The 72,089-nt window shown below is 38.8% G+C and overlaps 1 protein-coding gene and 4 pseudogenes across 2 annotated transcripts; all 5 read left to right on the top strand.

Moving 5' to 3' along the window:
* Nucleotides 1-12,359: 12,359 nt before the first annotated feature.
* Nucleotides 12,360-13,282, top strand: LOC147368306 (olfactory receptor 7A17-like; annotated as a pseudogene).
* Nucleotides 13,283-20,013: 6,731 nt separating this feature from the next.
* LOC147368305 (olfactory receptor 7A17-like) lies at nucleotides 20,014-20,970 on the top strand. The gene has a single exon (XM_086408794.1). The coding sequence runs from the start codon at nucleotides 20,038-20,040 to the stop codon at nucleotides 20,968-20,970; it is 933 nt and encodes a 310-aa protein (XP_086264920.1). The 5' UTR covers nucleotides 20,014-20,037.
* Nucleotides 20,971-34,933: 13,963 nt separating this feature from the next.
* LOC147368304 (olfactory receptor 7A10-like) lies at nucleotides 34,934-35,864 on the top strand (annotated as a pseudogene).
* Nucleotides 35,865-47,584: 11,720 nt separating this feature from the next.
* Nucleotides 47,585-48,517, top strand: LOC147368303 (olfactory receptor 7A17-like; annotated as a pseudogene).
* Nucleotides 48,518-68,277: 19,760 nt separating this feature from the next.
* LOC147368302 (olfactory receptor 7C2-like) lies at nucleotides 68,278-70,846 on the top strand (annotated as a pseudogene). The gene is made up of 2 exons (XR_015166604.1): nucleotides 68,278-68,297; nucleotides 69,911-70,846. The product of XR_015166604.1 is annotated as an olfactory receptor 7C2-like (transcript).
* Nucleotides 70,847-72,089: the final 1,243 nt, after the last annotated feature.

Here is a 72,089-nt window from a genome sequence, read left to right as displayed (position 1 = left end):
AAAAAGTAGGTTTTTGCGGTATGTAGGCCTTTATAGAGCATATTGTGGGCAGGTCTTTGCATGTGGGAAGAGAATCTGAAACAGGAGTAGTGTGGACCCACTGGATTTGTCAAAAGGAGATCAAAACTGAAAGGCCAAGAATAACAAAGAAAGATGCCACATAAGAAAAGTAAGAAAAGGACCAGTCTTACTCACTCATAAAAATTGAGTCAGTGGTCTGATGTGGATACAATAATTAAGAAAGTGGAGGAAAAAAGTGCAGTCAGTGTGAGGTCCCTTGAGTCTGAACACACTGTAGCCTGTTCTCTCTGCAACTTGCCTCTTTTGTTGAACTCTTTATTCACATTCTTCTTCCATCAGCAGAAACTGATCTTCTTCAAAAACAATTCTTCCATTTAATGCAAGGGATTAAAAAAATTTCAGATTGTGTCCCAGAGCACAGCATGCTTTTTACATGTGATCCAGCATATGTACACAGGCAAGCAAGAAATTCACATGCATGCATATTGCATGCACATTCGAACATACATGTACAGACATATCTGAACAAAAAGAACAACAACAATAAAAACCTTACTATGTATGATGCACTCTGATATTTTCTTTTGTGTTTTATTTATTCTCTTCTATCTTATTCTTCCAAACCACAAAGTTGAGAAACTGATCATGTTACTTTTGTCTTCTGGCAGTCACCTCTTCTACATGGAACCAGGGAATGCTACACAAATTTCAGAATTTCTTCTTCTGGGAATTTCAAAAGAACCAGAACAGCAGCCTCTCTTATTTTGGACATTTCCTCTCCATGTATCTGATCACTGTATTTGGAAACCTGCTCATCATCCTAGCTGTCAGCCCAGACTTCCACCTCCACACCCTCATGTACTTCTTCCCCTCCAACCTGTCCTCTGTAGACATCTGTGTCACTTCCACCACCATCCCAAAGTTGCTGTAGAACACCCAGAACCAGAGAAAAGTTATAGCCTATGAAGGCTGCATCACCCAGATGTATTTTTTCATGTTCTTTGCAGGATTGGACATCTTTCTCCTGACAGTGATGGCATATGACTGCTTTATGGCCCCCTGAACTACACAGTCATCACGAACCTTCAACTCTGTGGATTGCTGGTCCTGGTATCCTGGATGATGAGTGCCCTGAATTCCTTGCTACTAAGCTTACTGATTTTGTGGCTGTCCTTCTGTAGAATACTGGAGACCCCCCGTTTTTCCTGTGAACTCAATCAGGTGGTCCGACTTGCCTGTTCTGACGTGTATCTCAATGACATAGTGATGTATTTTGCAGCTGCCATTTTGGATGGTGTTTCCCTCCCTGGTATCCTGTACTCTTACTCTAAGATCGTTTCTGCCATACATGGAATCTCATCAGCTCAGGGGAAGTATAAGGCACTTTCCACCTGTGCATCTCACCTCTCAGTGGCCTCCTTATTTTATTGTACAGCCTTAGGAGTGTACCTTAGCTCTGCTGCTACAAACAGCTCACACTCAAGAACAATTGTACACTGTGGTTACATCCATACTAAATCCCTTCATCTACAGCCTGAGGAACAAAGACATAAACAGGGCTCTGAAAAAAAGCATTGGGATGGCTGCTATGAAAGGGGCAATTTTCCTTGGGCCCAAGAAGTGCCCATGACTGTAGGGTTCAAAGCCTTAGAGCCAAATTATTTTTAGAATTTCCATTTATCTGAATTCAACTCTTCCACACAATTAAAGTGTGCTCATCCACCCTTCCCTGGTGGCTCAGATAGCAAAGAATCTGCCTACAATGTAGGAGACCCAGGTTTGATCCCTGATTCAGGTAGATGCCCTGGAAAAGGGAATGGCAACCCACTTCAGTATTCTTGCTTGGAGAATCCCATGGACAGAGGAGCCTGGTGGGCTACAGTCCATGGGGTCACAAAGAGTTGGACATGACTGAGTGACTGAACAAAGGGGAAACAAGTTCATAAGTTCTCTTTATCCAGGGGTAAATCTAAAAGAGCCTTCATGGTTGGGGCGGGATGGGGGCAGTGGGGTGTGTCACTGGATACAAGTCTAGTAGCTGTGTTACATAGCTGCTGGCAATATATTTATTTGCCATAATTGTCTCTGAAGTGAATGCCTCAGAAATCAAAAGCTAAGTTTCTAGCACTCACATTACAAACATGTGGTTTATAATTGCTCTCCTGGTTTTGTTAAATTATTCACCTTGGTGTCCAAATGCTTATCACAGTCACTGGCCAAAAAAATGACTATAAAATATGTGTATTCCAGTTTAAATCTACATGGAAAGACAAATTGGAATAAATTGAACTGATATGATCATAGCATCAAGATGACCCATGAGGAGACAAAATGTCAAGTCACACATTTGGTGACTATGCACAATGTTTCTTTATCATACTGTACATCTATTTATTAAAGCCTTATACAGTGAAACTGAGAAATGCATTTAAGGGAATAGATCTGATAGACAGAGTGCCTGATGAACTATGGACATAGGTTCGTGACATTGTACAGGAGACAGGAATCAAGACCATCCCCATGGAAAAGAAATGCAAAAAAGCAAAATGGCTGTCTGAAGAGGCCTTACAAATAGATGTGAAAAGAAGAGAAGAGAAAAGCAAAGGAGAAAAAGAAAGATATTCCCATTTGAATGCAGAGTTCCAAAGAATAGCAAGGAGCGATAAGAAAGCATTCCTCAGCGATCAATGCAAAGAAATAGATGAAAACAACAGAATGGGAAAGACTAGATATCCCTTTAAGAAAATTAGAGATACCAAGGGAAAATTTCATGCAAAGATGGGCTTGATAAAGGACAGAAATGGTATGGACCTAACAGAAGCAGAAGATACTAAGAAGAGGTGGCAAGAATACACAGAAGAACTGCACAAAAAAAAGAGCTTCACGATGAAAATAATCACAATGGTGTGATCACTGACCTACAGCCAGACATCCTGGAATGTGAAGTCAAGTGGGCCTTAGAAAGCATCACTACAAACAAAGCTAGTGGAGGTGATGGAATTCCACTTGAGCTATTTCAAATCCTGAAAGATGATGCTGTGAAAGTGCTGCACTCAAAATGCCAGCAAATTTGGAAAACTCAGCAGTGGCCACACGACTGGAAAAGATCAGGTTTCATTCCAATCCCAAAGAAAGGTAATGCCGAAGAATACTCAAACTACCACACAACTGCATTCATCTCACATGCTAGTAAAGTAATGCTCAAAATTCCGCAAGCCAGGCTTCAGCAGTATGTGAACTGTGGACTTCCAGATGTTCAAGCTGGTTTTAGGAAAGGCAGAGGAACCAGAGATCAAATTGCCAACATCCGCTGGATCCTGGAAAAGCAAGAGAGTTCCAGAAAAACATCTATTTCTGCTTTATTGATTATACCAAATCCTTTGACTGTGTAGATCACAATAAACTGTGGAAAATTCTGAAAGAGATGGGAATACCAGACCACCTGACCTGCCTCTTGAGAAATCCTTATGAAGGTCAGGAAGCAACAGTTAGAACTGACATGGAACAACAGACTGGTTCCAAATAGGAAAAGGAGTACTTCAAGGTTGTACATTGTCACCCTGCTTATTTAACTTCTATGCAGAGTACATCATGAGAAACGCTAGGCTGGAAGAAGCCACAAGCTGGAATCAAGATTTCCAGGAGAAATATCAATAACTTCAGATATGCAGATGACACCACCCTTATGGCAGAAAGTGAAGAAGCACTAAAGAGCCTCTTGATGAAAGTGAAAGTAGAGAGTGAAAAAATTGGCTTAAAGCTCAACATTCAGAAAACTGAGATCATGGCATCTGGTCCCATCACTTTATGGCAAATAGATGGGGAAACAGTGGAAACAGTCTCAGACTTTATTTTTGGGGCTCCAAAATCCCTGCAGATGGTGATTGCAGCCATGAAATTAAAAGATGCTTAGTCCTTGGAAGGAAAGTTATGACCAACCTAGATAGCATATTCAAAAGCAGAAATATTACTTTGCCAACAAAGGTCCACCTAGTCAAGGCTATGGTTTTTCCAGTGGTCATGTATGGATGTGAGAGTTGGATTGTGAAGAAAGCTGAGTGCCAAAGAATTGATGTTTTTGAACTGTGGTGTTGGAGAAGACTCTTTTGAGTCCCTTGGACTGCAAGGAGATCCAACCAGTCCATTCTAAAGCAGGCCAGTCCTGAGTGTTCATTGAAAGGACTGATGCTGAGGCTGAAACTCCAATACTTTGGCCACCTTATGGGAAAGACTCGTTGGAAAAGACCCTGATGCTGGGAGGGATTGGGAGCAGGAGAAGTGGATGACAGAGGATGAGATGGCTGGGTGGCATCACCGACTCAACAGACATGAGTTTGGGTAGACTCTGGGAGTTGGTTATGAACAGGGAGGCCTGGCATGCTGCAATTCATGGGGTCTCAGAGTCGGACACAACTGAGTGACTGAACTGAACAGAACTGATCAGATGTCTCCCCACAAGTGAGAGATTTTATTAATTGAGGTGAAGGGTTGGTTACTGTATTTTACATTTTGTCACAATATTTTTGTCATGTTTGTGCTTGAAAACTTCTACTGCTACCTACTAACATGACTCTTTCTGTTGTTTTATGAAATATCTCTTTCCTGATGTGTCACAAATACACAAAGATGGTGAGTGAACAACATCAATTCATCCATTTCCCATGTCTTTCAAACTCAGGAGTCTCTTCCTTCCTCATGATCAGAGGATGATCCTCAATAGAGGCTGACATCCTGCCCAGTCATATGATTAAGATTCACCAGTTTTTCTGTAGCAACAGGAATGTCTGTCCACCTCTCCTAGTTTCCTAGAAAATAGTCCCTTGTTACTATAGTTACCTGAAATAAGCTTGGGTAATGGAATGACCATGGATGTTCTCCTCAAATATAAGAACATATGCCAAAAAAAAAAATGCTGTAGATTATTATAATTGCTCTTGGTTATGTTCATTTGGATTATTGTATCAGTTAGCTGTCGCTGCATAACAAGCCATTCTATGTCAGTTTGGGTACCATGATATCCTTTCTACCCAATGAAGTTTTATGCTGGGGAGTTGTATTGATTTCTTTGCATAGCTCATGAGTGTGTGGTCAGCTGTAAGTCTCTATACTGTGTTTTTAAGGCTCATTCATGATGTTAGTAAGGCTGTAGCACTTTTCTGTCTTGAATCAATTTATCTTCAGTTTACTATAGTTCTGTTAAGACTAGTCATATATTTACAGAAAAGAATGAGTTTACCATGTGAATCACTTAAATTTAGTTCCACTGTCCCTACATCCATAAATAATACTTGGCTTTCTTCCCTGTTAGATGACATATCTCCTACCTTTGCTAAATGAGAACCAGCTACCTATGCTTAAATCCTACCCTTAGCCATACACATTGAATTCTTTAAATTTAATTAAATAATCATAGTATAATTGCACACAAAAACTGCATACTTAGAGTGTACAATTTGATAAATTAAAGGAGTTATACAAAAATTAAAGAGCATATTGCATGTTTCCACTTCTGTATAATTGGATGGTATAATTTAAAGCATGTCTTTAAATGCTTTGTTACATAATTATGAGAAATTTCAGTTCCTTGAGCCTCAGTTTGCATATTTCTGAAGGTATTGTGGGGATACTAAGCCAAACATCACGTGGATGCTCTGAGAAATAAATGAAAGGTGTAGTTCATTTTTTTAGTCCAAAGAAAACAAGGGTAAATGTTGTGTCTGATTATCTGTGTGCTTGTATACATTTTTATTTCAAATAAACACAATCATACACACATATACACACGTGGACACAATTGTTAATTCCTTGTGTTAAAAAGAAACCTGAGAGAAATAGAAATGAAAACAATGAACATTTTGGGAGTTCACTGGTGATCAGGTGGTTAAGAATCCGCCTTTCAATGCAGGGGACATGGGTTCAATCCCTAGTCAGGGAAGTAAGATCCCACATACCACGGGGCAACCAAACCCACGCACCACAACTAGAGCCCACACGCTGCAACTAGAGAAACCTACAAGCAACAACTACAGATATTGCTTGCTCTTGAGTTCATGCACAGCAAATAGAGAAGCTTGCACACCACAACAAAGAGCCTATACACCGTAGAGACCAAAAAAGAGGTTGAACATCTGAATTATCATAAAGCAGAAGAATGTAGAAATATAAACACAAAATTTTAAAGTACAAGATGACCTCAACTTGCATAATGGGTTCGTTTTCCACCATAATATCACAAGGCATCCTGGTCAGGCAGTATTTACAATTATGTAATGAGGAGTTCACTGTATCAGCTAATGAAGTGGAAGGTTCTTCAAATCGATTTAAATGATTTTTTTTTCCTACGTATGTTTTTCCACATAAAATGCCCTTATCCAAGGCCAGCTAGCTAATTAATAAATTGAGAAGTTAAAAATCAATTCTTGTAAACAAATTTTATTGAATAAATGTCTATATTAGATTCATATTGCTGTTGTAAAATACTGCTAAGTAAGTTGCTTAAAATAAGCAAATATATGTTTTTATAGTTCGGGTGGCAAAAGCTTTAAATGAGTCTTGTTGGGCTAATATCAAATGTTGGGGTGGCAGTACAAGATGGCAGCATAGAAAGATCCTAAACTCACCACAACCCATGGACACGCCAAATCTACAGCTACATGTGGGTTAATTTCCTCAGAAAATTAGCAGAATATCTGTGCTACTGTGCTGTGCTTAGTCACTCAGTTGTGCCCAACTCTTCGTGACCCCCATGGACTGTAACCTGCCAGGCTTCTCTGTCCATGGGGATGCTCCAGGCAAGAATACTGAAGTTGGTTGCATGCCCTCCTCCAGGGGATCTTCTCAACACAGGGTCAAACCGAGGTCTCCTGCATTGGAGGCAGATAATTTACCATCTGAGCCACCAGGGAAGCCCATGAATACTGGAGTGGGTAGCCTATCCCTTTCCTAAGGGATCTTCCTGAACCTGGAATCAAACTGGTGTCTTCTGCATTGCAGGCAGATTCTTTACCAGCTGAGCTATCAGGGAAGCCCCAGCTGAACATCTGCTCCAAAACAAAGGATAATAGGACCGCATCAACATGGCAGAAGAGGCAGAGAAGTAGTCTCTTCAAAAACCCCACCACGAGCATTGTAACCCACAAATGGGCTGGATTTCACATTTACAGAGATCTTTTCCTGGTGACTCAAGACAGTAAACAGTCAGCCTGCAGTGCGTAAGACACAGGCTCAATCCCTGGACTGGGAAGATCCCCTGGAGAAAGAAATGGCAACCCACTCCAGTATTCTTGCCTGGGAAATCCCATGGACAGAGGAGCCTGGCAGACTACAGTCCATGGGGTCACAAAGAGTTGGACACGACTGAGCGACTTCACATTTTCCTTAAAGACGATAGGTTTGTGCAGTACATTTTATGTGTCAACCCTTGGAACCTGCACCAGAAAGACAAGTCACCAAAATATGTGACAATAGGGCTTATTTCCAGAAGACCCCGAAGTCAGTGTGGAAGGGAAAACTTGGGATAAAGTGCTAGAAGTTTGGAACTCTAGAAGGCAGAAGAGTCGTGGAGAAGGATTAGTATAAACAGGATTCACCTGACTTCTAACTTGGTGTGTTGGGAACAGAAAATCATTACAAGAAACTTCTCTCTAAACCAGTTCACTGGGAGAAATCACGTGCTTAAGGATGGAGTAACAAGAGGGAAATGTCCCTAATGACCAAATCTAGGCATCCATAAATATCTCACATGCTGCAGTCCGTCCGATTCTGCCACCTCGGAGTACAGGAGACATGCTCATTGCTTTTGGAGTCCTGCATCTGCAAAGGGACTTTAGTTCCTCTTGCTGTCTTGTGTAAGATGTATAGAACAATCTTATGGACTCTGTGGGAGAGGGAGAGGGTGGGAAGATTTGAGAGAATGGCATTGAAACATGTGAAATATCATGTATGAAATGAGATGCCAGTTCAGGTTCGATGCACAATACTGGATGCTTGGGGCTAGTGCACTGGGACGACCCAGAGGGATGGTATGGGGAGGACGGAGGGAGGAGGGTTTAGGATGGGGAACACATGTATACCTGTGGTGGATTCATTTTGATATTTGGCAAAACTAATACAATTATGTAAAGTTTAAAAATTAAATAAAATTAAAAAAAAAAAAAGAACACAGCTTCAGACTCCATCATAAACCATCCTTAAGGAATTCAGACTTCCACACAAGATCTTCCTTTCAAAGAACCTAATTAGGTGGGTCTAAGGACTCACAGATACTTCAGGTAAGATTCAGAGAGAATGGAAGATGAAAAATTTTACCCAAGGTCACAAGAGATTCTCAGGAGACTAGTTCAGAGCCAAGACTTGGACATGTTTGTTTGTTGGTTGACCAATTTATTTATAAGTACTTTATTAGTGAATTTTCAGGTGGCACAGTGGTAAAGAATCTGCCTGCCAGACTTTAATTATATTTCACTTAATTTGTTTTTGATACTGCCATATTTAATCTAGTTTTGTTTCCACCTCATTTTCATTTTTTTCCATATATGTGCACACATTTATGAAAACAAAAATGTGAACCAAGCAGAGGAGATTCTTGCTCATGTGGATATTATAATAGAGAAAACAGAACACAATAAAATAAATGCATGAATAACGTAACATCCTCAGGGATAATTCATAGGAAGAATGGAGACAGACAGTTGCAGCAGTACATTACAGAGTATAAGCTGGGGAGAACTTTGCACGAGGTATAAGGAGCAGAACCTGGACTAGTGTCAAAAAGGAAGCCTACTGGATATGTCCGAAGAGGGGGGGGGGGGGGGGGATTTACAGCCCAAGAGTAACAAAGAAGAATTACATAGAGGAAAATAAGAGAAAGGCCAACCTCATTCACTATTGGACCATATGAAAACTAGTGTGGTAAATAAATAGGAATAGGTACAGGATTAAAAATTAGATCAGGGACCTGACACTGATGACATGATGAAGCAAGTGGAGCAATAAAGGTCCAGTGGTCTGTGCTCCCTTGAATCCAAGGTACTTCAGCACCCAAACAGCTGCCTCTTCTCTCTGAAACCTGGCTCCTCTCTTGGGCTCTTTATTCATATTGATTTTCCCTCATTAGCAGAAACTGCCCTTTTAAAAGTTAACACATGTACGCCTGTGGCGGATTCATTTTGATATTTGGCAAAACTAATACAATTATGTAAAGTTTAAAAATAAAATAAAATTTAAAAGAAAAAAAATAAATAAAAGTTTTCTTGCCTTTACTGTAGTGGATTCCAGACTTTTTGACTAAGTCCCAAAGTAATATATGCCTTTCACATCATGATCCTGGGGTGGTTGCAAAGAATCAGACGTGACTCCACAATTGCACATGCACACTAGCATGTCTGTGTAGACAAACATAGACAAACACACATATACACACACAGACAGGTACCGAACTGCCAGGAGACGGTGAGGCATTCCACTCATGTGTGACAAAGGTCATGAGGAAGGAGGTTCAGCATATGCAAAGGCGGGATCTAGCCTCAGGAGTCCCCCCTGGATATTCTCAAGCATCTACCCCCGCAAAAAAAACCAGAGTCTGCCTACTTTATTGCTTTGTGCTCTCACCTCTGACTTTACTGGGGGCTGTCCCCCACCACCATCTCGCTCTCTCTGTCAAAAAGTTAACTTACAGCTCCAATTAATAAAGTTCCTGGGCAATTAGTAGTGTTTAAATCCAAACCCCTCAGATAGCTCTCTAACTCACCTGACAAATTTACCTGGACTCCTACAGCTATGCATACGATTGTTTACAGTCTCCCAGCCTCGAGAGGCATGGGAAGCTTAAGATATTCAAATAGCTTAGAGCCTCTGAGAGTTAGAAACTATCAGAATAAAACTAGTAAAATATTTCATTGATGAACCAATGCTTGCTGCCAAGTTTTCACATCCCCTGTATTGCATCCTTGAATGTGTATTAATTAATATAGTTGGTATGTAAAAAAAATCAGTAGTGGCCTTGGTGTTAGCAACTTTAGACCCTTAAGGTAATAAATTCTTTCCTTTGTTGTAAACCCATTACACATCTGCCCTGTAGGAATGCAATTTTATCTAACACCTTTGGAAGATGGCGCCAAACCTTAAAATAATTACTCTTAGAGAAAATAAGTCTTTGTCAAAAGTCATAAACTGTTAATAGGCCTTCTGGCCAGAAGATGATGTAAATCACCTAAACCATTTGTATATGATAAATTTGCAGGAAAGAAACCCTGGTTTTTGATAAGGATCAAAGACTGCTGACTTTGCATCCCCTATTATCCTCTATGTGTAACTTAGGGTATATAAGCCCCTGTTGAAAATAAAGCTATGGGCCTTGCTCACCAAAGCTTGGTCTCCCCATGTCATTCTTCCCCTCAATTTCCAGCTGAGTCTCCATCTGGAGTGCGGATATCCTCTGCAACCATTTATTTGTCTGGGCTTCTAAGACCCACTCGAGAAGGTGTCTAAGGTGGGGCACCTTCCACTATTTGAGAGGGCGCCTGCAGCCTCCGTGGTCAGAGCTAAGCAGGTGTCACAGGTTATATTGATTTTCCGCATAAACCAGGCTACTCAGCTTCTTTTCTCCACTGAATTTTCCTACTGAGCTATCCTCATTCTATTACTCTTTATATCTTTGATAAATAAATAAATAAATAGGTCGCCGAAGCCGTCTCTCCTTCGAATACCCTGGATCAGCCGGGGCTGGACCTCGGCACCTAACCATGCATATGACTGAGCAAAGAGGGTCAGAAATGATTTTGTGTGTATCCTTACTAGTTATGATACACTCTGATACATTTTGTGTGTTTCATTTATTACATTCTATGTAATTTTTGTAAACCATAGTTCAAACCCCCAATGTGACCTAATCTGAGAACATGAAAACATTCCTCTTGCTTGTTCTCCATGCCTATTCTAGTATCCCCCTGCATCATTTCTGTCTCTCATTGTCTTTTATTAGCAGCAATTTTTTGAGGCCATATTCTTTCAAGTCAATGCAATATATACTGAATTATCTACAGTTCCCCACTAAATCTGCTTGGAGTGGGGTAGGGAAAAGGTGGTGAATGTGTATAACATTGCTGCATGTGTCAAGTTTCTCACAACCTAGCAGGCAAAAAACACATGGAATTAAATAAAAAATTACAGAGAGAAGAATAGCCCCACTACAGAGCTGTGTGTGTGTGTGAACTGCTGTACACCAAAATGTTCCCCTGAAAATACAGATGACAGAATGTCAACCAAATATGAAAACAAAAAGTGGATTGATTTTTGTGCTCAGGATTCCTTGGAAATAAAATTAATAAGGTGCAAAGAACAACTTATGAATAAGGGACTCCCTGTACCTTAAGGTCAGAGAAGGTGATGGCACCCCATTCCAGTACTCTTGACTGGAAAATTCCATGGATGGAGGAGCCTGGTAGGCTACAGTCCATGGGGTCGCTACGAGTCGGATGCGACTAAGCAACTTCACTTTCACTTTCATGCATTGGAGAAAGAAATGGCAACCCACTCAATACTCTTGCCTGGAGAATCCCAGGGATGGGGGAGCCTGGTGGGCTGCCATCTATGGGGTCGCACAGAGTCGGACACGACTGAAGCGACTTAGCAGCAGCAGCAGCAGTACCTTAAGGTTGAGTAGCAGCAGGAAGGTCACTTCATTCCTTAGTATCCTCTGGCCCCCTCTCTCATCACCCTCCCTCTTGTATCTTCCCCTTGGGAAACTGGCTTCTTTGGAGCCTGAATCCCTGAAACAGGTGTCTTCTTCAGGGCCTTTGCACCAGCCGTTCCTTCTATCAGGCAGGCCTCTCTTCCTTGAGATCTCTGTTCAAATGTTACCTACTTTACCAGCCTACCTGAACACCTGGTAAAGAATAATACCCCAGCCTCTCTCCTTTATGCCCCCTTTTTATTCATTTTACCTGTCATCATTTAACATGTTATATGATTTTATATTTGCTAACATTATTTCTCCATCATCCGATTATAGGAACTTTTGTCTCTCAGCACACTCTACCTCTTGCCTTGAAGCTGGTAAGTACTCAATTTATGAGCCCCAGAGCATTGACAGAAATCTCATTAAAAGTATGCAATACCTGACCTCTTGGGGAAATGGCTGCAAAAGAACAGGAATTTGTAATCAGAGCTGGAACAGGAAATGTCCTGAAGGGGACAGATTTCACACCAAAATTATAGGCATTGATTTCATGACTGCAAAATATAAATTGTATCATTTAACTATGCCAGTAAGGCTCATTTTTGTGAAAAGTGGTCATATCATTTGGGGGGATTTAATTCCAGGTCATTCCCTCTACACCATGGAGCTGGAGAATGATACACATATTTCAGAATTTCTTCTTCTTGGACTATCAAATGAACCAAAACTTCAGCCCCTCATATTTGGGCTTTTCCTCACCATGTAGCTGATCACTGTGTTTGGAAACCTGCTCATCGTCCTGGCCATCAGCTCAGACTCCCACCTCCACACCCTCAGGTACTTCTTCCTCTCCAACCTGTCCTTTGTAGACATCTGTTTCATCTCTACCACCATCCCAAAGATGATGTAGAATATCCAGATGCAGAGCAAAGTTATCACCTATGAAGGCTGCATCAACCAGATATACTTTTTACTACTCTTTGCAGGGTTGGATGACTTCCTCCTGACTGTGATGGCCTATGACCGGTTTGTGGCCATCTGTCACCCCCTGCACTACACAGTCATCATGAACCCCTGGCTCTGTGGATGCTGGTTCTAGTGTCATGGATGATGAGTGCCCTGAATGCCTTGATACAAATCTTAATGATGTTGCAGCTGTCCTTCTGTAGAGTCCCGGAGATCCCCAACATTTTCTGTGAACTCAATCAGGTAGTCCCAAGTGCCTGTTCTGACACGTTTCTTAATGACGTGATGGTGTATGTTGCAGCTGGGCTGCTGAGTGGTGGTCCTTTCATTGGTATCCTTTACTCTTACTCTAAGATAGTTTCCTCCATACGAGGAATCTCATCAGCTCAGGGGAAGTACAGAGCATTTTCCACCTGTGCATCTCACCTCTCAGTTGTCTCCTTATTTTATTGTACAATCCTAGGAATGTACCTTAACCCTGCTGATGTGTACAACTCACACTCAAGTGCAATAGCCTCAGTGATGTACACTGTGGTCACCCCGATGCTGAACCCCTTCATCTACAGTCTTTCGAATAAAGACATAAAAGAGGCTCTGAAAAGATTCATTGAGCGATAAAAGGACAAACTCTTCTGGGGCTAATAAGTGGATCCAGAAATTGCCATTCTTCCATTAGACTGTGAATATATAATTTGTCTTTTCTATTGCTTCCTTAATTTTACATTTTTTGACTTCAACTTCTGTTTATATGTAAATAATGCAGTTTATTAAGCTTTCCCATTTATTTCATTTTTCTGCTTTCACATATTTTCCTCCAAACTTATATCAGAAATATTTGCGAATTCCCTTTTATTTCTTGAGTCTATGTGAATTTCTAAGAATAGTATCTTTTCAAGTGACATATATCATTTCAAGTTTTTTCTTTTATTTTACTAAAAGAATAGTTAGAAGTTGTATTACTCATATTGAATAAGCTCTACTTGGCATCTTCACTATGTAATTTAAGTAATTCACTTTATCAGGCCTTTTCTTCTATCTCATACAGAATAATGACTGAGAACCACTGACCTAGAGCAAGAGAACTAGAAAATTCTCATGTTCTAATCACCATACACACCTTACTCACTTCATAGCTTTGGGTTTTCTTTATTTTAAAAATTTAATTTATTTATTTTAATTGGAGGCTAATTACTTTACAATATTGTAGTGGTTTTTGCCATACATTCACATGAATCAGCCCATGGGTGTACCTATGTTCCCCATCCTGCACCCCCCTCCACCTCCCTCCCCATCCCATCCCTCTGGGTCATCCCAGTGCACCAGCCCTGAGCACCCTGTCTCATGCATTGAACCTGGACTGGTGATCTATTTCACATATGATAATATACATGTTTCACTGCTATTCTCTCAAATCATCCCACACTCGCCTTCTCCCACAGAGTCCAAAAGTCTGTTCTTCACATCTGTGTCTCTTTGCCTGTCTCGCATACAGGGTTATCCTTACCATCTTTCTAAATTCCATATATATGCGTTCAGTTCAGTTCAGTCGCTCAGTCGTGTCCGACTCTTTGTGACCTCATGATTCACAGCACGCCAGGACTCCCTGTCCATCACCAACTCCCGGAGTTCGTCCATCGAGTCAGTGATACCATCCAGCCATCTCATTCTCTGTCGTCCCCTTCTCCTCCTGCCCCCAATCCCTCCCAGCATTAGAGTCTTCTCTAGTGAGTCAACTCTTTGCATGAGGTGGCCAAAGTACTGGAGTTTCAGCTTCAGCATCATTCCCTCCAAAGAAATCCCAGGGCTGATCTCCTTCAGAATGGACTGGTTCGATCTCCTTGCAGTCCAAGAGACTCTCAAGAGTCTTCTCCAACACCACAGTTCAAAAGCATCAATTCTTCAGCGCTCAGCCTTCTTCACAGTCCAACTCTCAGATCCATACATGACCACAGGAAAAACCATAGCCTTGACTAGACGAACCTTTGTTGGCAAAGTAATGTCTCTGCTTTTGAATATGCTATCTAGGTTGAGTATACTGTATTTGTGTTTTTCTTTCTGGCTTACTTCACTCACTCTGTATAATAGGCGCCAGTTTCACCCACCTCATTAGAACTGATTCAAATGTATTATTTTTTTTTAATTTTATTTTTAAACTTTACATAATTGTATTAGTTTTGCCAAATATCGAAATGAATCCGCCACAGGTAGACATGTGTTCCCCATCCTGAACCCTCCTCCCTCCTCCCTCCCCATACCATCCCTCTGGGTCATCCCAGTGCACTAGCCCCAAGCATCCAGTATCGTGCATCGAACCTGGACTGGCAACTCGTTTCTTACATGATATTTTACATGTTTCAATGTCATTCTCCCAAATCTTCCCACCTTCTCCCTCTCCCACAGAGTCCATAAGACTGTTCTATACATCAGTGTCTCTTTTGCTGTCTCGTACACCGGGTTATTGTTACCATCTTTCTAAATTCCATATATATGCGTTAATATACTGTATTTATGTTTTTCCTTCTGGCTTACTTCACTCTGTATAATAGGCTCCAGTTTCATCCACCTCATTAGAACTGATTCAAATGTATTCTTCTTAATGGCTGAGTAATACTCCATTGTGTATATGTACCACAGCTTTCTTATCCATTCATCTGCTGATGGACATCTAGGTTGCTTCCATGTCCTGGCTATTATAAACAGTGCTGCGATGAACATTGGGGTACACGTGTCTCTTTCCCTTCTGGTTTCCTCAGTGTGCATGCCCAGCAGTGGGGTTGCTGGATCATAAGGCAGTTCTATTTCCAGTTTTTTAAGGAATCTCCACACTGTTCTCCATAGTGGCTGTACTAGTTTGCATTCCCACCAACAGTGTAAGAGGGTTCCCTTTTCTCCACACCCTCTCCAGCATTTATTATTTGTAGACTTTTGGATCGCAGCCATTCTGACTGGTGTGAAATGGTACCTCATAGTAGATTATTTTTAATGGCTGAGTAATACTCCATTGTGTATACATACCACAGCTTTCTTATTCATTCATCTGCTACTGGACGTCTAGGTTGCTTCCATGTCCTGGCTATTATAAACAGTGCTGCAATGAACATTGGAGTACACATGCCTCTTTCAAGTCTGGCTTCCTCAGTGTGTATGCCTAGCAGTGGCATTGCTGGGTCATAAGGCAGTTCTATTTCCAGTTTTTTAAGGAATCTCCACACTGTTCTCCATAGTGGCTGTACTATTTTGCATTCCCACCCACAGTGTAAGAGGGTTCCCTTTTCTCCACACCCTGTCCAGCATATATTGTTTGTAGATTTTTGGATAGCAGCCATTCTGACAGGAGTGAGATGATACCTCATAGTGGTTTTGATTTGCATTTCCCTAATAATCAGTTTAATCATCTCACCCTTCTGAACCACAGTTTTGCAATATTAGAATGAAGCTTATAATTGTACATCCTCATAAGATGCTCTGTTGCAAAGTAACAAATGAGACAACAGATATAAGATGCTAAGCTCAGTCCATGGTGCATTAAAAGATCCATGTGGATCTCTTATCATTACCAAGTTTTTTATGATTAAAGGATTAAACCCTAGCTTTTACTTGTGTTAAAACAGAAAACACCTAATTGATGTGTCAAAAGTGTTTTGAAGTCAGGGATTATTTTACCTATGGTTTCATAGCAAAGGAACACAGCTCTATCCATTATGGAGGAGGAAATAATATTTTTTCCGGAGATCTCAAGAGCTGCATTCCCCATCACAAGATAGTGCTTTTGGAACCAAGGGACCTAGTCCAGACAGGTTCCTCAGACTTAGATTTGGAGGACACTTTGACTCAGGGTTGCAAAATGTGTCACTGTTAGAACTCTGGGATACAGGAGTGTTCATGGAGTAGTAATAAGAATTGGATACACTTGACTTCTAACCTGGTCTCCTGGGAATTACCAATCAGCTGAAAAAATTCCATTCTGTCCAGACAAGTTCCCCTGAGGAAATGATGTGTTTGAAGATTGAGGTAATAGTGGAAAATGTGCTGAACATGTATAATGAGCAGATAAAGCAAATACACAGAGCTATAAATATCTCCACTGCTGCAGTGTCTGAGTAGCTCCACCTTGAGCTGAACGGGGCATGGTTTTGCATTTGGATTCTTAAGTATGGTTCAGAGACCCACGCTTCACTCTTTCCTTCTTTCTTGTCTGAATTCAGAGCTTCAGTCTCCACCATCAACCCTTCAGGAGGAATTTGGACTTCCACAGAGACCTTCCTCTCAGACTTCCTATCTGGGTGAGTCTGAAAGCCCAGCAGGAGAAAGTCAGAGAGGATGAAACCCAAAAACATTTACTTGAGGTCACCTGAAAGCCCAAACTGCTGGTCCAGAGCCAAGGTTGTCTTAATAATTTATAATCAATTTGTTTCATATGTAAAAAAGACAAGTGCCTATTGCATTCAGCAATTCAAGAATTGTTGATAATTATGTGATGGGGATGAAAACCTAGTTAGGGGAGACTCAAGAAGAAATGGCAGGCACAGGGGTGTCAGTAAACTTTGAACATTTCCAAGGAGATTTGCAGTTTGAGAGAGTAGGGAAACATACTATTTGGTCAAGAATGACTTGCAGTGAAGTGATAACATTTTATGTATTTATTTTTGATTTTTGAGATGGGGTATATTTGAGCATGTTCTATATTCATAAAGAAGATCCAGATCAATGGAATAGCTACTACCCAGAAGCTTACAGTTCTTAAGACACATTTCATAGAATCTTTTCTCACATTGAGTATTCACTTGAAAAAATTGAATTTAGTATACAGAGTCACATTATGCTAAAAGGCTTAATTTTGCGTTAAGTTTGTTACCTGGGAGGCTGAATATATTTGGGGGGTTGATTAATCATTTGCTTCTCTATTACATATTATCTATGCACATTGTTTCATATACTGGCATTTGAGTGTTATTGTTCCTTTCTTTTTTGCTCTATCATTTCCTCTGTAATTTTATTCATACCTCTATGAAGGCAACAGAATGTATAAAACACGTGAGGTCTCTGATGATCTGGATCTAGCATTTTAATGGAGAAATATTTCAGAATAAAATAAATGCATATTTTGCAAAGTGTCATCAGATACAAATCACATGAAGGAAGGGATAGGTTCTGTGGTGTTTATAGGATTTTGTAGGGTATATTATGAGGAGTTTATCACAGGTGGGACAAGTCTCAGAAACAGAAGTAGAGTGTGACCAAGGGGTTTGCCACCAAAAAAAAAAAAAAAAAAAAAAATCAAAGCACTGGAATAACAAAAATGCCACTTAAGAAAAGTGATAGGGGACTTATGTACTGGCTCAATAGTGAAGAATCCACCTGCCAGTGTAGGAGACATGGCCCAATCCCTGATCCAGGAAGATCCCACATGCTGTGGAGCAACTAGGCCTGTGTACCACAACTATTGAGCCCTTGATCTAGAGCGCAGGAGGTGCAACTACTCAAGCCCACACACCCTAGAGCCTGGACTCTGCAATGGGAAGTCACAGCAATGAGAAAGCCACACCACAACCAGAGAGTAGCCCCTGCTCGTTGTATCTAGAGAAAAGTCCACACAGCAATGTAGACCCAACACAACCAAAGTTAAATAAATAAAATCTTTTTTAAAAAGAAAGAAAAGCAATAGAAGGGAAAGTCTCATTCACTACTGGACCATATGAAAATAAGTGTGGACAAACACACAGGAATAAATATGGAATAAAGAATTGACCGAGGGCCTGATGTGGACACGGTAGTGAGGCACTGGAGGGATAGAAGTGCAGTCAGTGTGTGGGCCCTTGAGTCTGAGGTCACTTCAGCCCCACACTGCCATCTGCTCCTTCTGCAATCTGCTCTTGCCTTGGCCTCTATTTATACTGCTTCTCCCTTGGCAGGGACTGGTCTCTTATAAATGTCTTCTTGCATTTATTGCAGTGGGTAAGAAACTTTTTTGACTCTGTCCCAGCTAAGACATGCCTTTCACATGTGATCCAACCATACCTGCATGCATGGGCATGAGCATACACAAACACAGTCATCTGAACAAAGAGAATCAGAAAAATACTACTGCATATGATGCAGTCTGACAGTTTAATTTTGCATTTAATTTTTTCTACCCTATTTTATTCTTACAAACTACATAGTCTGAACCTCTAATAGGCGTGAATCTCAGAATATGGGAAACGTTTCTCCAGCATGTCTTTGAAAACTCTGTTAATGTTTCCCTGGACTTTTTTGGAGATTTCTATGAGAACATGTCTTTTTCATTCCTTCATGCAGTATGTATTTATTCAGATACTGCTCACAACTAAACAAAATCTAAGGGGTTGAAGAGTATGGCACTTATAGTCTAGCAGAGAATAACAGATGCAGAATTAATTAAAAGCTCATAATGACAATCCTGTATCTAAATCACTGTAAATGAAATTCCCTGTTTTCTGTACAAATTTTTAAAAAAGAGGAGAATTCATGAAAGAAATGATCTGAAAAAGAAGTCTGAAAAAAGAAGATGGTGTTTTGGAGATTGGGAGGGGTGAAAATTCCAAATAGAGTTGTTGATTCTCTAAGGAGGTGCATATCAGCTCTGAGTCTTGAGCCTGTGGCATCAAGTGAAGCTGTGACTCAAGTTGAATATTCATGAGATTGATGTGAGTGAAGGCAGCACGAGGGTGAAGTGGTGGTTCAGTCACGGAGAGTCAAGGCTAGGATTTGAAGCTGTGGAATTTGGGGCTCGTTTCACAGTGGGGAGTCACAGGGAGAGAAGGAAGTCGGGGAGTTGGTTGTTTTGAAGCACAGCTGTTCCCTCTGAATAGCACACACTTCTACCCAGAGAGACTCATGTCTCCTTTTTTCTCTTTCTTGAAGTCTCTGATCAAATGTTTTCCAGGCTACCTGAACACCGAGTAAAAAATAATACCCTCATCAACTCTCTTCTTTATATTTGATCTATTTTCCTTTACAGCACTTGTCAACATATGATCATTTGTATGAGTTTTAAAATTTTTTCCTTATATGTTTTCTCCACCATTGAACTACATGATCTGTTGTCTCTCAGCACCCTCTCCTCTTTCTCCAGAATTCTATAGGTTGTAAATTTGTATTCCCTCAAATGCATGACAAAATCCCTCATTACGAATGTAGAATACTTGACTACTGGGGGAAAAAGCTGACTATAAGACAGGCTTTCCTATTTGGAGATGGCACAGGAGATTGGCTTGAAGGGGAACTTTCTATACAAAGTCACGAATATTTTTTGAATACAAAATATAAATGTTAGAGTTCACCTATGTTTGCAATGCCAATTTTTGAAAAACTAGTCATGCTATTTTTTGTTTCCAGGAAGTCATTTGCACCACATGGAACACAGGAATGAGACACCAATTTCAGAATTTATTCTCCTGGGATTATCAAATGAACCAGAACTGCAACCCCTCATATTTGGACTTTTCCTCTCCATGTACCTAATCACTGTGATTGGAAACCTGCTCATCATGCTGGCTGTCAGCTCAGACTCCCACCTCCACACCCCCATGTACTTCTTCCTCTCCAATCTGTCCTTTGTAGACATCTGCTTTATCTCCACCACCATCCCAAAGATGTTGAAGAACATAAGGACACAGAACAAAGTAATAACCTATGAAGGCTGCATCATCCAGATGCATTTTTTCATACTTTTTGCAACATTGGACGTGTTCCTCTTGACCGTGATGGCTTATGACCGCTTTGTGGCCATCTGCCACCCACTCCACTACACAGTCATCATGAAACCCCGGGTCTGTGGACTGCTGGTTCTGCTGACCTGGATCATAAGTGCTCTGAATTCCTTGATACAAAGCATAATGGTGTTGTGGCTGGCTTTCTGTACAGACTTGGAAATCCCCCACTTTTTCTGTGAAGTTAATCAAGTGGTTCAACTTGCTTGTTCTGACACTTTTCTTAATGACCTGTTGATGTATTTTGTAACTGGGGTGTATGGTGGCATTTCCCTCACTGGAATTCTTTACTCATATTCTAAGGTAGTTTCCTCTATACTAGGAATTTCATCTGCTCGGGGGAAGTATAAAGCATTTTCCACCTGTGCCTCTCACCTCTCAGTTGTCTCTTTATTCTATTGTACAGTCCTGGGAGTATATCTTAGCTCTGCTGCTACTCACAGCTCACAATCAAGTGCTGTTTCCTCGGTGATGTACACCGTGGTCACACCCATGCTGAACCCCTTCATCTACAGTCTGAGGAATAAAGACATAAAGAGGGCTTTGAAAAGGATCATTTGGATGGCAGCTATATAAAGACCAGTTTTATTGGGGCTGAAGAAATGCCTGTGATTTTAGGGCTCAAAACCTCAGAGCCCAATTCTTTAATGAGGTTGCTGAAGTAGAACTTGATCCTTCTATTTACTTCCCCAAATTTCCATTTCTTTGAATTCAAGGCCTCTACATTTTATTATCAAATGAAATTATATACTGGGGAACTGTACCAACTTCTATTGTTCTCCCCATGTATGTGTAGTCAGCTGTAAATCTCTCTATTATGTTTCTAAGTGATGTTGAGTAAGGATACCATGCTCTTCTGTCTTGAATTGGTTTATGGTTATTTCTGTATCTATGCTGATCTCCTATTTACAGAAAAAAAAAAGTTTATCATGTGAATTACTTATATTTAATTTCAGCATATCTATATCCATAAATGACGTTTGACTTCCTTCCCAGTTAGAAGACAACTCTCACCCATGTTAAGTGAGAATCACCTGCCTAGGCCCTAGATTTTACCCTTAGCCATTCACCATCGGATTCTTTTCCATTTAATTAAATTATTGGAATATAATTACACAAATAAACTGCATATTTAAAGTGTACAGTTTGGGGGGCTTCCCTGATGGTCCAGTGATTAAAAATCTGCCTTCCAATGCAAGGGACACAGGTTCAATCCTTGGTCCGGGAACTAAGATCCCACATGCCACAGGGCAACTAAGCCCCTGCACCTCAACTAGAGAGCCCACATGCCACAGCTAGAGAAAAGCCTACACACCATAGTGAAGAACCTGTGGAGTCTAAATAAGTAAATAAATAAAAAGTGTATGATTTAATGAAATAAACAGGCTATCCAAAACTGAGAACATAATGCCTATTTCTCTTTGTGTTTAATTTGACAGTGCACATAGCTTTACATGCTTTATTATGTAATTGTGAAAAAAATTTAAGCTCCCTGAGCCTGTTTCCTTGTTTATGAAGGTGTTGTGAAATACTAAACAAAACTTCATATGGATGCTATAAGAAACAAATGGAATGTGTGGATGTTTCTTTTTTAATCCAAAGAAAACAGCTAAGGGCTAAAGTTCATTTCTGTGTGTATGCATTTTTTTCTTTCAAATAAACACTGTACTACACATGTGTGCATGCACACAGACATCTTTTCTGTGGAAAGTAAATGAGATAAACTGGGAAAGAATGGAAATGAAAATAAAGAACATTGGAATTAATATAAAATAAAAATATAGAAATATAGACACAAAATTTTAAAGTGAAATGAGTAACCTCAATTTGATGTGAATTACTTTTCCTACCTCAATGTCACAAAAGAATCACAGGCAGCCAGTTGACATTTACATCTATAAAATGAACAATTCATTGTATCAGTTAATGAGGCAGAATATCTTCAAATTGATTTAGTATGTTTTTTACTTAATATGGGCTTTTATTTACTTAATATGGGTTTTTGACATAACATGCCCTTACTCAAGCTAAGCTAATGAATGGAGAAGATTAAATTTTATTCTTGCAAACAAATTTTATTAAATAAGTGTCTACATTAGACTTCCAGTCCAATTGCAAAATACTTCCATGCTAGTTGCTTAAATAAACACATTTATTCTCTTGGATGCAAGAAGCCTAAAATGAGTCTTGTTGGGCTAATATAAACTATTTGGGTGACAGTTCAATATGTCAGCATAGAAAAAAACAGAAAGGGCTCAAATAAATCAGAAATGAAAGAGGAAAAATTAAAATTAATATCACAGAAATGCAAAGGACCACAAGAGACTACTATGAATATTTATACTAACAAATTGAACAACCTAGAAGAAACAGAAACATTCCTACAAAACAAACATTCTCCCAAGAGGAAATTATGAAGAAACAGAAAATATGAATACACTAGTTACTAGTACGGATATTGAATCAGTAACCAAAAATCTCACAACAAACAAAAGTCCAGGACCAGAAGCTTCACTGATAAATTCTAATAAACATTAAAGATTTAGTATCTATCTTCCAAAAACTTTCAAAAAAATCAAAGAGGAAAAATGCTTCCAAACTCACTTTACAAGGCCAGCATTACCTTGATTCAAAACCAGACAAGGGCGATAAAAGAATAAAGAATTGTAGACCAATATCCTTGATGAACACACATGCAAAAATCTTTGAAAAAATATTAACAAATAAGTTAAAAAATATATCTAATGGATCATACATCAAGATCAAGTGGGACTCACTTCAAGGATGCAAGAATGGTTAAACATCCTCAAATCAGTCAAATGATACACCAAATTAACTAAAAGAAGGATAAATATCATATGATAGTTTCAATGTGCTGTGCTAAGTCGCTTCAGTCATGTCCATCTCTTTGTGACCCCATGGACTGTAGCCCACCAGATTCCTTTGTCCATGGGACTTTCCAGGCAAGCACACTGGAGTGGGTTATCATTTCCTCTTCCAGGGGATCTTCCCAATCCAGGGACTGAAACTTTATGTCTCCTGGATTGGCAGGCGGGTTCTTTACTACTAGCGCCACCTGGAAAGCCCAATCATTTCAACAGATGCAGAAAAATCATTTGACAAAATTCAATGTTTAAGGGGACAACAGAGGATGAGATGGCTGGATGGCATCACTGACTCGATGGACATGAGTCTGAGTGAACTCCGGGAGTTGGTGATGGACAGGGAGGCCTGGCGTGCTGTGATTCATGGGGTCGCAAAGAGTCGGACATGACTGAGTGACTGAACTGAACTGAATGTTTGTTTATGATAAAAGCCCTCAACAGAGTGGGTACAGAGGAAGCATACCACCACATAATATAGGCTATATATACAAGTCCACAGATGACATTATACCCAGTGGTGAGAAGATGAAAACCTTTCCTCTAAGATCAAAAAAAAAAAAAAAAAGAAAAGAATGCTCACTCAGGCCACTTTCATTCAACATAGTATTGGAAATCCTAGCCTCCGTAATTAGACAATAAAATGCAATAAAAGAGTCCAAATTAGAAAGGAAGAAGTAAAACTGTCACTATTTCACTTTTAACTTTCATGCATTGGAGAAGGAAATGGCAACCCATTCCAGTGTTCTTGCCTGGAGAATCACAGGGACGGGGGAGCCTGGTGGGCTGCCATCTATGGGGTCACACAGAGTAGGACACAACTGAAGTGACTTAGCAGCAGCAGCAGCAGCAGCATTTACAGATAAAATGATACTATATATATATTTAAAAATTCTAACAAAGAACTTTTTGAACTAATAAATAAATTTCATGAAACTATGAGATACAAAATCAACATACAGATACCTCTCAAGTTTCTAGACTCTAATAATGAATTATCAGAAAAAGAAATGTAGAAAAGAATCCCATTTAAAACTACATAAAAAATAAAATAACTTGGCACAATTTATGAAAGAGGGAAAAGACTTATACACTGAAATCTAGAAAACGTGGAGGAAAGAAATTGAAGAAGTCACAAATAAATGGAAATATACCTTAAGTTCATGGATTGAAATCGTTAATATTCTTAAAATGACCTAGATATTTTTCCAAAAAGGCATACAAGTGGCAAACAGACACATAAACAGATGTTTCAACAGCATTAATTACCAGGAAAATGCAAATCAAAACAGAAAGAAATCATGTCACATTCTTTAGAATGGCTATTATAAGAAAGATGAGAGCCTGAGAGCTTATTCATTCTGTAACTGAAAGATTTTACTACACTCTCCCTATTATCCCCACCCCCTACAACTTTTCTATGTAGTTACAAATATTTAGTCACGCAGTCGTGCCCAACTCTTTGTGACCCCTTAGCGAAGAAGGCAATGGCACTCCACTCCAGCACTCTTGCCTGGAAAGTCCCATAGATGGAATAGCCTGGAAGGCTGCAGTCCATAGGGTCGCTGAGGGTGGGACATGACTGAGCAACTTCACTTTCACTTTTCACTTTTATGCATTGGAGAAGGAAATAGCAACCCACTTCAGTGTTCTTGCCAGGAGAATCCCAGGGACGGGGCATCCTGGTGGGCTACTGTCTATGCGGTCGCACAGAGTCGGACACGACTGAAGTGACTCAGCAGCAGCAACGGAATATAGCCTCCAAGGGCTTCTGTACATGGGATTCTCAGGGCAAGAATACTGTAGTGGGTTGCCTTTCCCTTCTCCAGGGGATCTTCCTGACTCAGGGGTCGAACCTGAGTCTCCCACAATGCAGGTGGATTCTTTACCATCTAAGCCACCAGGGAAGCCCAGAGTTACAAGTATACCACCTGACATTTTTTTCTTTTATTTTTCTTTTATTTTATTTTTAACTTTACTATATTGTATTGGTTTTGCCATATATCAACATGAATCCACCACAGGTATACATGTGTTCCCCATCTTGAACCCTCCTCCCTTCTTCCTCCCCATACCATGCCTCGGGGTCGTCCCAGTGTACCAGCCCCAAGCATCCAGTATTGTGCATCGAACCTGGACTGGCAACTCGTTTCATATATGATATTATACATGTTTCAATGCCATTCTCCCAAATCATCCCATCCTCTCCCTCTCCCATAGAGTCCAAAAGACTGTTCTATACATCAGTGTCTCTTTTGCTGTCTCATATACAGGGTTATTGTTACCACCTTTCTAAATTTCATATATATGCATTAGTATACTGTATTGGTGTTTTTCTTTCTGGCTTACTTCACTCTGTATAATCGGCTCCAGTTTCATTCACCTTATTAGAACTGATTGAAATATATTCCTTTTAATGGCTGAGTAATGCTCCATTGTGTATATGTACTACAGCTTTTTTATCCATTCATCTACTGGTGGACATCTAGGTTGCTTCCATGTCCTGGCTATTATAAACAGTGCTGTGATGAACATTGGGGTACACGTGTCTCTTTCAATTCTGGTTTCCTCAGTGTGTATGCCCAGCAGTGGGAAAGCTGGGTCATAAGGCAGTTCTATTTCCAGTTTTTTAAGGAATCTCCACACTGTTCTCCATAGTGGCTATACTAGTTTGCATTCCCACCAACAGTGTAAGAGGGCTCTCTTTTCTCCACACCCTCTCCAGCATTTATTGCTTGTAGAATTTTGGATCACAGCCATTCTGACTGGTGTGAAATGGTACCTCATAGTGGTTTTGATTTGCATTTCTCTGATAATGAGTGATGTTGAGCATCTTTTCATGTGTTTGACATTTTTTCTTATTGGAGGTTAATTGCTTTACAATGTTGTGGTGGTCTCTGCCATACTTTAATGTGAATAAGTCATAATTATATATATATACATATATTTATTATACCCTTCCTCTTGAGTCTCCCTCCCACTCCCCCCTTCCACCTGTCTAGGTCATCACAGAGTGCGAGGCTGGTCTCTCTGTGTTACACAGAAGCTTCCCGCTAGTTGTCTATTTTACACATGATAGTGTTTATATATCAGTGCTGTTTTTTCAGTGGGTCCTATCCTCTCCTTCCCCCACAGTGCCCACAAGTCTGTTCTTTAACCTATATCCATATTTCTTCTCTCTAAATAGGTTCATCAGTACTATTTTTTATAGATTCCATGTACATGCATTAATAAATGATATTTGTTTTTCTCTTTCTGACTTACTTCACTCTGTATAACTGGCTGTATGTTCATCCACCCCACTACAACTGACTCAATGCTTTCCTTTTTATAGCTGAGCTATATTCCATTGCATATATGTACCATATCTTCTTTTTCCATTCATCTGGGTAGTCTAATATTAATCTAAATTTATCTGCATACACACACACGCACACCCCATAATATCATACAGAAAACCCAAATGAACTTTTTGGCCAACCAAATAAATCATGATGACTATTTTGACAACACTGCATTGTACAATTGAAATTTGCTAAGACAGTAGCATATTTGCCATCCCTTCATGGTGAATAGATGGAGAAACAGTGGAAACAGTGGCAGACTTTATTTTGGGGGGCTTCAAAATCACTGCAGATGGTGATTTCAGCCACGAAATTAAAAGATGCTTACTCCTTGGAAGGAAAGTTATAACCAACCTGGACAGCATATTAAAAAGCAGAGGCATTACTTTGCCAAAAAAGGTCCATCTAGTCAAGGGTATGGTTTTTCCAGTAGTCATGTATGGATGTGAGAATTGGACTATAAAGAAAGCTGAGCAGCAAAGTATTGATACTTTTGAACTGAGAGCTTCTTGGACTACAAGGAGATCCAACCAGTCCATCCTAAAGGAAATGAGCCCTGAATATTCATTGGAAGGACTGATGTTGAAGTTGAAACTCCAATACTTTGGCCACTTGATGCAAAGAGTTGACTCATTTGAAAAAACCCTGAGGCTGGGAAAGATTGAAAATGGAAGAAGGGGATGACAGAGGATGAGATGGTTGGATGGCATCACCGACTTAATGGACATGAGTTTGAGTAAACTCCAGGAATTGGTGATGAACAGGGAGGCCTGGCGTGCTGCAGTTCATGGGGTAGGAAAGAGTCAGACATGACTCAGTGACTGAACTGAACTGAAGAGAGTAGAACTTAAATTTTCTCACACATACACACACACACAAAAATAAGATAAGTGTGTAAAGTAATCAGTGTGTAAGTTAAAGGAGAATTCCTTTCACAAAGTGTACATAAATCAAATCATCATGATGTACACTTCAAGTATCTTATGATTATAAATATTAACTATACCTTAATAAAACTAATTTTTTAAAGCTTCTTAAAAAATGAAAAAGGAGAAATAACAAATGTTGGTGAGGATGTGGAGAAAAGGAAACCCTAGTGCACTGTTGGTAGAAATATGAATGTGTACAGCCATTATGGAGAGCAGTATAGAGATTCCTCAAAAATTATAAATAGAACTACTATATTATCTAGCTATTCAACTTCTGGGTATTTCTCTAAATAAAATGAGAGCAGTAATTTGAAAAGATATATGCAACCCTATTTCATTGCAGCATTATTTACATGGACGAAGACATGAAAGCTACCTACATGTCCCTTGATGGATGAATGGATAATGATGTGAAATACACACACACACACACACACACACACACACAGTGGCATAGTACTCAGCCATAAAAAATAAAAATCTGGCCATTTGTGACAATGTGGATGGAACTTCCAGGTATTATGCCATACTAAATAAGCCAGACAGAGAAAGATAAATACAAGTATGATTTCACTTGCACATGAAATCTAAAAAACAAAACAAATAAAAAATGGACCAAAACTTATAGATGCAAAGAACGGATTGATGTTTATCAGAGAGGAAGCAGATTGGGGTAGTTCGGCAAACTGGGTGAAGGCAGTCAATTGTAATATGACACATATTAGCTGGCTTGTTATGCTGATTGCGCTTCCAGGTGATTCAGCGGTAAAGAATCTGTCTGACAAGCAGGAAACACAGATTCCATCCCTGGGTCAGAAGGATCCCCTAGAGGAGGAAATGGCAACACACTCCAATATTCTTGCCTGGGAAAATCCATGGGCAGAGGAGCCTGGCGCACTGCAGTCCATGGGGTCACAAAGAGTTGACATGACTTAGCCACTAAACAACATTCTGCCTACTATACAGTCATTTTTGTAAGTGTATCATTTTGTATCATTCAAGAACCCTTCTATAAAAGAAACAGACACAGAATTAACCACAGCCTCTGAAATGAGTGAATACACTATTTCTTCAAAGTTAAATGCCAAGACACATTTTGGGGAAGAAGACCTAAAACTATCTACAACTAATTGTATCATGGGATCACAGCCTTGCTACTCAAAGAGTGTCCACAGACCGGGACCTGTGGACTCAGAATCATCCAGCAGCTTGTTAGAAATGCAGTCTTTGGACCCACCAGGACCTGCTGAATTAGATTCTGAATTTGTAGTAGGATTGTTGTTGATTTCTAATGAAGTTAGCAAAGGACTGACTTAGAATAACTTTGTTATCCTTTATTGTTGCCATTTGAGGAAGCATGCTATTCTGGGGATGCTTTCCCACAGATTTTAGATGTTTGGCAGCATCATTTCAGGTGTTGTCAAACATCCCAGGGGAAAATCCTCTATGATTCAGAACTACTGATGTACAGTTTGGAAACTAGACACACCCTGACAGGTTTACAATCAAGGACCATCAAATACTCAGATATTAACTTTGGCCATATCATTAAACTCCAAGCTCCATTTCTGCATGGAGAATGGAGTTCTTAAATGTACTTCCTCACAGATGAAACATCTGTAAGAATTCAGTCAAGCAATTCTTATCAGGCACTAAGATCAAGCTTTAGCACAAAATATCTAGTATATTTACTATCATCAACAAATATTTTTAATGGAGAATTACATGAAATCTCAGAACTAGAGATGTAAGTATGAAGTTCCTAAATGTTATGGCAAAAGTGTCATGAAGACAACATATGTAGTGCCCCAAGGTAGATCAACAAAAGAACTCAGTTCTTTCCCTTATTGAAAAAGAGAATAAAAATTTCCTGGAGATTTAGAGTCTGTATCCCCATCATAAATCAAAACTTTGGAGATACAAGAGACCGAATTCAGATACTCAGTCTTAGACTTGGAGAAAACTTTAACTCAGGGTTGAAACAAGGTGCTAGGAGATTTAGAGATCTGAAAGGAAGGAAATTTTAGGGAGAAGGAATTAAAAAACAAGAAGAAAAAAAAATGGACTCTCTTGACTTCTATCCTGATCCCTTGTGAATAAAGAATCTTTAGGGAAAATTTCCTTCCTTCTTGACCAGGTTTCCACAGGGGAATTATGTGCTTAGAGGTTGAAATAACAAGAAATGTGCCTAATGAGCAGGTCGAGGGACCTATAAACACTAACATCTGCAGTCTCTCAGTGTGTGTAATCTTGAGCTGGATGGACACTTTATTTCCTTTGTTTGGAGTCCTAATCCTCATTGGGGTTGGGGGTGGGCTGTAGCTTCATCCCTTCCTGCTGTTTTGTCTGGGGACAGAGACTCCGTCTCCATCATTAGCCTTCCAGAGAAGAATTCAGACTCCCCCTCAGAGACTTTCCTCTTAGAGTTCCCCCATCCAGGTGAGTCTCCAATCTAGATGATGGTACATGAGAAGGTCAGAAAGAAAAGAAGCCAGTTCAACTCAGCCCAGAGGCAAAAGATCGCTGTGTCTGTTTGTTTGCTTGATTAATTAAAGTATATGTGTCAGTAGCTAGGTAATATTTCACAGTGTGGTTATGCTACTCACACTTTTGATGAATGGCCTTTCATACTCTTTATCATTAAAGTGCTATTTCATTCATGCCACAGAAATATGTTGAGATTTTAAGTTCACATTGTTGTTCACATCAAGAAGGATTTTTCCCATGCAGAAGATTCTGAGCAATGTCCAGGAACATTTTGACTGTCTCACTGGAGAGAGTTGAGTGGAGGCCACAGAGGCTCTCAGCATCTTTCAACGCACAGGACAAACAAAGCAACAGAGACTGATCTGACTGGGAATGTCAGTAGTGTTGAGACTCAGAAAATTTGAGTTAGAGAATATCTGCACGATAACATTTATAGCTGTCTTCAGGTTGTTTCCCAAATCTGTGACTTTAGTTTTCTGGCAGCAAAATTAGCAACACTTCTTTTGCTACTGGTTTAAAAGTTCAAACCCCAAGCAGTGTGACAGGTCTTTACACTTATTTCTCAGGCTAATGGTTATGAAAGACATTTTTTTGTTTTCATAAACTATGGCTCAGCTTCAGCAAACTTTACATATTTGATCCTCATTTTGACTTGCCTGTTATTACTATGTCATATATCATTTATCCAGTTTTCTCCAGTTATCAGCATTTCAAAAAATTTTATGGCAGAACCATTGCAATATTGTAAAGTAACTAGCCTCCAATTAAAATAAATAAATTTATGGACTATTATTTCTCAATTGACTTTTGGAGGATATTTTCATGATAAAATATTTATTTTATTTCAAAATATCTATCTTCCGACTTCTGAGTTTTTTGGTTTACATTTTGCCACAAGTAAATTTTACATATACTTTTCTAAAATGTTCATCTGAAATGTATTGGTCACTTTACACTAACATTGTAATACCTCATTTTTTGTAAAATGAGTGAGCTAGGACACCAACTTCATAATCTTTCAGATAACTAGTCATTCATGATTGATCTTTTTTTTTGGTAAGTATTTTTTTTTTTTTTTTACTTTTCATTAAATGGTAGCTGCTTTACAGTATTGCTTTGGTGTCTGTTAAACATCAACATGAATCAGCTTCAGGCCAGATCTTATTTGACAATATAATCTTTTGCAAGTAAATGGAAACATGACCTTGCCATTTGCTAAATGTTCAAAAGTATTATGACTTAATTCCTGATCATTCAAAAATAAATAATGGAACATCCACTATGTGCCAGGAAGTCCTCGGTACATTACACGTTATATTCTCTTCTAACAGGCCTTTGCTGCATTAAATATCAGCACATATTCATGCCATTAAATTATTGCTATTTTATATCACATTTCATTTAGTCTGGTTCTTCATTCAATTTCTCTCACTACAGTTTTTAGAAACTTTCACTCTAACCTGGTTTCAGTTCAGTTCAGTTCATTTCAGTTGCTTAGTCGTGTCTGACTCTTTGCAACCCCATGAATCACAGCACGCCAGGCCTCCCTGTCCATCACCAACTCCTGGAGTCCACCCAAACCCATGTCCATTGAGTTGGTGATGCCATCCAACCATCTCATCCTCTGTCATCCCCTTCTCCTCCTGCCCTCAATCTTTCCCAGCATGAGGGTCATTTCAAATGAGTCAACTATTCACATCAGGTGGTTAAAGAATTGGACTTTCAGTTCCAACATCAGTCCTTCCAATAAATATTCAGGACTGATTTCCTTTAGGATGGACTGGTTGGATCTCCTTGCAGTCCAAGGGACTCTCAAGAGTCTTCTCCAACACCACAGTTCAAAAGCATCAATTATTCAGTGCTCACCTTTCTTTATAGTCCAACTCTCACATTCATAAAGGACTACTGGAAAAACCATAGCCTTGACTAGACAGACCTTTGTTGACAAAGTAATGTCTCTGCTTTTGAATATGCTATCTAGGTTGGTTATAACTTTCCTTCCAAGGAGTGTCTTTAAATTTCAAGGCTGCAGTCACCATCTGCAGTGATTTTGGGACCAGAAAAATAAAGTCTGACACTGTTTCCACTGTTTTCCCATCTATTTGCCATGAAGTGATGGGACCATATGCCATGATCTTAGTTTTCTGAATGTTAAGCTTTAAGCCAACTTTTTCACTCTCCTCTTTCACTTTCATCAAGAGACTCTTTAGTTCTTCACTTTCTGCCATAAGGGTGGTGTCAGCTCCATATCTGAGGTTATTGATATTTCTCTCAGTAATCTTGATTCCAGCTTGTGCTTCTTCCAGCCCAGCGTTTCTCATGATGTACTCTGCATATAAGTTAAATAAGCAGGGTGACAATATACAGCCTTGACATACTATCCCTTATTCTTTCATTATATAGCTTTTCACACTCTTCTGTGTTTTTCTGGATAAGCATATATTCATATACCTTTCTGAAAAGTACAAAAGTGAACAAAGCAGGTAAAGTCCTTGCCTTTTTGGGTCACACAGTCTAACAATAAGGTCAGAGTACAATGAAATAAATGTGTCATGATGTAATGTCCTCAGACTTAATTATATGAAGGCAGTTATTCAGCATAAAAATACAGAATTGTCATGGTGTAGGACACCATGGATTTACAAAGCATGGCCCAAGGAGGCCTCTGCAATTTGGATGAAGTTCAGAACAAGGATCAGAGTATGCCCATTGGGTTTCTCAAAACCCAAAGTCCAAGAACAGCTAAGGAAAGATGCTACATGAGAAAAGTGAGAAAGGAGCTAACCTCATCCCTTACCAGACCATACAAAAACTAACTGGTCAAGTAATTATGAAATGGGCCCAGGAGAAACAAGTTTTCTATGGCTTGATATTAAAAATGCCCAGTTTTGTTATACTTTGTATATTTTGTTTTATGAAGTGTTGGTTTATCCCTTTACTCATTTTCTCTTAGGGGAAACAATAAGTAAAATGTCTTTTGATATCTTTTGACATCATAGAGGTATCACTACTATTGTCTTTCAGACAAGTTCATTTTGGATCTCTTATTATTTTTCTGGGCATCAAAGGAAAATAATTAAGGTTGGAATGCTGCCAGGACCAAGGAAGATTATTCTTTCTCACAGGCTCTCAGGGATCAACTGACCTTATTAAGATATTTTTCTCATCATTACTCTCTCTCTCTCCCTCCCTCCTTCCCTCTCTTTGCTCTCTGTTTATTGAAAAGGCAATTTAATGTTTGTTTAAATACACAAAATGGCCATCTCAGTGTGGAACCCCAGGTTTATTTGTCCATAGGAAACTTGAGAATTGGAATTTCAGGGAATCACTTCTATGTTATATAGTGTAAGGTTCATTGATCTGCCCAGCTTGGGTTGCACACATTCCTAGTGTACTCAGTAATGCTGCAGCTGAGAAAGAAATGAAAATAACATAGTGAAGAAAGACACAGTGTGTTCTGTGTCTGTTTGCTACTGGTGGGGTGTCAGAAATTTTCAGAACAAGGGTACCAGTTCTCTTATATTCCAAGATGACTCTTGGTAGTGGGGCCTGAATTCAATCAAGGGAGGTACTAAAGACGTGGGCTGTTTCAATTCACAGGATCCCTTTGCAACAAGATTAATAAATGGTAAGATATAGTACAGAACAGGAAGTCCCTTGCCCTGGGATTTCAGCAGTAGCCGAGAGACCACGTCCCTCCTCAACAAGTGTGACACCATCTTTCATCACTCTTTGTCGTCGTCATTCACTTGCAGCACTGGCTTTACTTTCTTTGACTTGAGCCCTGGAAACAAGCACATTCCTCACGGCCTTTCACTGGACATTTCCTCTGCCAGGGACATACTTCATTACATAAACTGCATCTCCCTCCCTCTCTTGCTTGAGGTCACTGTTCAAATGTCACCTTGTTTGCAGGTCTTACCTAAACACCTATGCAAAATATAAAGCCTAATTCACCCTCTCCTTTACATGAGCTTACCCTTTCAATGGCACCCCACTCCAGTCCTCTTGCCTGGAAAATCCCCTGGGCAGAGGAGCCTGGTAGGCTGCAGTCCATGGGGTCGCTAACAGTCGGACACGACTGAGCGACTTCACTTTCACTTTTCACTTTCACGCATTGGAGAAGGAAATGGCAACCAACTCCAGTGTTCTTGCCTGGAGAATCCCAGGGATGGGGGAGCCTGGTGGGCTGCCATCTGTGGGGTCGCTCAGAGTCGGACAGGACTGAAGCGACTTAGCAGCAGCAGCATGCTTTCTATATAGCACTTTTCACCATCTTAAATGTAATGATCTCTAATATTTGCTTAGATTTTCTATCTCCATCATTGAATGTATGTATATGCTCAGTGGTGTCTATCTTTCTGTGACCCCATGGACTATAGCCCACTGGGCTCCTCAGTACATGGGATTATCTAGGCAAGAATACTGGAGTGGGCTGCCATTTCTTTCTCCAGGGGATCTTCCTGACACAGGGATCAAACCCTAGTCTCTTGCATCTCCTGCATGGGCAGGCGGATTCTTTACCACTGCACCACATGGGAAGTACTCCCATCATTTCATAGTAGGGTCCTATTTTGTTCTTCAGCAAACTATACTTGTTGCCTAGACATTGGTAACATGGTCAGCTCTCAATTTTACTACTGAAATGCTGAAAAAATTTCTAATGTAAATTATAGGATGCATAATCCCTCAGGGAAAGAGTTGACAAGGTCAAACATTCCATATTAATGGTGGCATAAGGGAATCTAAAGGAGATCATATTCATACACAAAATGTATTTTATTGAATTACATGATTGAAATATGTAAATACCAGTATTTAAAACTTAGGAGTAAACCATGTAGTTGTGAAAATTAGTCATGTTACTTTCCTCTTTCGGTGAAGCCACTTCCATCATATGGAATGAGGTAATGATACACGAATTTCAGAATTTCTTCTTCTGGGATTTTCAGAGGATCCAGAACTATGGCCCATCATTTTTGGGCTTTTCCTCTCTATGTACCTCATCACTGCTTTTGGAAACCTGCTCATCATTTTGGCCATCACTTCAGACTCCCACCTGCACACCCCCATGTACTTCTCCTCTCCAACCTGTCCTTTGTAGACATCTGTTTCACTTCCACCACCATCCCAAAGATGCTGTGGAACATCCAAACACAGAGCAAAGTGATCACCTATGAAGGCTGCATCACACAGATTTATTTTCTCATCCTCTTTGTGGTGTTGGACATTTTTCTCCTGATTGTAATGGCCTATGACCACTTTGTGGCCATCTGCCATCCCCTGCACTACACAGTCATCGTGAACCCAATACTTTGTGGACTGCTGGTGTTGATGTCCTGGATCATAAATATTCTTAATTCCTCATTACAAAGCTTAATGATACTGCAACTGTCCTTCTGCACAAACATTGAAATTCCCCACTTTTTCTTGAACTCAATCATATGGTCCATTTTGCCTGTTCTGACACCTTTCTTAATAACATAGTGATGTATTTTGCAGCTGTCCTGCTGGGTGGTGGTCCCTTTGTTGGTATCCTTTACTCTTATTCTGAGATAGTCTCCTCTATACGCAGAATCTCATCAGCTCAGGGGAAGTATAAAGCATTTTCCACCTGTGCATCTCACCTCACTGTTGTCTCCTTATTTTATTGTATGATGCTTGGAGTGTACCTTAGCTCTGCAGCTACCCACAATGCACACTCAAGTGCAACAGCCTCGGTGATGTACACAGTCATCACACTCATGCTGAACCCCTTCATCTACAGCCTGAGGAATAAAAACATGAAGAGGGCTCTGAAAGTATTCTTTGTGAGAGGAACTGTGTAAGAGCTAGTTGTCAAAAAACTGAAAAAGCACTTGAGATTGAAGAGGTCAAAGCCTCAGAGTCAGAAATTGTGACTATTTGATCAGACAATGAAATTAGAACTTGCTCTTTTTAAATAAATACATTCCTGGAATTTGCATTTATTTGACTAACTTTTCTATTCAATTCGTGTAAATGACTTTATTAAGCTTCCTTTTCTCTCTGACATCCATCTGCTTTCTCTTTGTTTTATTCCCACTTTCACAAATTTACTTCATCAATGTATCAGGAATGTTGGGAAATTCCCACTGACTAAATGAGACAATATTTTTTTTTTTTTTTAGAATAACTTTTCACAAATGACATACCTGCTCAGTCGCTCAATCACGTCTGACTCTATGCAACCCTATGGACTGTAGTCTACCAGGCTCTTCTGTCCATGGAATTTTTCTGGCAAGGATACTGCTGTGGGTTGCCATTTCCTCCTCCAGGGATCAAACTTGTGTCTCTTTCATCTGCATTGGCAGGTACATTATTTACCCCTAGTGCACTGGGAAGCCCCACAAACGACATTTGTATTACCAGATATTTTCCTTCTGTTTCTCTAAAAGAAGTGTCATGAGTTGTAGTCTTCCTACCAAAAAACATATGTTTGATCATGAAGACAATTTATATAATTTTATAACAGAGGAAAACCTGAGACACTATTTTCACCTTTATATCCAACATTCTCATGTACATCACTATCTTATCTGCCTTTTCTCGCCATTGAGACTGTAACATACTATTGTGATTTATGACAAGTCATTAATTTTTATTCTCCTCATTTGGATCCTGTTTTTGGCGTCCATATTTCCCACAATAGCCACTGTCAACATGATTATCAGATACATGTCTGCAAAAGGAGTCCCCACTGAAAGACACATTTTAATAAACAGATCGACCTAATATGGCTTTAGAATCACAGATGAACATCAGTATTTCAGTTCACTTGCTCAGTTGTGTCCAACTCTTTGCAACCCCATGGACTGCAGCATGTCAGGCTTCCCTGTCCATCATCAACTCTCAGAGCTTGCTCAAACTCATGTCCATCCAACCATCTTATTCTCTGTCATCCCCTTCTCCCCCTGCCTTCAATCTTTCCCAGCATCAGGGTCTTTTTCAATGCGTCCGCTCTTCACATCAAATGGCCAAAGTATTGGAGTTGCAGCTTCAGCATCAGTCCTTCCAATGAATATTCAGGACTGACTTGTTTTAGGATTAACTGGTTTGATCTCCTTGCAGTCCAAGGGACCTTCAACACAATGAAACAAAATTGTGATTCATACATTGTATTACTTTGAAAAATACTCATTTTCCATGCTGCATATCTACTCATTGGAGAATGGAGGATTGGTGTCCATGTGTTAAGGGGAGGTTTATACGTATTTGTGAAAGATTGATTAACATTTTTTTCTTTTTTTATTCAATTATCTTCCTGTTGCTGCTTGAAAACTTTCAGTGATACCTGTAATATGATTCATGTCATTGATTTAATGGAACTGTATCTCCACTGCATTTTGTCATAACCCAAGAAGGATGGTGAATGATCACTATCATCCTCCATAACTCTGTTATACTCATGATTCTATTCACATTTTATGAACAAAGAGTGACTCAACAGACATCTTGAATTGCTGTCCAGTCATGTGAATCAGAGTTACCAGTCTTTTTTCCTACATAGACATACCTATCCTTTCAACCTCTTCTGGTTACTGAGAAATGAACCGCAGTGAGAGATTTCAGTTGCAGTTATCTGAAATGAACTGAAATGACAGAGTAACCATGAAAGCTATCCTGAAATATAAGAACAAATGAGGGCGGTTCAGGATGTGGAACACGTGTATACCTGTGGCGGATTCATGTTGATGTATGGCAAAACCAATACAATATTGTAAAGTACAAAAAAAAAATTCATTACAAAACAACTCAAAAAAGAACAAATGACAAGAATAATCAGGAGCAATTATAACTGTCCTCATTCTGTTCACTTTGATTATTGTATCAGTTAGATATTGCTGCATAACAAGCCATACTAAAGCTAATGCTGTAATATACTGCCTTTGTTACCAGATGAGATTATAAGGTAGAGTTGTTCTGAGCTCTGCTGATCTCCTAATGAGTGTGAACTCAGCTGTGAGTCTCTACATTGCTTTTCTTAGGTTTATCCATGATACGATGTGTGAGATGATACCTTTTTCACTTGACCCAATGTGATCAGTTTGTTTCTCTGGTTGTATCTTGAATTTTACCAAGAGAGTACCAAGAGTGAATTGCTTTAATTTACTTCTATTTCTATACCCATATATGACACTTTTCTTTTCACCTGGGTAAAGAGATATCTCCCATCACTGTTCAGTGTGAATCAGCTATCTGTGCTCTAGATCCTACTCTGAGCCACACATCTTTAGACTTCAAAGTGATGTACTGGAAAATAATTGCATACCATAAGCTGCATATTTTGAAATGATAAATAAAATAATCTGTACCAAATTTACAATGCATACTGTATATTTCCATTGCACATAATTCATGACAATGCACAATAACTTCAAAGGTTTTTAAAAATGTTTAAATATATTAATCTCCCTGAGCCTAAATCATTATCTATGTAGGTAATGTGGGATAATAAACATAACTTCAGAGGAAGATTTCAAGAAATTAATAATGTAAGTGGATGTATTTTTGTGGAATCCTAAGAAAATGTTCAAATGTAAACTTGTGTTTATTTATTTATATAAATTTATCTTTCAAATGAGCATAAGCATACTTATGTATGTACACACAGAAATGCATTCGTGGTTCTATATTTTATACAGAAAGAAAGCTTGAAAGAAAGTTGGAGAGGATACACTACTGGGCATATATACTGAGAAAACCATAATTCAAAAAGATAATTCAAAGCACATGTACCCCAATGTTCATTGAAGCACTATTTACAATAGCCATGATATGATATAGAAGCAACCTAGATGTCCATCAACAGATGAGTGGATAAAGAAGATGTAGTACATATATACAATGGAATATTACTCAACCATAAAAAGGAATGAAATTGAATCAGTTGTAGTGATATGGATGAACCTAGAGCCTACCATACAGAGTGAAGTAAGCCAGAAAAACAAATATCATATATTAATGCATACATACAGAATCTAGAAAACTGGTGCTGATGAACCATTTGCAGGGGAAGAACAGAGATTTAAATGTAGAGAATAGACCTGTGAACACAAAGGAGAAAGAAGAGGGGGAACAAACTGAGACAGCGGCATTGACGTATATATACCACCATGACTAAAATAGACAGCTGGCAGGAAGCTGTTGTATAACACAGGGAGCTCAGCTCAGGGTGCTCTGTGATGACCTGAGATAGGGGATGGGGTGAGAAGGAGACTCAAGAGGGTAGGAATATATGTACACATATAGCTGATTCACTTTGTTGTACAGCAAAAATTGGCATAGCATTGTAAAGCAATTTTATCCCAATAACAATTTTTAAAACATTATGAGAGAAAAAAAAAAAAAAAACTGTAGAAAGTTAAGCATAGATTTAAAGTGAACCATAGAGGGACTGGTCCAAGATGGTTATACAGGAAGATACTGAATTCACTCCTCCCATGGATATGCTGAATTTACAGCTACACGTGGATCAAGTCCCTCCAAAAAAGACCTGAAAACTAGCTGAAATGTTCCTTTGTATCAAATGAGAAAAGACCACATTCAGGCAGGTAGGAGAGACTGAGATGATATCTTGCCAAAATCCCCAACCCTGATGCAGCAACCCAAATTCACAAGGGGTTTTACAAATCTGGAGCCTCTTCTTGAGGATTAAAATGTTCATAGCCTATATTAAGACCTGCTCTTAATATAAAGACCCCAACTCTTAAGACCTGCATGTGGGAGATGAGCCTCCAAAATACCTATCTTTGAAAACCATCAGGATTTATGTCTATGAGATGCAAAGTGACATAGCAAATGTAGACACTGCTTTTAAAATGCTCACACATAGACTCAATCATAAACCACATAAACTCAAGGCTCACTGCTGAAGCAAAAGTTTGAAAAGTGCCTAGACTATATGTGAGGGACTGTTGCTGTTTATTTAGTCATTAGGTTGTGTTCAACTCTTCACGATCCCATGGACTGTAGCCCACTAGTTTCTCTGTCCATGGGATTTCCCAAGCAAGAATACTGGAGTGGGTTGCCATTTCCTGCTCCAGGGGATCTTCCCCACCCAGGGATCAAACCTGTGTCTAGTGCATTGGCAGACAGATTCTTTACCACCGAGCCACCTGGGGGATATTGAGTTGCTAATCTGAATACCTGAATGATCTAGTGGTTTTCCCTACTTTCTTCAATTTAAGTCTGAATTTGGTCTATTGGGAAAACCAATTGACCATTCAGGTATGACCTAAATCAAATCCCTTATGATTATACAGTGGAAGTGAGAAATAGATTTAAGGGACTAGATATGATAGATAGAGTGACTGATGAACTATGGATGGAGGTTCATGACATTGTACAGGAGACAGGGATCAAGACCATCCCCATGGAAAAGAAATGCAAAAAAGCAAAATGGTTATCTGAGGAGGCCTTACAAATAGCTGTGAAAAGAAGAGAAGCAGAAAGCAAAGGAGAAAAGGAAAGATATACCCATCTGAATGCAGAGTTCCAAAGAATAGCAAGGAGAGATAAGAAAGCCTTACTCAGTGATCAATGCAAAGAAATAGAGGAAAACAACAGAATGGAAAAGACTAGAGATCTCTTCAAGAAAATCAGAGATACCAAGGGAACATTTCATGCAAAGATGGGCTCGATAAAGGACAGAAATGGTATGGAGCTAACAGAAGCACAAGATATTAAGAAGAGGTGGCAAGAATACACAGAAGAACTGTACAAAAAAGATCTTCATGATCCAGATAATCACGATGGTGTGATCACTGACCTACAGCCAGACATCCTGGAATGTGAAGTCAAGTGGGCCTTAGAAAGCATCACTATGGGCAAAGCAAAAGCAGGTGATGGAATTCCAGTTGAGCTCTTTCAAATCCTGAAAGATGATGCTGTGAAAGTGTTGCACTCAATATGCCAGCAAATTTGGAAAACTCAGCAGTGGCCACAGGACTGGAAAAGTTCAATTTTCATTCCAAGCCCAAAGAAAGGCAATGCCAAAGAATGCTTAAACTACTGCACAATTGCACTCATCTCACACGCTAGTAAAGTAATGCTCAAAATTATGCAAGCTAGGCTTCAGCAGTACGTGAACCGTGAAGTTCCAGATGTTCAAGCTGGTTTTAGAAAAGGCAGAGGAACCAGAGATCAAATTGCCAACATCCCCTGGATCATTGAAAAAGCAAGAGAGTTCCAGAAAAACATCTATTTCTGCTTTATTGACTATGCCAAAGCCTTTGACTGTGTGGACCACAATAAACTGTGGAAAAATCTAAAAGAGATGGGAATATCAGACCACCTGACCTGCCTCTTGAGAAATCTGTATGCCGGTCAGGAAGCAACAGTTAGAACTGGACATGGAACAACAGACTGGTTCCAAATAGGAAAAGGAGTACGTCAAGGCTGTGTACTGTCACCCTGTTTATTTAACTTCTATGCATCCAATGGCCTGGACTTTGTAGCTACTGCACAAGTAACCATCCTCAATTGCCTGGCTCTGAAGACTGGAGGTGGGGATGCTTGTATGTTGTGCCCAAGCTTCACTAACAAAAAAAAACTCAGTTCCTCCCCCTGTTGAAAAGGAGAACAGAAATTTTCTGGAGGTTCAGGGACTGTGTCCCCATTATAAATCAAAGCTTTGAAGACACAAGAGACCCAATCCAGACAGGTTCTTCAGTCTTTGACCTGGGAGAAAATTTTAATTGAGAGTTGAGATAATATGCTAAGAGATTTAGAGATATGAAAGGGGAGCAACTTAATGGATAAGGAGTAAAAAGAAGAAAACAAAACTGGATTCAATTGACTTGTACACTGGCCTCTTGTGACCAGAAAATCATTAGGAAAATTTTCTTTTCTTCCAGAAGAGCTTTCCATAGGGGAATTATGTACTTAGAGGTTGAAATAATGAGAGAGAAGTGTGCTTAATGAGCAGATACAGGGAGCTATAAATATCTCCACGTTTGAAGTCTCCTTGGTGTTTGCAAACCTTGCCTAGAAGGGCCTTTATTTTGTTTTGTTTGATTTGAGTCCTAATCCTACCTGGGGGGCTGTAGATTCACTCTTTTCTGCTGCTAGTCTGGGAACAGAACTTTAGTCTCCATCATTAACCATCCAGGGAGGGGTTCAGACTCCTCCTCAGAGACCTTCCTCTCAGTTCCCATCCAGGTGAGTCCAACAACCCAGATGATGGTGCATGAGATGGTCAGAGAGAATGGAAGCCAATTCAACTCAACCCAGAGGCAAGAGACTGCTGCTCTTGTTCCTTTGTTTGATTAATCAATGTGTTTATTTCTGTGATTACATATTTCACAATGCAAGAGTGCTATTTACACCTTTGACCATCTTTCACATTCTTTATCATTAAATTGCTGTTATGTCAGTGCTAGAAAAATACGTTGAGTTTGTTAATTTAAAACTGTGCTTCTAGTCAGGGGATTAGATTTCTCCCCGGGGGACACATTGAACAATGTCCAAGGACATTTTTAGCTGTCACACTGGAGAGGGGTGAGTGGAGACCATGGATGGTGTAAACGTCTTTCAATGCACAGGACAGAGCACACAATAGAGAATGATTTGGCCCAGAATATTCACAGCACGTGGGGTTGAGAAAGCCTGAGTTAAAAAAAAATATTGCAATATTTACAGTTGTCTTGAGAGTCCCTTGGACTGCAAGGAGATCCAACCAGTCCATCCTAAAGGAGATCAGTCCTGGGTGTTCATTGGAAGCACTGATGTTGAAGCTGAAACTCCTATACTTTGGCCACCTGATGTGAAGAGCTGACTCATTTGAAAAGACCATGATGCTGGGAAAGATTGAGGAAAGGAGGAGAAGGGGATGACAGAGGTTGAGATGGTTGGATGGCATCACCTACTCAATAGACATGGGTTTGGGTAGACTCCGGGAGTTGGTGATGGACAGGGAGGCCTGGCGTGCTGTGGTTAATGGGGTCACAAAGAGTCGGCATTGCTGAATGACTGAACTGAACTTATAATTGTCTTCAGGTTTCTTTCCAATCTTGTAACATTTTATGTTTCTAACAGCAAAGTTAGAGAACTGCTTTTGCTGCCAGTTTAAAAGATCTAATCACAATCAACGTGACAGTTCTTTAAGGGTTCCCCCACTCCACCAGGCTGATAGGTATGAAAGACACTTCTTTGTTTCTTAAGCTATAGCTCAGATTCATCACACTTTATGTATTTGATCACCATTTTGATCTGCCTATTATGCTACTGTTGTTGTTTCGTGGCTAAGTCATGTCCAACTCTTTTGTGATCCCATGGACAGTAGCCCTCCAGGCTCCTCTGTCCATAGGATTTCCCAGGCAAGAACACTAGAGTGGGCTTCCATTTCCTGCTCCAGGGGATCTTCCCAACCCAAGAATCAAACTCCCAACTCCTGCATTGGCCTATATAATAATTACCTATTTTTCTACAGTTTTTAGCATTTCAAAAAATTTCTACTGATCATTGCTTTTCAATTGACTTTTGGAGGATATTTTTGGCCATAAAAACTTTTATTTTATTGAAATATATCTATATTCTTAGTTTTGAATTTCTTGTTTTATTGGGTTGTTTTGCTCCCTGCAAATTGAATATGTCATTTTCTAGATGTTCATCTAAAATGTATTGGTTATCCCTACACAGAGCGTGGATGCAATACGTTTCTTTTGTATGAAGTATGAGGAAGCAGAACTGTCATAGTGGGGACAGGACTTATACAACATGCCCCATGGCAGCCTCTGCATGTTGGACGAAGTCCAGAATCACGGTTAGAATGTGCCCACTGAGATTCTCAAAAAAGGGATGAAATATTACAGAACGGGAACAGTAAAAGAAAGATACCACGTGATAAAATGGAGAAAAGGGCTAATCTCATCCATTATTGGGCCATACAAAAACTGTATGTATGGACTTCCCTGGTGGCCCAGTGGTTAAGAAATTGCCTTCCAATGCAGGGGGTGTAGGTTCAATCCCCTGTACCAGAGCTATGACTCCACATGCCTGATGGCCAAAAAACTAAAATATAAAAAAACAGAAGCAATATTGTAACAAATTCAGTAACGACTTTAAAAATGGTTTACATCAAAACAATCTTAAAAAAAAAAAAAAAAACCAATTGGTCAAATAATTATGGAATAGGCACAGGAAAAGTAAATCTACTGCATCATACTAACAATGTCCAACTTTTGTTATACTGCATGCATTTTTGCTGGGGAAATGTTGGTTTATCCCTTTGTTCATTTTTTGGTGGATGTACCATATATAAGGTGCTTGACACCATTAAAGAACATCACTACTTCTGTCTTTTAGACAAGTTTTTTTGTTGTTGTTGTTCTCTTATTATTTTCTCTGGGCATCAAGGGAATGTAATCAGGATTGGAATGCTGCCAGAACCAAAGGAGATTATTCTTTCTTACAATGTCTCTGGGACTGGCTGAGCTTATTAGATCTTTTCCTCCTGACCCACTTTATTTTTTCTATCTTTCTGTTAATTGAACAGATTCTTTTTTGCTTTAAAAAAAAATCAACTAAAAATGGCACTATCAGTATGGAGTCCCAGGTTTATATGTCCATGGGAAGTTGAAGAATTAAAATATCTAAGGACCATTTCTGCATTCCAAAGGAGAAAGATCACTGATTGGGCCAGTTCGGGTTTTATGCATTCCTAGTGCAAACATTCAGAAAACTAAGACCATGGCATCTGGTCCTATCACTTCATGGGAAACAGTGAAAACAGTGTTAGACTTTATTTTTTTCGGCTCCAAAATCACTGCATATGGTGATTGCAGCCATGAAATTAAAAGACGCTTACTCCTTGGAAAGAAAGTTAATGATCAACCTAGATAGCATATTGAAAACCAGAGATATTACTTTTCCAACAAAGGTCCATCTAGTCAAGGCTATGATTTTTCCAGTGGTCATATATGGATGTCAGAGTTGGGCTATGAAGAAAGCTGAGTCGCCGAAGAACTGATGCTTTTGAACTGTGGTGTTGGAGAAGCCTCTTGGGAGTCCCTTGGACTGAAAGGAGAACCAACCAGTCCATCCTAAAGGAGATCAGTCCTGGGTGTTCATTGGAAGGACTGATGCTGAAGCTGAAACTCCAATACTTTGGCCACCTCATGCAAAGAGTTGACTCATTGGAAAAGACCCTGATTCTGGGAGGGATTGGGGGCAGGAGGAGAAGGGGACGACAGAGGATGAGATGGCTGGATGACATCACCAACTCAATGGACATGAGTCTGAGTGAACTCCGAGAGTTGGTGATGGACAGGGAGGCCTGGCGTGCTGTGATTCATGGGGTCACAAAGAGTTGGACACGACTGAGTGACTGAACTGAACTGAGTGCAATTAGGAAAGGAAATCAACACTGAATATACACTGGAAGGACTATTTATGAAGCTGGAGCTCCAATACTTTAGCTACTTGAAGACCTAAAGACCCAACTAATTGGAAAAGACCCTGATGTCAGGAAGAATTGAAGGCAAAAGGAGAAGAGGGCACCAGAGGATGAGATGGCTAGATAACCGACTCAATGGAAATTGAGCAAACTCTAGGAGATAGTGAAGGACAGGGAGCCTGACATGCTGCTGTCCATGGGGTTGCAAAGAGTCAGACAGGACTTAGCAACTGAAAATCATCAACAACAAAGTGTAATCAGAAAGGTGGTTCCTGAGAAAGACACGGAAATACTACAGTGCTGGAGGCCATTGTGTGTGTGAGAGAGACACTTGTGGAGTGTGGCCAGTCTTCAGAACAAGAGTACAATCATACATTCCAAGATGATTCTTACAGTCCTGGGACCAGAACTCAAACAGAGGAGGTACTAAGGAGGGGAGCTCTTTCTTTTTTAAAATATTGACTAATTGATTGATTGATTGATTGATTGACTTGGCTGTTCAGAATCTTTGTTGCAGCCTACGAGATCTTTAATTGCGGAATGTGAACTCTTAGTCATCTCATGTGGGATCTAGATCCCTAAGCAGGGATCAAACCCTGGCCCCCTGCATTGTAAGCAAGAGTCTTAGCCACTGGATCACCAGAGGAGTCCCCTGGGGACCCTTTAGCAACAAGGTGAATAAAATGCAAGTTGTAGTATGGAACAGGAAATATCTGTGCCCTGGGCTTTCAGCAGTGGCAGAGACCACCTCCCTCCTCAACATGTGTGACACCACCTCTCCTCAGTCTTTCAGATCCATTCACTTGCAACACTGCTTCTCTGTATTTGAATTGAGCACAGGAAACAAGCACCTTCTTTAGGGCCTTTGCCCTGGCCGTTCCCTCTGCTGGGCGCTCATGTCCCCACATAGACGCAATCTCTCCTTTGTGCCTGTCATTAGTTTTGTCACAGAATCTGTCACCATAGGATGATATATAATTTTACGGTCTGTTTAAATAGTCAGTCTTTGTTTTTATGTCCTGATTCATTTTTTCAATTTATTTTTAATTGGAGGATAATAATTACTTTATGATGTTGTGCTGGTTTCTGCTATACAACGATGTGAATCAGCCAGAAGAATACATGTATCTCCTCCTTCTTGAGCCTCCCTCTCACCCCACCCCGTCCCACCCCTCTAGGTCATTACCAAGCACAAGGCAGGACTCCCTATGTTACGTAGCAGTTTCTCACTAGCTATCAATTCTACACATGATAATATATAGATGTCAATGTTATTTTCTCAATTCGTCCCCCTTCTTCCCCTGGTGTGTTCACAAGTTCATTCTCTACATCTGCATCTCTATTCCTACACCTCAGATAGGTTCATCGTATCATTTTTCTAGATTCCATATATATGCCTTAATGTGAAATATTTATTTTTCTCCTTCTAACTTACTTCACTCTGTATAACAGGCTCTAGATTTGTCCACCACCCTTCAGTTGACTCAAATTAGTTCCTTTTTATGGCTGAATGATATTCCATTGTGTGTATATACCACAACTTCTTTATCCATTCATCTCTCCATAGACATCTAGATTGCTTCCATGTCTTGGCTACTGTAAATACTGCTGCAGTAAACATTGTGGTACATGTGTTGTTTTGATTTATAGCTTTCTCAGATTATATACCCATTTGTGGGATAGTAGAGTCATATGGTAGTTTTATTCCAGTTTTTTTTAAGGCATCTCTACACTATTTTCCATAGTCGCTATATCAACTTACATTCGCACCATATATTCATTCTCTATAATTGACATGAGACTTTGGGGACTTTTGCTTTTTAGCACCTTTCACTCGTTGCCTAGACAGTGCTTAAAAACGATAGACTTTGTATTACATTCTTGAATTACACTATGAAATCTCGTTAAAAGTGCAAAACTCATGACCCTTATGGTAAAAGCTGGTTGGGGAAAAAATTCCACATTATGTGGGGCACAAAGATACCTTCAATGGGCTATACAAAACACACAAAATATCAAATTAATATTTGAAAACAAAATATAAATTTGAAACACCATTTTGAATATGTAATACAAATTTTTGTGAAAATTAGCCATTTTATAGCCTTTCTTTTCCAGAAGTCACCTTCCTGCATGGAACCAGACAATGATATGCAAATTCTAGAATTTCTCCTTCTGGGACTTTCAGAGGAAGTAAAAGTACAGCCCCTCATATTTGGGCTTTTCCTCTCCACGTACCTGACCATTATGTTTGGAAACCTGCTCATCATCTTGGCCATCACTTCAGACGCCTACCTGCACACATCCATGTACTCCTTCCTCTCCAACCTGTCCTTTGTAGCCATCTGTTTCACCTCCACCACCATCCCAAAGATGCTATGGAATATCTTGACACAAAGCAAAGTTATCAGCTATAAATAATGCATCACACAGATTTATTTTCTCATCCTCTTTGCAGTGTTGGACATCCTCCTCCTTACCGTGATGGCCTATGACCGCTTTGTGGCCTTTTGTCAACCTCTCCACTACACAGTCATCATGAACCCCCAGCTCTGTGGACTACTGGTGCTGATATCCTGGATCATAAGTGTCCTGAATTCCTTATTACAAAGCTTAATGGTGTTGTGACTGTCCTACTGCACAAACATTGAAATTCCCCACTTTTTCTGTGAACTCAATCATATGGTCCAACTTGCCTGTTCTGACACCTTTCTTAATAACATAGTGATGTATTTTGCAGCTGTCCTGCTGTGTGGTGGTCCCTTCTTTGGTATCCTTTGTTCATATTCTAAAATAGTTTCCTCTATATGCAGAATCTCATCTGCTCAGGGGAAATATAAAACATTTTCCACCTGTGCATCTCACCTCACCATTGTCTTCTTATTTTATTGTACAATGCTTGGAGTGTACCTTAGCTCTTCAGCTACCCACAATGCACACTCAAGTGCAGCAGCCTCGGTGGTGTACGCAATCATCACACCCATGCTGAACCCCTTCATCTATAGCCTGAGGAATAAAGACATGAAGAGGGCTCTGAAAACATTGTTTGTGAAGGGAAATATATAAAGGACAATTGTTGTAAAACTGAAGAAGTACCCAAGATTGAAGAGGTCAAAGCCTCAGAGTCAGATCTGGTAACTGTTTGATCAGATTATGAAAGCAGAACTTGCTACTTTTATTTTCTTGAATTTCTATTTCTTTGATTTCAACTTTTCTATCTTAACTCATAGCTCATTTTAATAAGCTTTCTTCTTCCTTTGATATCCAGCAAATTTTCCCTTGTTTTATATTTTTTTAATTTATTTTTTATTTAAGGATAATTGCTTTAGAGAATTTTATTGTATTCTCAACATGGATCAGCCATAGGTATACATATATCTCCTCTCTTTTGAACATCTCTCCCATTTCTCAGCCCACCCCACCCCTCTAGGTTGATACAGAGCCCCTGAGCCATACAGCAAATTCCCATTGGCTATCTATTTTACATATGGCAAAGTAAGTTTCCATGTTACTCTTTCCATGCATCTCACCCTCTCCTCCCCTCTCCCTATGTCCATAAGTCTATTCTCTATGTCTGTTCCTCCATTGCTGCCCTGTAAATAAATACTTCAGTACCATTTTTCTCGATTCCATATATATGTGTTAGAATATAAAATTTATCTTTCTCTTTCTGACTCACTTTAGTCTGTATAATATATTCTAGGTTCACCGACCTCATCAGAACTGACTCAAATACATTCCTTTTTATGGCTGAGTAACATTCCATTGTGTATATGTACCACAACTTTTTCATCCAATCATCTGTCAATGGACATCTAGGTTGCTTCCACGTTCTAGCTATTATAAATACTGCTGCAATGAACAATGGGATACATGTGTCTTTTTCAATTTTGGTTTCCTCAGAGTATATGCCTAGAAGTGGGATTGCTGGGTCATAAGGTGGTTTTATTCCTAGCTTTTAAAGAATCTCCATACCGTCTTCCATAGAGGCTGTATCAATTTACATTCCCACCAACAGTGCAAGAGCATTCCCTTTTCTCCACACCCTCTCCAGCATTTATTGTTTGTAGACTTTTTAATGATGGCCATTCTGACCAGTGTGAGGTGATATCTCACTGTAGTTTTGATTTTCATTCTGTAATAGTGAGTGATGTTGAGCCTCTTTTCATGTATTTGCTAGACATCTGTATATCTTCTTTGGAGAAAAGTCTATTTAAGTATGTTTTCCACTTTTTGACTGAGTTGTTTGTTTTTCTGGAATTGAATTGTATGAACTGCTTGTATATTTTGGAAATTAATCCTTTATCAGTTGTTTCATTTGCAATTATTTTCTCCCATTCTGATAGCTGTCTGTTCACCTTGCTTATAGTTTCCTTTGCCATGTAAAAGCTTTTAAGCTTAATCAGGTCCTATTTGTTTACTTTTGTTTCTATTTCCATTACTCTAGGAGGTGGGTTATATAGGATCTTGCTTTGATTTACGTCATTGAGTGTTCTGCCTATGTTTTCCTCCAAGAGTTTTATAGTTTCCGGTCTTACATTTAGGCCTTTAATCCATTTTGAGTTTATCTTTGTGTTTGATGTTAGGAACTGTTCTAATTTCATTCTTTTACATGCAGCTGTCCAGTTTTCCCAGCACCATTTATTGAAAAGTCTGTCTTTGCCCCATTCCTCCTTTGCCAGAAATAGGGTACCCATAGGTGCATGGGTTTATTTCTGGGCTTTCTATCTTGTTCCATTGGTTTGTGTTTCTGTTTTTGTGCCAGTACTGTGCTGTCTTGATGACTGTAGCTTTGTAGTATAATCTGAAGTCAGGAAGATTGATTCCTCCAGCTCCGTTCTATTTCTTGGGACTGCTTTGGCTATTTGGGGTCTTTTGTGTTTCCATATGAATTGTGAAATTTTTGTTGGAGTTCTGCGAAAAATATCATTGGTAATTTCACAGGGATCACATTGAATCTGTAGATTGCATTTTGTAGTATAGTCATTTTCACAATATTGATTCCTCCCACCCAGGAGCATAGAATATCTCTCCATCTGTTTATGTTGTCTTTATTTAATTCATTAGTGTCTTATAATTTTCTTTCTACATTTTTTTGTCTCCTTCAGTAAGTTTATTCCTAGATATTTAATTTTTTTGTTGTTGTTGCTAGGGTGAATAAATTGATTGCTTAATTTCTCTTTCTGATTTTTCATTGTTAGTATATAGAAATGCAAGTGATTTCTGCGTATTGATTTTATATTCTGCAACTTTGCTAAATTCACTGATTAGCTCTAGTAATTATCTGATACTATCTTTAAGGCTTTCTATGTACAGTATCATGTCATCTGCAAACAGTGAGAGCTTTATTTCTTGTTTTCCAATATGGATTCCTTTTATTAATTTTTCTTCTCTGATTGCTGTAGCTAGGATGTCCAAAACTATGTTTAATAATAGTGGTGAAAGTGGACACCCTTGTCTTGATCCTGATCTTAAGGGAAATGCTTTCAATTTTTTACCATTAAGAATACTGTTTACTGTGGGCTTATCATATATGGCTTTTACTACGCTGAGGTAGGTTCCTTCTGTGCCCATTTTTTGAAGAGTTTTGATCGTAAATGGTTGCTTAATTTTGTCAAAGGTTTTTTAATGCATCTATTGAGATGATTATATGGTTTTTATCTTTCAATTTGTTAAATGGTGTAACACATTTGATTGATTTAGATATATTGAAGAATCCTTGAATGCCTGGAATAAACCCAACTTCATCATGTTAATGTGTTGTTGAATTCTGTTTGCTAAAATTTGTTGTGGATATTTGTATCTATGTTCATCTGTCATATTGGCCTGCAGTTTCCTTTTTTGTGTTGTCTTTGTCCAGTTTTCGTATCAGGGTAATTGTGGTCTTGTAGAATGAGTTTGGAAGTGTTCCTTCCTCTGCAGTTTTTTGAAAGGGTTTTAGAAGGATAGGCATTAGCTCTTCTCTAAATGTTTGATAGACTTCTCCTGTGAAGCCATGTGGTCCTGGGCTTCCGTTTTGGGGGAGATTTTTTTTTTAATCACAGTTTCAATTTTAGTGCTTGTAATGGGTTATTCATAATTTCTATTTCTTCTTTGTTCAAAAAAACATATATTTCTGCTTTATTGACCATTCCAAAACCTTTGACTGTGTGCATCACAACAAACTGTGGAAAATGCTTCAAGAGATGGGAATACCAGACCACCTGACCTGCCTCTTGAGAAACCTATATGCAGATCAGGAAGCAACAGTTAGAACTGGTCATGGAATAACAGACTGGTTCCAAATAGGAAAAGGGGTATGTCAAGGCTATATATTGTCACCCTGCTTATTTAACTTATATGCAGAGTACATCATGAGAAACGCTGGGCTGGAAGAAGCTCAAGCTGGAATCAAGATTGCCGGGAGAAATATCAATAACTTCAGATATGCAGCTGACACCACTCTTATGGCAGAAAGTGTAAAAGAACTAAAGAGCCTCTTGATGAAAGTGAAAGAGGAGAGTGAAAAAGTTAACTTAAAGCTCAACATTCAGAAAACGAAGATCATGGCATCTGGTCCCATTACTTCATGGCAAATAGATGGGGAAACGGTGGAAACAATTGCTGACTTTATTTTTTGGGGCTCCAAAATCACTGCAGATGGTGATTGCAGCCATGAAATTAAAAGACACTTACTCCTTGGAAGGAAAGTTATAAACAACCTAGACAGCATATTAAAAAGCAGAGATATTACTTTACTAACAAAGGTCCGTCTAGTCAAGGCTATGGTTTTTCCAGTGGTCATGTATGGATGTGAGAGTTGGAGTATAAAGAAATCTGAGCTCCTAAAAATTGATGCTTTTGAACTATGGTGTTGGAGAAGACTCTTGAGAGTCCCTTGGACTTCAAGGAGGCACAACCGGTCCATCCTAAAGGAGATCAGTCCTAGGTGTTCACTGGAAGGACTGATGTTGAAGCTGAAACTCCAATACTTTGGCCACGTGATGCAAAAAGCTGACTCATTGGAAAAGACCCTGATGATGGGAAAGGTTGAGGGCAGGAGAAGAAGGGTACAACAGACGATGAGATGGTTGGATGGCATCACTGACTCAATGGACGTGGGTTTGGGTGGACTCCAGGAGTTGGTGATGGACAGTGAGTCCTGGTGTGCTGCAGCTGCTGGAGTCTCAAAGAGTTGGACACGACTCAATGACTGAACTGAACTGAACTGAAGGGGAATGTTCATAGCAATACAAGCCTACCTCAAGAAACAGGAGAGAAATCAAATAAACAACCTAACTGCTCACCAAAAGCACCTAGAAAAGGAAGAAATGAAAAATCCCAGGGTTAGTAGAAGGAAAGAAATCACAAAAATTAAGGCAGAAATAAATGCAAAAGAAGCAAAAGAGACCATAGCACAAATCAAAAAAGCTGAAAGCCGGTTCTTCAAGAAGATAAATAAAATAGACAAACCATTAGCCAGACTCATCAAGAAACAAAGTGAGAAGAATCAAATCAATAAAATTAGAAATGAAAATGGAGAAATCACAACAGACAACACAGAAACACAAAGGATCAAAAGAGACTATCAGCAACTATATGCCAATAAACTGGACAACTTGGAAGAAATGGACAAATTCTTAGAATAGTAAAACTTTCCAAAACTGAACCAGGAAGAAATAGAGAATCTTAACAGACCCATCACAAGCACAGAAATCGAACCCATAATCAGAAATCTTCCACAAATAAAAGCTCAGGACCAGATAGCTTCACTGCTGAATTCTACAAAAAATTTCGAGAAGAGCTAACACCTATCCTACTCAAACTCTTCTAGAAAATTACAGAGGAAGGTAAACTTCCAAACTCAATCTATGAGGCCACCATCACCATAATACCAAAACCTGACAAAGATGCCACTAAAAAAGAAAGCTTCAGGCCAATATCATGGCTGAATATAGATTTAAAAATCCTTAACAAAATTCTATCAAACAGAATCCAACAACATATTTAAAAGATCATACATGATGACCAAGTGGGTTTAATCACAGGGATGCAAGGATTCTTCAATATTTGCAAATCAATCAATGTGATACACCACATTAACAAATTAAAAGATAAAAAGCATACAATTAACTCAATGGATGCAGAGAAATCCTTTGACAAAATTCAACATCCATTTATGATTAAAAAAAAAAAAACCTTTAGAAAGCAGGCATAGAAGGAGCAAACCTCAACATAATAAAAGCCATATATGATAAAAGCACAGCAAACATTATCCTCAATGGTGAAAAATTGAAAGCATTTCCAGTAAAGTCAGAAACAAGATAAGGATGCCCACTCTCACCACTACTATTCAACATAGTTTCAGAAGTTTTGGCCACAGCAATCAGAGCAGAAAAGGAAATAAAAGGAATCCAGATTGGAAAAGAAGAAGTAAAACTCTCACTCTTTGCAGATGACATGGTCTTCTACATAGAAAACCCTAAGGACTCCAACAGAAAATTACTAAAGCTAATTAATGAATACAGTAAAGTTGCAGGACATAAAACTAACACGAAGAATTCCCTTGCATTCCTGTACACTAACAATGAAAAAACAGAAAGAGAAATTAAGGAATCATTACCATTCACCATTGCAACGAAAAGAATAAAATACTTAGGAAGAAATCTACCTAAAGAAACAAAAGACCTATATATACAAAACTATAAAACACTGGTGAAAGAAATCAAAGATGACACAAATAGATGGAGAAATATACCATGTTCATGGATTGGAAGAATCAATATAGTGAAAATTGGCATACTACCCAAAGCAATCTATAGATTCAATGCAATCCCTATCAAGCTACCAACGGTATTCTTCACAGAGCTAGAACAAATAATTTCACAATTTGTATGGAAATACAAAAAACCTCGAATAGCCAAAGCAATCTTGAGAAAGAAGAATGGAACTGGAGGAATCAACCTGCCTGACTTCAGGCTATACTACATAGCAACAGTCATCAAGGCAGTGTGGTACTGGCACAAAGACAGAAACATAGATCAATGGAGCAAAATAGAAAGCCCAGAGATAAATCCATGCAGCTATGGACACCTTATCTTTGAAAAAGGAGACAAGAATATACAATGGAGAAAAGACCATCTCTTTAACAAGTGGTGCTGGGAAAACTGGTCAACCACTTGTAAATGAAGGAAACTAGAACACTTTCTTGGAGAAGGCAATGGCACCCCACTCCAGCACTCTTGCCTGTAAAATCCCATGGACAGAGAAGCCTGGTGGGCTGCCATCTGTGGAGTCGCACAGAGTCGAACACGACTGAAGTGACTTAGCAGCAGCAGCAGCAGAACACTTTCTAATACCATACACAAAAATAAACTCAAAATGGATTAAAGATCTAAATGTAAGACCAGAAACCGTACAACTTCTAGAGGAAAACATAGGTAAAACACTCTCTGTAACACAAATCACAGGAGGATCCTCTATGATCCACCTCCCAGACTAATGGAAATAAAAGCAAAAATAAACAAATGGGACCTAATTAAACTTAAAAGCTTTTGCACAACAAAGGAAACTATAAACAAGGTGAAAAGACAGCCTTCAGAATGGGAGAAAATAATGGCAAATGAAGCATCTGACAAAGGATTAATCTCAAAAATATACAAGCAGCTCCTGCAGCTCAATTCCAGAAAAATAAGCAACTCAATCAAAAAATGAGCCAAAGAACTAAACACACATTTCTCCAAAGAAGATATACAGATGGCTAACAAACACATGAAAAGATACTCAACACCACTCATTATCAGAGAAATGCAAATCAAAACCACAATGAGGTACCATTTCATACCAGTCAGTATGGTTTCTATCCAAAAGTCTACAAACAATAAATGCTGGAGAGGTTGCAGAAAAAAGGAACCCACTTACACTGTTGGTGGAAATGCAATCTAGTACAGCCACTATGGAGAACATTGAGGAGATTCTTTAAATAACTGGAAATAGAACTGCCATATGACCCAGCAATCCCACTCCTGGGCCTACACGCTGAGGAAATCAGAATTGAAAGAGACACATGTACCACAATGTTCACTGTAGCACTGTTTACAATAGCCATGACATGGAAGCAACCTACATGTCCATTGGCAGATGAGTGGATAAGAAATTTATGATACATATACACAATGGAATATTACTCAGCTATTAAAAAGAATGCATTTGAATCAGTTCTAATGAGGTGAATAAAACCAGAGCCTATTATACAGAGTGAAGTAAGTCAAAAAGAAAGACACCAATACAGTATATTAACACATACATATGGAATTTAGAAAGATGGTAACGATGACCCTATATGCAAGACAGCAAAAGAGACACAGATGTAAAGAACATACTGTTGGACTCTGTGGGAGAAGGCGAGGGTGGGATGATTTGACAGAATAGCATTGAAGCATGTATATTATCATATGTGAAATAGATCACCAGTCCAGGTTTGATGCATGAGGCAAAGTGCTCAGGGCCGGTGCCTCGGGATGACCCTGAGAGATGGGATGGGGAGGGAGGTAAGAGGGAAGGTCTGGATGGGGAACACATGTACACCCATGGCTGATTCATGTGAATGTATGGCAAAACCCACAATATTGTAAAGTACTTACCCTTCAATTAAAATAAAAATAAAATAATAAAATAAAAATCCTCTGTGCTAGGGAACCCTGCTCAATATTCTATGAAGTGAAGTGAAATCTCTCATTTGTGTTTGACTCTTTGTGACCGCATGGACTATGCAGTCCATGGAATTTTCCTGGACAGAACACTGGAGTGGGTAGCCCTTCCTTTCTCCAGAGGATCTTCCCAACCCAGGGATCGAACCCAGGTCTCCTGCACTGCAAGAAGATTCTTTACCAGCTTAGCCACCAGGGAAGCCCAAGAATACTGGAGTGGGAAGCCTATCCCTTCTCCAGCAAATTTCCTGTCCCAGGAATCAAACCTCTTGCATTGCAGGCAGATTCTTTACAAGCTGAGCTACAAGGGAGCCCTTAACCTAAACAGGAAAAACTCTTGAAAAAGAATAGATACATGAATATGTATAACTGTATTGCTTTGCTGTACACCTGAAATGAACACACATTGTTAATCAACTATGTTGTTGCTATTGTTTAGTCAATAAGTCGTGTCAGACTCTTTTGCAACCCCATGGACTGTAGCCCACCAGGCTTCTTTGTCCATAGGATTCTCCAGGCAAGAATACTGGAATGAGTGGCCATTTCCTTCTCCAGGAGATCTCAACTCAGGAATCAAACCTGAATCTTCTACATTGCAGATGGGTCTTTTACCACTGAGTCACTTGGGAAGCCCATTAATCAACTATACTCAATATGAAATAAAAGTTAAAACAATAAAAAGGTTTTTACCATTTCATCCTTAAAAATCAACCCTTTCCCTACTTTCTTCAATTAGTGTCTGAATTTGGCAATAAGGAGTTCATGATCTGAGCCACAGTCAGCTCCTGGTCATGTTTTTGCTCACTGTATAGAGCTTCTCCATCTTTGGTTGCAAAGAATATAATCAGTCTGATTTTGGTGTTGACCATCTGGTGATGTCCATGTGTAGTCTTCTCTTGTGTTGTTGGAAGAGAGTGTTTATGATCAACTTTAAATTTTTTAATAAAATTCTTTACTTCAGTGCAAATCCCTCAAAGTGATTTCAGAGATAGAGGAGCATTATACAGAAAAAGAAGGTTTTATAATTTTGGTTTAAAAGTAAAACTCTAGTTTAAAAAATTTATTTCAGTAAATTGAATGTTAATTTTTTATGATTTTATGTATTTATGGCTGTGCTGGATCTTTGTTGCTGCCCATGTGCTTTTTTCTAGATGCAGCAAGCAGAGGGTTACTTTCTAGTTGCAGTGCATGGGCTTTACATGGTGGTGGCTTCTCTTGTTCCAGAGCACAGGCTCTAGGGCTTATGGGCTTCAGTGGTTGCAGCATATAGGCTCAGTAGTTCTGGCTCACAGGCTCAGTAGTTGTGGTGCACAGGCTTTAGTTGCTCTGAGGAATGTGGACTCTTCCTAGATCAGTGATCGAACCTGTGTCTCCTGCATTGGCAGGCGGATTTTTTACCACTGAGCCACCAGAGAAGCCCAAAATATCAATTTTTAACACACAAGAAGGTAAAAAGATTTTTTGCCCCAACTTCAAATACACCAAAACACAGACTGACAATTAGTTTCAAATATGTAATTTATGAGATAATTTCTCACACATTTAATTATGCTCTTTGATTCTTAAAAACCTATTAACAACTTCCTTTAAATATAATAGAAAAGGTTAAGATTAGCTATTTTCAATATTTTATATAATTAGCAATAAAATTAAATGTATATGTTATCATCTTATAGCAAATCTGATAACTAATTGACCATCAACTTTTCCCATTATGTCATTATAATATGTAGTCTGAATCCAATCTGGAATTATCCAGCATTACTCATGATCAGACCATCAAGAGTTTTCTTGTAGCCTTTGTCAAATTTTATTATCAGAGTAATGCTAATCCTTGAGATCATTTTTTAAATGTTTTTGTCAACTGAAAATAAAATATCTGTAAATCTGTTTTAGTTAAATATATTAAGTTTTGGATGAATAAAAAAAATCAACCCTTTTCCTGCACTTCATGAATTTTCTCTTCTGAATTGTGTGTTTATTATTATTCCCTTTGCTCCTTTTTCTAAGAGGATAGTCAATCACTAAGGTGTCTTGACACCATGAAGTCATCACTCCTTTCTCTTTTGGATGAATTATTTTGCTGCTTTGTTAGGTATTTTGGACATCAAGAGGATATAGCTGGGTTTGAAATGCTGCTAGAATCAAAGAAACTTTCCCCTCATAACAATTTATCAGGGACTAAGCCAAAGAATTGATGCTTTTGAACTGTGGTGTTGGAGAAGAGTCTTGAGAGTCCCTTGGACTGCAAGGAGATCCAACCAGTCCATTCTGAAGGAGATCAGCCCTGGGATTTCTTTGGAAGGAATGATGCTAAAGCTGAAACTCCAATACTTTGGCCACTTCATGCGAAGAGTTGACTCATGGGAAAAGACTCTGATGCTGGGAGGGATTTGGGGCAGGAGGAGAAGGGGACAAGAGAGGATGAGATGGCTGGATGGCGTCACTGACTCGATGGACGTGAGTCTGAGTGAACTCCAGGAGTTGGTGATGGACAGGTAGGCCTGGCGTGCTGCGGTTCATGGGGTCGCAAAGAGTCAGACACGACTGACCGACTGAACTGAACTGAAGCGACTGAACTGAACTGAACTGAGCTTATTAGATCATCTTTATTGCTCATATTTATTCGCTTGCTATACCTATGTTTCTTAGAACTGCTTTCTCATATTTATAAAGGCATATATGGCACAAAATGATCATATTAAAATTGAAGACCACGTTTACATGTCTACAGAAAGTTTAGCAACTAGAATCTGGGTGCTATTTGTACATACAGTAGGGTAGAGATAATCTGATGTTCACATTCTTGCCTTGCATCATTCCATTCCTAAATGGTGTGGTTGGAGGTGAAAAGACTCTTGACTCCCCCATGGCCACAAGAGATCACAGTGCTGTGTTGCACGGGTGCACATGTGTGTGTGTGTGTGTGTGTGCGTGCGCGTGTGTGTGTTGTGGGATATGAGTGTCCTTAGAACAAAAGGACCTGAGCTCTGACCTCATAGACATCAAAATTTTCCCCTGGAAATATAGATGACAGAATGTTAACTGAACGGGAAAACAAAAGGGGGATCTATTTCCATGTTCAGGATTCTTGGAAACAAAATTAATGAAGTACAAGGAACAATATGTGGATTAGGGAATCCTCATGTTTTGAAGTTCAGGAGCAGAGGAAGGTCACTTCATTCCCTAACATCCTCTGGCCCCATTTCCCATCACCCTCCCTCTTGCATAATCCCTTTGGGAAACTGCAAATTTTTGGAGACCGAACACCTAAAACAAATGGCATCTTTGGGGTATTTGCACTGCCCATTCCACCTTCCAGGCAGGCCCTGTCTTCACCTCCTCACCTCTCTTCCTTGAAGTCTCTGCAAAGGTTACCTTGTTTACCAACCTTCCTAAACACTCAGTAAAGAATACCACCACAGCCACTTACCTCTCTGTACCCCTTTTCTTTTTCTTCATTTTACCTGTCACCATGTGGCATTTTATATGATTTTGTATTTGCTAATATTATTTCTCCATTGAACTGTGGAGACTTTTGTCTCTCAGTACACTCTACTCCTTGCCTTGAACACCTCCATCTGTCAGAATACCCTTGACAGGCAGATTGCTGAAGGGCTTTGACTGCCAAGACAAAACTGTGAAGAAATAGAAAGTCTGAACCAACAAATAAAGTGTAAGGCAAAGGAATCAGTAACCATGAACTTCCCAAAAACAGAAGCAACAGAAAGCAGACAAAAGCAAGGATCTGACTATTTTACTGTGAATCCTACCAAAATTTAAAGAATTAACAATTTTTCTCAAACTCCCCCAAATGATTTAAGAGGTGGAAATACTCTCAAATTCATTTTCCGAGGACACTCTTACCTTGCTACCAAAACCAAAAAAGACCCTACAAGAAAAGAAAATGACAAATTGAAATTCCTAATTAACATAGATGTATAAACTATCAATAAGAGAAAAATATACATTGTGATCAAGTGAGATTTATTTCTAGAATATAAGGGTGGTGCCCTATGTGCAAAGAAATAAACATGATACACACACCACACTGATAGAACTAAAGATAAAGTAAATACAAATTCAACTTTTTATTCAACTTCCTTTTATGATACACAGTCTCAACAAATTTAGAATAGATGGACCATTCCTCAAAATAATATGTGACAAGTCACAGCTATCATACTCAACAGTGACAGTTTCAAAGTTTCCTCTCTACCATAAGGGACGAGACAAGGGTGTCACTCTCACAATTGCAATTCAACATAACACTAAAAGTTTTACCTAAATCAGTTAGACAAGAAAAATAAACAAAAATCATCTAAAATCAAAAGGAAGAAAATTGTCCCTGTTTGAATATAAATCCCTAAAAACTTCACCAAAAGTTGTTAGAAACAATGGACAAAATAGTGAAGTTTCAGTATACCAAATCAACATACGTTAATATAAGATCAACATACAAAAATTTTGCTTTATACACCAACAGTAAGCCATAAAAAAAGAAATTAAAACAACATTATACTAGCATCAAAATAACAAATGCCTAAGAGTAAACTTAACCAAGAAAGTGAAAGACACACAAAACTATGAGATACTGATGAAAGAAATTGAAACAAGACACAAATAAACTGAAAATTATCTTTATTTGTGGATCCAAAGATTTAGTATTTTTAGACTGTCCTTCTCAAATTCATCTACAGTTTCTATGAAATCACTAACAAAATTCTAATGGCATTATCTGAAGAAATATATTTTAAAATCCTAAAACTTTTATGGAATCATAAAAGATCCCAAATAGCCAAAACAATCTCGAAAAAGAAGAAAGTTGAAGGCATCATACTTCCTGATTTCAAATTTCATTATAAAACTATAGTAATTAAACCTGTATACTACTAGCATAAAAATGGCCATAATTGAATAGAATTGAGAGCCTGAAAATAAACCTTTTTATATACCATCTACTATTATTTAACAGAGCCCAGAAAATTCAATTAAGAAAGAACAGTGTCTTCAAAAAATGTGCTGGTAAAACTGGATAATAAAGAGAACAAAATGGATCCTTATCTGCACAAATAAAAATTTAACTTGAAATGGATTAAAAACTTAAACATAAAAACTAAAATTGTAAAATTCCTAGAATAAACTACAAGGAACACCTCTCTGACATTGGTATTGTCAATGATTTCTTTGGACGTGACACCAAAAATACAAGGAACCAAAATAAAAATTTAAAAATGGGAAAATACTAAACTAAAAATCTTCTTTGCAGTAAAATAGTCAACAAAATGAGGAGGCAACTGATTGTTGTTGATGTTCAGTCTCTCAGTCGTGTCTGACTCTTTGCGACCCCATGGACTGTAGCACACCAGGCTTCCCTATCCTTCCCCATCTCCCAGAGCTTGCTCAAACTCATGTCCACTGAACTGGTGATACCATCCAACCATCTCATCCTCTGTCATCCCCTTCTCCCCTTGCCTTCAATCTTTCCCAGCATCAGGGTCTTTTCTAATGAGTCAGCTTTTCTCATCAGGTGGCCAAAGTATTGGAGGAAACTGATGGAATGAAAGAAAATATTTCAAGCCCTATATCTAAATATGTTCTAAATATATAAGGAACTCCTACAACTCAATAGTAAAACTCAAATAATCCAATTAGTAAATGAGCAAAGAACTTGATAGAAATTTATTCTTTATTTATTTTTATTTTTTTGGTCTTCTTTCCCTTTTATTTATTTATTTATTTTACTTTACAATGTTGTATTGGTTTTGCCATACATCAACATGCATCCACCACAGGTGTACACATGTTCCCTATTCTTAACCCCCGCTCCCTCCTCCCTCCCCATACCATCCCTCTGGGTCATCCCAGTGCATCAGCCCCAGGCTTCCTGTATCCTGCATCGAAATTTATTCTTTAAAAAAAGACATACAAACAGCCAACAACTACATGAAAAGATGTCCAACATGACTAACCATTAGGGAAGTCAACATCTAAATCACAAAGAAATATCGTCTTATATCATTTAGAGTCACTATTATGGAAAAGATGAGATAAATGATGTTGCTGAAGATGTGTGGAAAAGTGAACCCTTGTGCACTATTGATGAGGATGTAAATTGTCACAGCCACTATGTGAAATAGTATGAAGTTCCTGAAAAAATGAAAAGTAGAACTACCATCTGATCCTGAATCTTTGGAATTAACCAAAGTAGAGGAATAGGACATTAGCTGAAGATAAATATACAATGAAGTGAAGACGCTTCTTTTTAAGATGGGGCTTATTTGACTTTTTATATTAATGAAAAAAATCCAGAACAAAGGCTTGAAAATATTTTTTGAAAAGAAATTTATGAGATATACCTCTTATGGTATCATTTCAGAATGTGTATTCACATGAAATAAAACTATAGGTGAAAAGAGATGTGTTAACAAGTTTTACTTTGCAATTCACCTATGAAGCTGAATGTGTCTTCAGGTTTGATACTATCTGTATCATAATTATCTGTGGGAGTTCTTTACTTTTGTATAGGGAGGTTTCAGTGTTTCTATTTCATTATTTTTTGTACTTATTCAAACAAGTGGGAGATTTTTTTTTTTTCACCAGCTAGCTGTTTTCCATGTGTTCATTTATATACATATAAATTTACAAGGGAGGAAGTAAAAATGTATACATTTTGTGTGGTTAATTCTATCTAGTCATTCATAATGTGTTCCCCCTTTTTTGACAGAAAGAATAGAGCTGTCACTTTATTGTTATTCACTTGAAAGTCTGTACTTCAAACAAAATACAAAGTGGAGGTTCTTCTTCATGCTTTGTCCTAATATATCACCCTTTATGCATATGTACAATTAGATTTCAAATCTCACTTCTTCTTCTTTCTTTCTTTTGTACTTTATGAATAGATCTGTTTCTGAAACTTGTGTCACCTTTGTCCATCAGCTGCAAGGCATTCTCTTTTTACACTTGATTGAAGATTAGCTTCCAAAGCATCTTTAAATCCATATATCTTTATATAAGATAAAAGTATAACTTTTAGATACTGTTATATCCTCTTTTAGAAGGTTCTTGTTACATTCACTTATTCCCAAGGCTTTGGCAACATAATCGTGAATTAATTACTTATATCAAGGTCACTTAATGAAAAACATTTTATATTTATATACATTAGTTTAATATTTTTCTATCCATTTTGTTTCCGACAGTTATTTTAGAGTCACTGGCAATCAAACCAGTTAACCCTAAAGGAAATCAATCCTGAATATTCACTGAAAGGACTGGTGCTGAAGCTCCAATATTGTGGCCATCTGATGTGAAGAACTGACTCATTGAAAAAAATCCTGATGTTGGGAAAGATTGAGGGCAAGAGGAGAAGGGGATGACAGAGGATGAGATGGTTGGGTGGCATCATCAACTCAATGGACATGAGTTTGAGCAAGCTCCAGGAGTAAATGAAGGGCAGGGAAGCCTGGCATGCTGCAGTCCATGGGGTTGCAGAGAGTCAGAAATGACTGAGCAGCTGAAAAACAATTCAGATATTGCCAATATCCCCAGAGGATAAATCATCTCTGGTTGATGACCAGTGCCCCAGAGTTTGAGAGTTAGAAGCATCCTGATGGAATTTTCAGTCAAGACTTCACCCCTTACTTGGTTTATACCGGACAGAATATTAAATCCCTCTAAGATACATTTCTACAATGGAAAATAGAGTTTATAAAAGTATTACTTCATAGATTGAAATTTCATAAAACGGTAAGTCGAATCTCTTTGTTATGCTAAACTAGGTTACAGTGCATAAAATCTAACTCCTCCTGTAACTACTAAGTATTTTATAATAAAGAACTAATGATATCTGTGAACTTGTGGCATAAGTTTGAAATTCTTAATTGTTTTTTAAAATATTATCCTGAAGCCAATGAATTTGGTGCCCCCATTTTTGTTTTGTTTTGTTTTTTAATTAAAGACACAATGTTACTCTCTTTTCTAAGGAGGAGAATAATTATTGTCTTGAGACACTGACTTGACCCCACAAGTCAATGCTTTGAAGATCCAGAGTGTTAGTTAAGGCAAATTCCTCAGTACTAGACTTTTGAGAAAATTCTAAATCAGTATTGTGATGAGGTTCTAGAAGCTCTTGAAGACAGGAGTGTTAATGTGGGAGGAGTAACAAGACCTGAATTACCTGGCTTATCTACATAGTCTCCTAGGAGCAGGAAATCAGCTGGAAACTTTCCTTTTTGTCAGAAAAGTGTCCCAGAGGGAAATCATGTCCTTAGAGTTTAGAGTAAGAAAAAGGAAACATTCTTAATGAGCAGATAAAGCGAGCAGCAGTCCCTGGGCATGTGCAACCTTAGTCTGCACAGAACACAGTTTAGACTCATAAATCTTCCTTGGAGACCAGGGCTTACCCCCTTCCTGCTGCTTTATCTGAATATAGAGCTTCAGTCTCCATCATCAATCATCCAGGGAGGAATTTAGACTTCCGCCCAGTGATCTTCTTCTCAGAGTTCCCATCAAGGTGAGCCTGAAATTTCAGTAGATACTACAGGAAAAGATCAAAGAGAATAGAAGCCTAGAAAGTGACCTGAGGTCACCCAAGGGCCATTGCAGCCTAATTTTGAGCCCAAAGATCACTGTGGCTATTTTCTAGCTTGCTTAATAAATTAATGTATTTATTTATGATGCCAAAGGAGAAGGGTACTTGATCTCAGCAAAGCAATTGTCATTTGTGATACTTAAATAATAGTAGAGTATAAGCCCAAGGATCTTTTTAATAAGGGGGAGTAGAATAGTAAAATATTGATCTGGCAAGATACACAGTGAAATGATGGCATTTCTTTTATTTTAAAAATGGAGCATAATTGACTTTGTTTCCACATTGATGAGAAAGATCCAGACCAGGGAAAGTTTGCAAATACATACTTGGGACAGCAGTAAATGAGACGTACATTTCACAATATCATCCTTCATTCTGGGTATTCACATTGAAAAAAATTAATAGGTTAAAAATTATATTCAAATAAAGATTACTTTATAATTATTTCATTCCCTATAAGATACTATATTTTCATGGGTTAGTTAACCAATTACATTCTCTATTGCAAATTGTCTGAGTCCTTTGTTTTTAACAAAGTGGGTCAGAGCATTTTTATTCCTCATTTTGATTGCTTTCTTTCAAAAGAGAAATTGCTATTTTTGTTACCAACTGGACGATGACACTTAGTTCTTTTATGTATGTGTAGACATACATGTAGTGAATGTATGATAATTTATAAATTGTGGAGTTGAGCCTATTAACTTTATTGTTTCTCTCTATTGCTTTTTTCTTTTTCTTTTTTTTTACTAAAATGGCTTTCATTCCAGTAATTTTCACTTGTGAATCTTTGTTTTAAATGAAAACGACAATGAAAAGTGAAAGTTCTCCTGCATCCCTTAAGGATAATAAATCACTCTTTATACATATCGCTGACTATTTTTCACATTCCTTTATTCCTTACTGTTCTGTTTGGCATTTGGGGATTAGATATATTTCTAAAACTCACATCCCCTTAGGCATTTGAAGACATTCAGCAAAAGATAGACCTATTTTTCTTTTTTTACCATAAGACTAGAGACAACCTATATCTCAATAAATATGTTTGAACTCATATATCTTTAGATAAGATGAAATTATAACACAGATACTACCTCCCACTTCAAAAGGTTTTGTTATATTTTATGTCCAAGACTTTGATAATTTAGTCATCAATTAGTGACCTATATTGATGTTATTAAATTATTACTATTTTATATTTGTATATGTTAGATGTAGATTTTCATTAAATTTTGTTATAAACAGTTGTTTTGAAACCACTGTATTTAACCTAATTCATTCTTACTGACAGTTTTTTCATAAGTTGTGATTGTGTCATTGCTAAGTCATGTCTGACTCTTTGCAACCCCATGGACTGTAGCCTGCAATACTCCTCTGTCCATAGGTTTCTCCAGGCAAGAATACTGGAGTGGGATGCCATGCCCTCCTCCAGGGGATCTTTCTGACCCAGGGATTTAACCTGTATCTCCCTCAGTTCTCCTGAATGACAGGCAGATTCTTTACTGCTGAGCCACCAGGTTGTTACTTTCATTTAAAGTTTGTTTCTATATCATGCACACATGCCTATTCATACCCTTTTCTAAAAATGCATGAATAGAATCCTATGTACATCATAGATACTCCTTTTGTTTATTCCATTCTTTCAGTGGCTGTGTAATATGCCACAATGGTGGCAGAAACCAACACGGAATTGTAAAGCAACTATCCTTCAATTAAAAATAAATTTTAAAATATCCCTGGGTGGGAGGGAAAGGCAACTAGATCTCATATCTGCTTCTACATTCAGCTATTGTGATGCTACATGTTATCTGCCTGTAAAACCCTCTGTTGTACCTTCATGATGGAACCAGAGTGAAAAGAATCTTATTATTGCTATGAAGACAGTTTTGATGTCACAGAATTCCTTTGTAAACTTCTCAGGGACTCTTTGAGAACCATTGTTTTGTGTCATCAGTAGATAAGTATAACCACAAAAATTCTTTCATTGTTTTTTAAAAATTGGTATGATGGGACTCTGCTGCTCATAAGTTTGAAGGTCTTTCATATTCTTTGTTATTCCACTGCTGTTATAACAAGGCTATAAAAAATATTGTGGGATTGTAAAGTTCAAACTGTAGTTTTAACCAAGAGTGATTTTTCTCCCAGGAGACATTGAGCAATGTGTGGGGAAATGTCTGTCCGTCACACAGAAAAGGAGTGCATGGAATCCAGGGAAGCTCTAGACATTCTACAAGGCACAGGACACACTGCACCACAGAGACCAACCTGCCCTAGAAGGTCAGTAGTGCTGAGACTGAGAAACCTCTCCTTAAAGAACTTCTGTACTGTTAATAGCTATGCCTTTCTTCAGCCTGCTTCCCCAAACTTGGAACATTTTACATTTGTCAGAAGCATTAGTGAACTCCTTTGCTACCTGTTTAAAAGTCCCAATCCCAATCAATGTGACAGCTCTTTAACATTTTTTTGTGAAAGAGGTATTTATTGTTTTCCTAACTATGCCTGACTTTGGGCAAAGACTCATACATTTGATCACCATTTTGACTCGCCTATATTATTTTATGCCCATATACCATATGCCTATTATTCTACCATTATCAACTTTTCAAATGATTTCTTTTTTAATTACTGTTTCTCAACTGACTTTTGAATGGTGATTTGGCTATTAAAATGTTTTACATTGTATTTAGTTAAATGCATCTTATCTTCTTACTTCTGAGTTTCTTTCCTTAGTTAAGATAGTTGGCCCTCTTGCTATATTTAAAATGGATAACCAAAAAAAAAAAAAAAAAGGATAACCAACAAGGGCCTACTGTATAGCCCAGGGAACTCTGTGCAATGTTATGTGGCAGCCTCGATGGGAGTGATATTTGGGAGAGAATGCGTACCTGTGTACATATGGCTGAGTTCCTTTGCTGTTCACCTGAAACTCTCACAACATTTTAATAGGCTATATGCTAATATAAAATACAAAGTTCAAAAGGAAAAAAAATAAGATAGTTGGCCTTCCTGTGGATTTTATGTGTGGTTTTCTAAATGTTCACCTGAGGGTATTGCTTACTCTTACAGTGAATATATAATCCCTCTGATTCATTGCAGTAGGACCGAGGCTGGGAATCAACTTAATTTTCTTTCAATTACATATCTATTCTGCCAGATTTCAGTCAACAATCCAACCTTTTCAAACCTATTGAAATATGACCTTGGCATACTAAATACACTTACATACTGAGACTTAATTTATTGAATCAATCAACAAATAATAATTACATACCTGCTAAGTTTATTGTGATCCACACAGTCAAAGGCTTTGGCATAGTCAATAAAGCAGAAATAGATGTTTTTCTGGAACTCTATTGCTTTTCCCATGATCCAGCGGATGTTGGCAATTTGATCTCTTCCTTTTCTAAAACCAGCTTGAACATCAGGAAGTTCACAGTTCACATATTGCTGAAGCCTGGATTGGATAATTTTGAGCATCACTTTACTAGCGTGTGAGATGAGTGCAATTCTGTGGTAGTTTGAGCATTCTTTGGCATTGCCAAATTTGTATGCAGGTCAGGAAGCAACAGTTAGAACTGGACATGGAACAACAGACTGGTTCCTACGTGACATACTCCATGTAGGAGTACATCAAGACTGTATATTTTCACCCTGTTTATTTAACTTATATGCAGAGTACCTCATGAGAAATGCTGGACTGGAATAAACACGAGCTGGAATCAAGATTGCTGGGAGAAATATCAATAACCTCAGATATGCAGATGACACCACCTTTATGGCAGAAAGTGAAGAGGAACTAAAAAGCCTCTTGATGAAAGTGAAAGTGGAAAGTGAAAAAGTTGGCTTAAAGCTCAACATTCAGAAAACGAAGATCATGGCATCCGGTCCCATCACTTCATGGGAAATAGATGGGGAAACAGTGAAAACAGTGTCAGACTTTTTTTCTAGGCTCCAAAATCACTGCAGATGGTGACTGCAGCCATGAAATTAAAAGACACTTACTCCTTGAAAGGAAAGTTATGACCAACCTAAATAGCATATTCAAAAGCAGTGACATTACTTTGCCAAAAAAGGTCCGTCTAAAGCTGAGCACCGAAGAATTGATGCTTTTGAACTGTGGTGTGGAAAAGACTCTTGAGAGTCCCTTGGACTGCAAGGAGATCCAACCAGTCCATTCTGAAGGAGATCAGCCCTGGGATTTCTTTGGAAGGAATGATGCTAAAGCTGAAACTCCAGTACTTTGGCCACCTCATGCAAAGAGTTGACTCATTGGAAAAGACTCTGATGTTGGGAGGGATTGGGGGCAGGAGGAGAAGGGGACGACAGAGGATGAGATGGTTGGATGGCATCACTGACTCAATGGACGTGAGTCTGAGTGAACTCTGGGAGTTGCTGATGGACAGGGAGGCCTGGTGTGCTGCGATTCATGGGGTCGCAAAGAGTCTGACAACGACTGAGTACTGATCTGATATGATCTGATCTGACCTGCTAAGTACCAAAATTTCTAGGAATATTATATATAAATTCTTTTATGTCTGTGATTTTCAACTTAATTATCAGTCCATGTTGAAGTCATCAATTTATTTTATATCTCATTGCAGTTAGCTTTTGATGCATATTTCAATTATGTTAAATATAGTTCTTTGAAACTACTGTGTATAACCTGGTTCATCCTCTCTGTCATTCTTTTTACTTTATATAACTTCACATTTATTTAAATTTGTAGGTGTACATATTTTTGCATGGCTTCCCCAGTGGCTCAGTGGTAAAGAATCTGTCTGCAGTGCAGGAGACATGAGAGACATGGGTTTGATCCCTGGGTCGAGAGTTCCCCTGGAGAAGGAAATGGCAACCCACTTCAGTAAACTTGCCAGAAAAATCCCATGGACAGAAGAGCCCAGTGGGCTTAAGTCCATAGGGTCGCAAAGAGTCACACTGAGCAATTGAATACAGCACATATATTTGCATATGTTTGAAAATAGGAAAGTGAACAAAACAGGTGAAATCCTGCTTGCTTGGATCTTGCATTATAATGAGAAGTCGGAGTACAATGGAATAAATGTATCTGTCACAGTGTGCTCAGGCTTAAATCATATAAAGTAATTATTATCTGGAGTGAATTCTGTGTTTCTTTTCAGCTGATTCTGAACAAACCCGATAGCCACATGGAAATAAACAAAGAAGACGCTTTCTCCTCCTGGGATTCACAGAGGACCCAGACCTGCAGCCTCTCTTCTTTGGGCTGTTTCTGTCCTTGTACGTGGTCACACTTGCTGGGAACCTGGGCATCATCCTGGCCATCATCTCAGACCCCCACCTCCACACCCCCATGTACTTCTTTCTCTCCAACCTGTCATTTGCAGACATCGGTTTCACCTCCACCACCATCCCAAAGATGCTATGGAACATCCAGACACAGAGAAAAGTTATCACTTATGAAGGCTGCATCATCCAGATATTTTTTTTCTTTGTATTTGGATGCCTGGACATTTTAATCCTGAGTGTGATGGCCTATGACCGCTTTGTGGCCATCTGTTACCCTCTGCACTATATGGTCATCATTAACCCCTGGGTCTGTGGGTTGCTGACTCTGGGTTCCTGGTGCCTCAGTGTCACAAGCTCCCTGCTTTAGACTTTGACTGTCTTGAGGCTGTCCTTCTGCATGAACATGAAGATCCCACACTTTTTTTGTGATCTTCTTGAAGTCCTGAAGCTCACCTGTTCTAACACCCTCATCAATAACGTAGTGGTGTATTTTGGGGCTACTGTTCTAGGTGTTTTTCCTCTCTTTTGGATCCTCTTTTCTTACTCTCAGATTTTCTCCTCCACCTGAGAATTTCATCAGCCAGGGGAAAGTATAAAGCTTTTTCCACCTGTGGATCTCACCTTTTTGTGGTTTCCTTGTTCTATAGCACAGGCCTCGGGGTCTACCTCAGTTCTGCAGTCACTTCATCCTCTAGGACAATTCTGGTGGCATCAGTGATGTACACTGTGGTCACCCCCATGCTGAACCCCTTCATCTACAGTCTGAGGAACAGAGACATGAAGGGGACCCTAGGGAGACTCCTCAGCAGGGCACCATCTCTCAGTGATGGGATTATTGTAGGACTCTCATAAGTAGCAAGGATCAAATCTTTGGTAGGCATTTTTCACAATCTTGGATATATATAAACATTAGTTTAATTTTTCTAGTTTTGTAATCACTATATCTTACTGTGCCTTGACTTTGACTATATTTAAAGACAGTGTATTATTTTTCTGGGGCTATTATGACAAAGTACCGTAAATCAGTTGGCTTAAATAACAGAAATTTATTGCCTCACAGTTCTAGAGACTAAAATTCTGAAAACAAGGGGTAAGCAGGGTCCATTCATCCTGAAGCTGTGATCAATAACCTGTTCCATACCTAGCTTTTTAAAATTTGCTTTCTGTAGTTTTCTAGTTTCATACAATTGTGATCAAGGAAAATGCTTGATGTAATTTCTGTTCTCTTGAATTGATTGAGGGTGTTTTGTGACTTTGTATGTGATCTATCCTGGAGATCATTTCATCTCCACTTGAAAAGAGTGTGTACTCTAGTGGGTTTGGATGTAATTCCCTCTAGATAGTGATTTAGTTCAATTGGCATATTGTGTCATTTAGTCCCACTGATACCTTATTGATTTTCTATTTGGGTGGTCTTTCCACTGATGGAACTAGGGTGTTAAAATTCTATGTTATTATTGTATTATTGCCAGGTTCTCCCTTCATGTCTGTTAGTAGTATTTGCTTTAAATATATAGGTGCTCCTGTATTAGGTATGTGTATGCTAACAACTGTAATATCCTCATCTTGTAATAATCCCTTTATCATTATAGAATGTCCTTCTTTGTCTTTTGTTATAGCCTTTGTTTTAAACTCTATTATGTCTTACATGAGTAGAGCTACCCCTGCATTCTTGTTGTTTGTATTTGCATTAACTATCTTTTCCATCCCCTCACTTTCAGTCTGTTTGTGTCTTTAGCCCTGAAATGAGATTTTTCAGGCAAACTACTGAAGGACTTTTTTTTCTAACCAGCCACCCTAAGTTTTTTTTATTGGAACATTTAGTTCATTGGTATCTAAATATTGATAGCTATGTACTTATTGCTATTTTATTCCTTGTTTTTAAGTTGTTTTCATAGTTCTTCTCTGCTCATTTCTTCTTTTTGTTTTTCCTGTTGTGATTTGATGAGTTTATTTAATGGTATACTTGAGTTCCTTCCTTTTTTTAAATTTAAATTTACTTAATTAGAGGCTAATTACTTTACAATATTCCTTTTTTGTTTTTGTTTATCTCCTACAGGATTTTGGATTTGTGTTTACCATGAGTTCATATTTC

This window comes from Bos grunniens, chromosome 7 (genome assembly GCF_055505025.1).
Source record: "Bos grunniens cultivar Pamir isolate PY7600 chromosome 7, Bosgru_T2T1.0, whole genome shotgun sequence".
NCBI classification, from domain to species: Eukaryota; Metazoa; Chordata; class Mammalia; order Artiodactyla; family Bovidae; genus Bos; species Bos grunniens.
This window is presented reverse-complemented; position numbering and strand designations above follow the sequence as displayed.

Bases quoted from the DNA above. Each gene is read 5' to 3' on its own strand.
- LOC147368305 (XM_086408794.1), top strand. From the start codon at position 20,038: ATGGAACACAGGAATGAGACACCAATTTCAGAATTTATTCTCCTGGGA.